The following is a 67034-nucleotide window of genomic DNA, read 5'->3' on the forward strand; positions in this document are numbered from 1 at the left end:
TGCCCACAGATCTTTACTGAGCACCTCCTGTGTGCCAGGTACCATTAAGTCACCTTGGTTTTACCTGACTCCAAACCTGTGAGGTGGGTATTATTACATAACCCCATTTTGCAGATGGGGAAAGCAAGATTCTAAAGGGCTAAGTCACTTGCCCAGGCTCCCTACACTAAGATAGGGCTGTATTATTTTACATCTATTCCCTCAGAGCATTGAGGGATAGACGTGGAGGACCCTTGGCATTCACCATTTCAACATGGTGGCTTCAAGTGCTTGAGAGTGACCCCAAAGGTTGGGGATTTTCTGTAGCATTGCTGAGGCATGAATTTGGACCCTGCATAGGTAAGGCTGGTGGTGGGAGGGAGTTACTGACTTTGAAGCAGGCTAAGCATTTTACCAGCACCCTGTGTGAAAGCATGAGGGGCTATTAGATTCTGGAGTCATGTTACCCACCTCCCTCCACAGTTGCCTGACCATCAGCCAGTCTCTTTACCTCCTCAGCTATAAGAGGAGATACATAATCCTGACCTAGAAGGGCTCTTTTGAAGACTGCAATCACATATGTAAAAGTTGCAGTGCTCTGGTGCCTAGTAGGGGTTCTTAGCACAGTGACGTTATCTTGGCCTTTGCAAATGGTAGCATAATTCAGGGTTCATAATTCAGGTAAGTTGTGAGGCCCAAATGAGTAGGAGCTCCAAGGGCAGGCAGTGTGATCCTGGCAGGCAGGCTGTCCAGAAAGGTCCACATTGGTGAGATTCTTAGGGCTGGCAGACAGGAGGCACTGGGTTATGTGTTCAGAGCCTCTAGTCTTTGGGGTCACAGAGGCCTGGATGCAAATGGTAGCTCTGCCCCTTCCTGGTGGTGTGACCTTGTGCATGTTACTTCAACAGGGCCTCACCTTCCTTGTCTATGAATTAAATGAAACATTAATGCCCATTTCCTAAGGTGTGTTGAAGAGGTTAACTGCAGTAATAATCTGGTATGTGCCTGGCATGAGCAAAGTGCTTAGCAATCATCAGTAGTTAATATTATTTAACATCACGGATTATTATTACTTTCATGAAGGTTGGAACAGCGTTTCAGGGCATAAGTGGAGGTGATGGTTCCTTCACAGCCCCAGCAGTGATTCCTGGGTCCCAGCTGCCTTGGGCCCACTTGCTTACCAGCTTTGGTCTTCTCTGAGGGAAATTTCTCTAGTCCCCATGGGGAGGAGGTTTTTCTCCATTACTTCTCATCAGAATTGGACTAGGGGAGTGGTGGAAGCCTTCTGGCCTATAGTACTTGTGACAGCTCCACCTGACCCTAGAAGGTCACCAAGAAAAGAGGTCTGGAGGGACTTCTCTGGTGGTCCAGGGGCTAAGATGCCACATTCCCCATGCAGGGGACCCAGGTTTGATTCCTGGATAGGGCACTAGATACCACATGCTGCAATTAAGACCTGGTACATGCAAATAAGGAGATCCAACCAGTTCATCCTAAAGGAGATCAGTCCTGGGTGTTCATTGGAAGGACTGATGCTGAAGCTGAAACTCCAGTACTTTGGCCACTTCATGCGAAGAGTTGACTCTGGAAAAGACCCTGATGCTGGGAGGGATTGGGGGCAGGAGGAGAAGGGGACGACAGAGGATGAGATGGCTGGATGGCATCACCGACTCAATGGGCATGAGTTTGAGTAAACTCCGGGAGTTGGTAACAGACAGGGAGGCCTGGTGTGCTGTGATTCATGGGGTCGCAAAAAGTCGGACACGACTGAGCAACTGAACTGAACAGGAAAATAAATAAATAAATTATATATATATATATATATATATATATATATATAAAACGAAAGAAAATGGGTCTGGCGACCCAGCTGTGAGGAACTGGCTCCCGTACCCTGGTGTCAGCTCAAATGTCACTCTGCAGAGGCCCTTCCTGTCACTCTGTTGAAGGAGGCCTCAGGATCGCATCACCCTGCCTTCCTGACTTCAAGGCTGTGATCAGAATCTGGAATTATCTTATGAGCTGGGCTATAGGTTTACAGTCTACATTTCCACACTAGGAGGAAAGCTTCTTGAGGCAGAGCCCAGTTTGGTGTGTAGCTCTCAACACGTCCTCAGTAAACATTTGCTGGATGAATGAGTGGAGGATGGCTGGGGAGGCGGAAGCCATGTCTTGGTGGGAAGTACAACAAGACCACGGACAGAGGGGTGAAGGCCGAGTCCTTAAGCGCAGCTCTGCCCCAACCAGCTGTGTGACCCTGGGCCTCAGTCTCCCCATAGGGACCAGGAAGTCTTGGTGGGGAGGAGCTACAAGCTCCTTCAGTTTCCAACTTTGTGTTCTTCCGTGAGGTCCCCGGAAGCCTCATGGGCCCTCTGAGAAGCACAGCATCTCCATGATAAATGCAGCCGGTGTATTTTGAAATACATTCTTGATTTGATTGTGTCTGGGCTTTGAGTGACTAAGCGCAGAGAATTCTCCCTTCCCTCAGGGCCACCACCATTAGTGAGTGACTCGGGACACCTCCTGCATGAGCATGTGCACACACGCACTATCAAACCTGCTTGTATACGCTCACATACGTTTGCTCATGTGTGCACACCATATGACACAAGTGAACATACACACGTACTCATACACACATTCTCACTCAGACACACTCACACACACACACACACAGATGCTTACTCACACATGTACACATACTCACTGGTGTAAACACATGTATGCAGTCATACACTTTCGCACTCCTACCTGCTCACACTCATTTGCACGCTCTCACATGCACATAGACTCACAATGCTTACGTATTCAGTCACATGCTTGCACGTGCTCACAGACTTCACCTTATACGCAAATGCACTCACAGACTCAGCCTGCATATACTCACACATACACTCACACACATTCATGCATATCCAGTCTCATACTCACACATACAATTACTATCACACATGCTCAGTCATGCCTAAACTCAGTCATACACACATGCACACACTCACACACACGCACACACACCATTCGGTTGCACAAGCCCAACCTCCACCCATCTGTAGCTTGCCTTTCCAGACCTGCCCAGGCCTGGCCCCATCTGATGGCTGCTCACTGCTCTCTCTTTTCCTTCTTGGTTCTATTTATTTTTCTTAGCCACAATGAGCATATTTGGAGAAGGATCTATTTTCACCGTATCTGGAAACATACTTCCCCTCGGCCATGAGCTTGTCAGATCAGTGAGATGGCGCCTGGCCGCCATGGCACAGGCTGAGGAGAAACCGGGATGGAGACCAAGAGCCCCAGAGGCCAGACAGCTTCCTAGGATGGTCTGGCTTTCCATGAGGCTGAGGCCACTGCCTCTGAAATTCTTTCTGCATAACCCTGAGCTCAGGGTGGCTCCTCCCCATAGCGGCAGCTGTGGCTGGCAGTCTGGCCCACCTCTTTGCTCCTTTCATGACATGAGAGTGCCCCTGGCTCCTTACGACCTCTCTTTTCTAGGAAGGAGTCAAGCATTTGTAGATCATCTTGTCCCTCTCAGTTTTCAGATGACATGAGTTATATCTAGTGAACATTTCCTCTTTCCCAATCTGTGTAAACCCCTTTGCATACCACATTTCATTTCAGCTTTGTAAGGGACTCAAGAGACTGTGCTGTCTCCCATTTCACAGATGAGAAAACTGAGGCTCAGTTTTCTGTCATGTGCTTTAGGCTTGTCAAGAGACATGCCTAAAGCACACAGCAGTCTGGGCCACAGCAGGGTCCATTTATCTTTCTATTGCTTAAGCTCCAGCAGCCTTGCTGTCCCCAGCACTCTCCCTGCAGAGCTGCTTGGAGATGACCAGGGTCTGTGTGGGAGCTCTGGCTGGGTGGTCATGGGTTTAAACTGGGACTCCCTGTGGGTGCTTACCCAGAGGGTGCCTCCTCTGTTGGTGACCTGGGTGGCTGCCATGCCCAGTCAGCTTCTGACTGCCAGGTATCAATCACACTGGTGTTGAGTGTGGCAGGGCAGCCAATGGGCCAGGCAGGCCCCTGGAAGGCTGCATGGCACAGACAGAGCCTCTGAAACCCGAGGCCGTTCTCCAGCCTGTGCTTCCTTCCCTTCTGGATCAGAGTCCCTTCTATCACACACATGCTCCAGTGGGACAGTCCTGGGAGGGGAGCAAGATAAGCCTTCATGCCCCAAGCAGAGTCCATGGCTCTGTGTACCCCTGCCCATCCCAGTAAGGCAGTACACAGTAGGTGCTCAGTAAATGTTAGCTAAAGTCAAAAGAAATTTTAAATGGCAAAGGATTTCAAGAGACATGTCTCCAAAAAATATATACAGATGGTCAACAAGCACATGAAAAGTTGCTCAACATCATAAGCCATTAGGGAAATGCAAATCAAAACCACAATGACATATCACTTTACAACCCAAGAGGATGACTGTGATAAAAAACATGGACAACCAAATGTACTGGTGAGGATGTGGAGAAATTAGAACCCTCATACACCGCCATTGGAAACGTAAAATGCTACAGCCATCGTGAGAAACAGGTTCACCACAAGACCTCAGGTAACACATGGTCACCACAAGACCGCAGCAGTTCTGTTCCTAGGTACATAACCAACAGAACTGAAAGCATACGTCCACACAACTGTCTGTATACCAATGTTTACAGCAGCATTACTCATAATAACCAAAATGTGGAAACAACTCAAATATCCATCAACTAATGAATAAACAAAATATAGCATACCTGTAAAAGGGAATATTATTCAGCCATAAAAAGGAATGAAAAATGATACCTGCCACAACATGGATGACTCTACAAAACATTACTGCTAAGTGAAAGATTCCAGGTGCAAAATACCTCATTCTATATGATTCCATTTATAGGAAATGTCCAGAACAGGCAAATCCAAGGAGACACAAAGTAGACTGGTGGTTGCCAGGAGCTGAGGAGAAGGGGTAAAGAGGAGTGTCTGCTAGTGAATAGGGGGTTTTGGGGTTTCTTTTGGGAGTGATGAGAATGTTCTGGAATGAGATAGTAGTGAAGGTTGGACAATGCCATCCAACCATGAAAATGCTAACGCCCACTGAATTGTAAACCGTAATTTTTATTTTTTAATATTATGATGTCTTAATTTCATTATTTTCTTAATTTTTATTGAAATACAGTTCATTTACAATTACATTGTACACTTTAAAAGGGGTGAATTTTATGGTACAGAATTATGAAAATAAGTTATCTTTTAAAATACTCAAATGAGCTTAACCAAAGAAAACTCAAGATAATCTCTGTGGTGGGGAGAATGGAGGTCCAAATGCTTTTCCAAGGTCACAGGGAGAAATGATGTCAGTGCTGTCGATGCAAATGCAATGAAAATGATACTCCTAGAAATTTGTTGAGCATGCTCAGGCTATGTGCCTGGCAGTTTGGAAACCTCCGCATTCATTATCTCATTTAACTCTCATCATAATTCATGTGGAAATATTATTATCATCCTCATTTTATAGACGGGAAAACAGAGGCTCAGAGAAATGAACTGTCTTGCCTAAAAGACATATGAATTTAGATCAGTCATCTCCAAATGGTTGAGAAAAATGATTCTATGTGACTTATTTTTTACAAAATTATTATTGTCTGTTTTTGTTTTTACATGGCACTTGTACCCTCAATGCAAGAAAAAAAGACAAGAATGCAAGTTGGTGCCACTGTCACCAACAGGCTGTCAGGGCCAAGAAGGGCCTGCCCTGGCTTCCAAGTCCATTCTGGTCCCCAGGCTCAATCCTTGCCTTTTTCAGGGACGGGTGCTGACAAGCAGCCTTCAAGAAACCGTGCTAGAAAAGCCTATGGGTAACTCTCCGTGCTGGGCTGTTGTTCTAGAGCGCAGGAAACACACCATGTGCTCAGGCTAGGGGCCTCCACTGGCTCTGGCCCAAATTCTTTGGGGTTTTGGATAAACAAAGACTGCCCCATTTCACCTCTGTGTGACCTTTCTACGTGTGTAGCCCTGGGTCGCAAGACCCAGGTCCCAGGAATAGCCCCTTCCTACCTAGCATGTGAGAAGCTCTGAGTGTCTGTGCCGGGTCCAGGCCAGGGGCAGAAGGGTGCCCGAGGCATTTCCTCCCTGGAGCTTTGTGAATCGCTAAGAAGCAGCTTGCAGAAAATGAGGTCTGATAGTCTGAGCTCAATCCCAGCTATCCTGCCTTTTGGCTGGGTAGCTCTGAGTAAATCACTTTACTTTTGTAAGCCTCAGTTTCTTCATCTGTGTGTTGTTTGTTGCTGTCATATCTGGCTTTTTGTGACCCCAAGAACTGTAGTCCACCAGGCTCCTCTGTCCATGGGATTCTCCAGGCAGAAATACTGGAGTTGGTTGCTATTTGCTTCTCTAGGGGATCTTCCCAATCCAGGAAAGAACCCACATCTCCTGCATTGCAGGCAGATTCCTTACTCTCTGAGCCACTAGAGCAAGTCACTTTACTTTTCTAAGCCTCAGTTTCTTCATCTATAAAATGGGTTAATAACTCAGAAGATTATTAAATAAATGTTATAAGCCCAACATGTAAGATTGTTGAGAAAATTAATTGAGGTGATGCATGAAAAGTGGAGGCCTGACTCGACAACATTAACCATTAATACTTATGGGGGCCATAGACCCAGAATCAGAAAGTCCAAAGGCTGACTCCCCGAGGTGGCACACGTGCATGTATACCTGCATGCACGCACACCTTTGTTTCCCCATATGTTCACTGGCTGTGTACAATACATGTGATCTAACACTCAAGTTTTCACATTTGTGCTCACACATAAACCCACAAGCACATGTGATGCATGTGTGTGTACAGATTTTGTCTGTGGGCAAACATAAAGTTTGTCTGAGGGCAGACCCTGGCAAATACATCTGCACCCATGAATAGATGCCCACTCACCTCCTGTCATGCATGTGAACACATGTGCCTGAATTTCATACACACATGCACGTTCATATCCACGAACTTGCTATTCTCAGTGCCACCAACTCTGCACCGGTCACAGACCGGTGAGGGAGGACCTCACTGGGTCCCCCAGTGGGTTTGGCAAGTCTCCTCCTCTGTATTCTCTCTGCCTGCTTATCCCTCTGTCTGACTATGCCTTCTTACCCTTCAAGGTGCAGCTCAAAACAGGCTCCTGTAGGAAACCTTCCCTTATGCCTTGGCATAGAGTAGTGGCACTGGCATAGACACTGAGTTGAAATGAAGCAGGCTGATGAGCAGACATTGCAATTTATTCTCTTATCTCTGCACAAATCAAAGCCCACAGGAGCAAACAAAGCCAGGACCCTGTGCCTGCTCACCCCCAGGCCCTGGGCAGACCCGGGAACCCAGGGGGTGCACTGTGCACCCTTCCTGGTACAAATCTTTCCCAAGTGGGGATGTCCCCAGTGGTCCAGCTGTTAGGACTCCGTGCTGCCAATGTGGGGGGTGCAGGTTCGATCCCCAGTCAGGGAAATAAAAAGACCTCGTGGACATGTAATATGGTCAAAATATTTAAAAATTTAAATAAATAAATGGTGAAAAAATATCTCCCGAAGGCCCTCACACAGGCACTACCTCCAGTCCCTGCTGCCTTGACCCCCGAACTGCACCCCAATCCTGAGAGCAAGACTCCTTGTGGGCTGGACGGGCCTGGGAGCAGATCTCAGGACTCAATTTGCTTGCTTTCAGCAGACAGAATTTTCCAGCCCACCAAAGGAGGTAGATTTTTCCCAAGGTGCCTGGAGATCTGCCCTCAGGCTGTGCTTCCCAGAGCTTGGCCCAGTGTATCAGAACCACCTAGGTTAATGCATATTCCTAGGCCCACCCTAGTCTTTTTGACTCAGAACTGCTGAAGTGAAGTCCCAAAACTCATCACTACAATAAACACTCTGGTTCAGTCCCGGTTAAGGGTCTGAGAGTCACACTGCCCAGTGCAAATTCTGGCACCGCCATTTACTAGCCCTTAGGCAGGTCCTTAACCCTACTGAGCCTCAGTCTCCTGGTCTGTAAAATGGGTATAATAACAGTGTGTACCTTGTGGGGCTGCTGTGGGAGTAAAATGAGATCATAAGAAGAAATGTGCAGCACAATACCTACCTGGGCTCAGCAAACATGGATTATTAGTGACACAGCTGAATCCTCACGCCCAGGGACTTCTGAGTGAGGGACTGATTCTTGAGTTTCTCTTGCAGGGAGGGCCCTGGTGGAGGTCCTCTGGGCAGCAGGAAGCCTTGGCAGGGCAGGGCTAGTGGCTGGTATATGGGACCATGCCCTGCTGTCCTGCCTACACCCAGCTGAGGTCCAGGGCTCCACTTGCTGTATCTTCTATCCTGCTTCCCCACCCAGAGCCACCTCCCTCTCTGTTTCAATGCCCCAGGAATCTAACTGGCTTGGTGACAGCCCTGGCACTCCCTCTAGCTTTGTAATAAAATAGCCAGCTCAGGTCAAACTTTCCCTGGCAGGGAGGCTACCTGGCACGAAGAGCAAAAAGGAGGGGAAAGCCTGGGGAAAGCTCCTTCAATGACAGCTAATTACAGCCTAGTGTTCTGCCAGGGGTCACTTGTCCCCCAAACCAAAGGATCTAAAGGAAAGGACTCTTATCATCATTATCATTAATCATTTTGGACCTTGCCATGAGCTAATAAATCTCATCTACCCTTAAACATTTTTTTAACTGAATTAAAAAATTATTTTATGTATGCATTCATTCAGTCAGTATTGAAATGTCCACTGCACGATGGGCACCAGAGCTCAATGTTGATCACCAAGAGTGGCAAACTTTTTCTTTAAAAGGCCATATAGTAAATATTTTCAGTTTTTCAGGCCAAACTACTCTGCTACTGTAGTAGGACAGTACCTACAGACAACAAGTAAACAAATGGGTGGATGTGGTTATGTTTCTATAAAACTTTATTTGTGGGGAGGGCCAAGATAGGGGTGGAGATTAAGAGGTACAAACTACTATGTATAAAATAAATGAGCTAGGACTTCACTGGTGATCCAGTGGGTGAGAATCTGCCTTGCAATGTAGGGGACATGAGTTTGATCCCTTGTTGGGGAACTGAGGTCCCACATCCCTTTGAGCAACAAAGCCTATAGGCTCTGGAGCCCATGTGCCACAATTAGAGACTCCATGGGCCACATGATGCAATGAAGGCCCTTCATGCTGCCCCAAGACCTGAAACAGCCATATAAATAAATAAATATTATAAAAATTAATGAGTTATAAGGATATATGAGAAAACAGGGAATACAGACAACATTTTATAATAATTATAAGTGAAATATAGCCTTTAAAAATGTGAATCACTATGTTGTTCACCTGAAACTTATATAATATTGTATGTCAACTATACCTCAATTAAAAAAATAATAATTCGAAAACACAGTGGAAATATACAACATGATACCAATTTTCTAATTAAAAAAGAACCTTTATATGTGGACACTGAAATCTGAATTTCATGAAATTTTCATGTGTCATGAAATAGTCTTCTTTTGATTTTTCCTAGCCATTTACAACTCTAAAAATTATTCTTAGCTTGCAAGTGGTATAAAATAGGCAATAACCAACAGGTCTTAGCTCACCATCCCTGAGCTTAGCCCTCTGCATAAGAACTATGGAGTGTGCCAGGCCCCGTTGGTGCCAATACCTTTAACAGAGGGGAGGCCTTTGGAGCAGCTCAGTGCTGAGGCTGGGGACAACTTCAAGCTCACTGCATCTCAATCTCTGCAGCTCTCCCAGAGTCCTGATCTGTAACACCTACCTCATGAGCCATTGAGAGAATGAAGGGGTTAGTGCATGCATGTACAGTGCTCCCACGAGCGCCTGACATGGAGTTAGTGCTCAGCGCTCACTGACTCTCATCACAGTTCTTTCTCTCCCACACACTCTTGTACCACACATGACTGCGCACAAAGCATCTGCTCAGTGTCTCCTTGCTAAATCCTACCCTCTGGAATGACAGAAAAGGGCCTTTGACTCCCTGCCCAGAAGTCCCTTGGAGTCTGTACCTTGGACTCCTGGGAGACTTTGCACTTTGGACTTACCTTAGAGAATTTCCTCCTTGGCTACTTCGCCCCCAGTGAAACGATTCCTGTCATTCAGCCCACCCAGATGACTAGGGTTAGGGTATGTTGACATGAAGAGCTCTTGGCTGGTTGTGCTCCAAGGAGGAGCTGTGGAGGAAGCAGCTGCTTTGCTGGGGATAAAGGGAGCCAGGGCCTACCTCACCTGCCAGCCTAAGGTCTGAGGGGGTGGGCAGGCAGCCTAGGTCAAGGCGTTGGACATCTCAGCCCACAGGCCAGATAGTTCAACCCTCCAGCATTTTGCTCTCCTCTCTAAGTGGATGTCTAATTTGCTCTGCCTTCCAGAACAGCACTCTTCCCTTCCCTTCTAAGAGCCTCTACCACCTTATTTCATTTTTTCATAGAACTTATCACTTTGTGAAATTGTATTATTCGTTTACAAGCGTTTTTTCCCCCCAGTCTTCCTTGCACTAGAATTTAAGCTGCTGAAGGGCCAGACTTTTGACTACTTTAATCCTTACAATTGCCATCACAAGACAGATAATATCCCCTATTTAATAGCTGAGCATATTGAGGTTACCTGGTTCATGAGTGGTAGAATGAGGATTCAGGGCCAGCTCTAATAGTCAAAAGCTTACATTCTGAGTCTCTGCCATAAGACGGAGCTTGATTAACCTGGCAAGATGGGAGCGAGGAGAGTGCATAGGTCTTGAGCTCCATAGTCTGTTTCCAGCAGCAGTAATAGGTCAGGAAGCATTCATGGGTGTACTAGAGACTTTCCCTGCCACTGCTTCAGGAGGCAAAGTCAAATGCTCTTCATTCCTGCCTTCTCAGAGCCTATGGGATGTCTAGATATAGTTTAGTCTCTTCACTGCAAAGCAGACTGTGCTAAGCTGCTAAGGCAGCTGCTTCGCTGGAGATAAAGGGAGCCAGGGCCTACCTCACCTGCCAGCCTAAGGTCTGAGGGGGTGGGCAGGCAGCCTAGGTCAAGGCCTAGGTTACAAAGTGCTTTACAGGTGCTATCTTAATCTGCTTAGGCTGCTGTAATAGAATAACATAGACTGGGTGGTTTAAACAATAGGAATTTATTTCTTGCAGTTCTGAGGGCTGGGAAGTCTAAGATACAGTCCTAGCCGGTTCAGTTCTTGGTGAGAGCCCTCTTCCTGGGTTGCAGCCAGCCACCTTCTTGCTGTATCCTCACAGGGCAGGGAGAGAGTTCCCCTCTCTTCTCTTCTTGGAAGGTCACTAACCCCATGCTTGAGGGCTCCACTCTCATCACCTAATTGCCTACCAAAAGCCACACCTCCAATTACAACCACATTGGAAATTAGGGCTTCAACACATGAATTTGGGGATGACACATTCAATCCACAGGAGGTGCTGTTGTACTCACAAACACTGGAGTCTGGGAGGGTAGGTGGTGCAAGGAGGGCATTTTGGGCAGAGATAGCAGCAGAGCAAAGGACAATTAGGGCCTGTAAGGGATCTGAAAGGATAGAGTCTAGAAAGTTTCAGGGAAAGGGCAGTGATAGTGTGAAAGGTGGTTGAAAGGTAATTTGGGGTCAAATCATCTAGGGCCTAAAAGAGATAAATAGGACTTTCTATGGCCTGCATAGCAGATGATAGCATGGACAGAACAACTGATGACTGTATTGGGCACTTTACATTTCCTGAAGCACTTCTCTGTTCTCACAGCTGGTAGTATGTAGATAAGAGAGGCAAGTTTAGGATCAGGAGTCTGGGGTCTGCTCCACACAGGTAGAAATTGTATATACATGAACAAGTCATTTCACATCTCCAGGTCTCACCTTATTCCTCTCTGACAACAGGGTCCAATGTTCAGCACTTGAGAAAGCATTACACAAAATCACACATGTGAAGATGTTGTATTTAACTTCTAGTCCTCAGTGTTTTCGCTGTAAAACTGGGACAGTCTTGTCCAGTCTGATTCAGGGGACCATGGCCGTGATGTTGTAAGCGAAGGTCAAATTATCAAGACTCTTTTTACGCAGGTCCTTGAATAGCTTGTTCCTTTTGGCACATGAAGCCAGGGAAGGTAGGGTTTCTTGGTTGACGGCTGGGAGCTTTAGAGAAGGGGCTTTGGCTACTTTAACAGCGTCTCTTAGTATGGTCACAATATTTAATTTATTTCGGACGCGTAGGGATAGATACACAAACGACCGACTAGGACAAACCTGAGCGGCGAGGCGGCGCAATTACACTGACGCAGCCGTACTCCCGTCCCCTTAAAGGGCCAGATCTTCCAGTGCCCCCGCCTCCGCCGTACGAAAACTGCCAATCAGCGAGCAAGTCCCTCGGTGACGCCATCTTCTCGCGACGAAGTCGGGTATCCGAGGCGTTTCCTGATGACAGAGCCCGTACGCCGAAGCTATGGGCAGCCGGGAGGTGCTGGGCCAGGCGGCCCGGTTGGCCTCCTCAGGTCTGCTCCTTCAGGTACTCTGGGGGACCGGCCCCAGCCCGTCTTGCAGTGGGATTCACGAGGAGACCCTCGGGCCCTTGAGAACCCATTCCTGCGTGGACACAGCTAATACGGAGGGGTTTGGCGAGAGGCGGTGGCGCCTGAGAGGGACCTGGGCCCAGAGCTGAGAGATTGCAGACAAGTCACTTTCCTTTTAAGCATTCTGTTTCCCATATGGCAGTAAGGGAGGGATGCCTCGGGTGCTCTAGAATTTTTTTTTTTTTTAAGCCAGGGTTTTTTGTTTATTTGTTAATTTTTTTATCCATGTCCCACTCCTTACCTCAAACTTTTTTTCAAACTTTGACCCCCACTGAGTTCAGAGAGACAGTGTGGCATAGCTAAGAACAGGGACCTGGGTTCAGACAGGCCTGATTCAGGACTCTTGGTTCTATCATGTGCTTGCTGCATGACCCAAGACGACTCCTCATAAAATGGGAGTAATAACAGTACCTCGGTCATAAGGTTGCTGTGAGGCTGGGTTGGGCTTATCTGGATAATTGTTACTTAACACAGTAGTATATTGACTACATCTTCCTTCCAGCAGCGTGACCATGGACAAATCACTTACTCCTCTTGGCACTAATTTTTATCATCTGTCAGCTGTGGTACATGCCAGTTGATCCAAATGTCATCGTTAAGATTCTTTTAACCTTAGAGCCAGGTCATTCTAAGTCATTTAGCCATGAAGCCAGGTGTTTCATTTTTTTTCTGTCTTGCTCCTGAGCCTTTCAGCCCTTACTCACAAAAGCTCTGAATCTACTCTCCGCCTTATTTTAGAGAGGCAGCTTTTCACGTGGAAGTGGAGAGAAAGAATCAGGCAGACCAGGGCTCACGTTAGGGCCTTGTCACTTGCTAAGTGCCTGCTTTTGGTGAAAATCTCTTGACTTCTACAGTCATCAGTCTCTCATCTTAAATGAGAATGATAATGCAATCTCATAATGTCATTAGGCATATTGTAAATACTTACTAAATGTTAGCTGTTTTTATTATGGTAATATGAACTTTTTAAATGGTCATTGTAGGAATGAAATGAGATGAGCTACATAAGGCACGTAGAAGAATTCCTTGCACAAATATACACTTAGTTAGCTGTTCATGTAACCCTAAATAGGTGAATCCCGAGTTACTTAGTTGTATTTCTTTTCTATTTCACCACATTGATAGCTATTTGAATTCAGTGTTTTATCCACAGTGTTGATTTTTCAACCTTTGACGATATCTTACTACTGAGATTGGCTTCATAAAAAGAAAACAAGTCATAACAAAAAACCCACTAGCCTAGGAGTCTGATGGCCTTAGCCATAAGGTCAGGCTGGGTCATTTGCTTTTCATGTGGCAAATCCTTTGCTCTGAGACTTACTTGCTTCCTGTGCATTTACCTGGTTGCTTTTAGGGATCAGCTATTTAAAAGATGTGAAAGGGCTTTTTAGAAAAAACTATCAAGTCCTTTACAAAGTTAAATGAAGACTGTGTTGCTAATAAGGCCCACAATATGGAGCAAATATGGGGAATGTGAACAACTTCATAGCTTCATTAGCTCAAACCTTAACTTAAGCCAGTTAGGTGTGGATATGGCCTGAGACATTAAGTTTATTAGCAACAATAACTTTGAAGTTAACATAAATGTGTTTATTTATTTTTTTGATTATAGCATGTGGGATCTTAGTTCTCCAACCAAGGATGGAATCCATATCCCTTGCACTGGTAGTGTTGAGTCTTAACCACTGGACCACCAGGGAAGTCTGTGTGTGTGTGTGTGTGTGTAATAGCCATAATGTTTAGGTTTCTTGGAGTGTTTTAATTCAGTCTTCTGTGCTTTCTCAAATTACAATGCAGGCACTTGAGGTACAGTAGTTTTGCAGTTACACTTTGTTCTGCAGGAATTTGGGAGTTTATTGCCTGTCTTCACTGTGAGCCAGCTATAGTGAAATTATTAATTCCTTTTATTTGGATGCATTTTTCAAAAATGCTTTCACTTTTTTGGTGGTGTTTGGTCCTTGTTATCAACTCTGTGAGACAGGTAGCCTCATTTGACATGAATGAAAATTGAGCCTTACAAAAATTCGAAGACAGGTTTAGTTAAATGGTGAGTTGAGATGCTGAGCTGAGAAAACTTTTTCTGTTAAGAGCTGCGTGAATTCATTTCAAATCTCTAAAACTGAATACAGAATTTGGTGTCTTATGTATGTACCTGCATGTTTCTCAGGAGAGGCTCCCAAGCTTTCCTGAGATTTTCAAAAGGTCATCTTGGACTCCATAAAGGTTAACATTGTGATCTCTTGGCTTTGGAGACCTTGCTGCTTTGTGACACTTTGGGGACCATGTTAGACTGCAGTCTCTCTTTTGGTCATACCTTTTCCCAGAGATATACTGTGGGAAATATCACTGTGGTCCATTGGCATACTTCGGTTGAATATTCCAGATAGTAACTGTTCACGTGTAACTCAGAGTGCTTGACACAGAAGTGATCTGTCATTTGCATCATTTGCTCCGGAGTGCCCTTGAGTTACCCCTGTGGGGCTGCCAGGTTGCAGAGGTGGCTGTCACTTAGTGAGGCTTGCACCCCAGCCATTATCCTCATTTGGCAACCTTATTTAATTGCGACCTGTTTTTCTCTGTCTCATGGGAAGAATTCTTTGCTCAGGTGGTTTTTTTGAATTGACAGGCTTAAGAATCTTGGGGCATTTCTTTTTCCAATGGCATTAGCTAGACTGTTTTCCTTTCCCTCTGTTTTATATTATCTTATTGCAATTGTTTAAAAGATATTTCATCTCCTCTCTGGAAAGTGGCAAATATTCAATAAATATATATAGCCTTTTCTGCTTCCTAATTGACAAAACTAAAGTTCAAAGAGATTCAACATCAGTATCAGGTGCTTAGGTATTAAATATAGGCAGAAAAGAAGGAGAAATTAGACTCCATAATTCCTGGTAAGTCTGCTTTATCATGCAGGCTTTCACTTGCTAAGTGCATGCTCTTTCTAAATAGGTTAGAAAGGGAAGGCCATTGTGAAGCACTAACTAGAATTCCCTTTTTGCCCCCTGGAGTGCCTGACTTTGAACCTGAAGAAATTCAATGAATCTGTCACAGCTTCCCTCTTCTTGTCAGTAAACTAGGGAGACTTCCAAGCACCTTGGGTTTTTTGACCATTGCACACGAGTGCCAAGAGACCCCAAGGAATGAGATTTCAGAAGCAGTACAGACAGCTTGAACATTTTAGAAAAAATCTCTGTGACAAAGCTTCTGTATGTCATTACTTTAAGAAGAGCAGCCATCTTGTGTTCATTTCAGCAAAGTAAACCTTCCCAATATAGTTTATTCTTATGTATTTATCTTCTTTTTTTGGCAGGTGTTGTTTCGATTGATCACCTTTGTCTTGAATGCATTTATTCTTCGCTTCCTATCGAAGGAAATCATTGGCATAGTGAATGTCAGGTAAGAAGGAGTGTACCCTGGCATCATCCACAGCTCGCATCCCTAGTTGGGTTTTCTTCAAACTCTGTACCTGTGTGTCACCCTCAGATTCTGGGAGCCTGGACCTTTACCGGAAGCAGAGTGTTTCAGCAGTGGGCAGAAGAGGAGCGTGCTGGGTTTGGGGGATGAGCGGGCGATGTTGCTTTTAATGGACCCATGGTGTGTTTTCCATTAGCTGCCTCCAAATGCACATTTCTCTGCCAGCTCTTCCGCTGTGCCTGCTCTTAGAACTCAGCAGAGGAGTGGGAGTAATTCACTGCTAACTCCAACTCAGGTATAATCCTGTGTTCTTGTCCTGCTGACAGCAAAGGAAGCAGGAGTTCTGCAGATCGTGAAGATGTGCTTTGTAATTGCAGGGCCAGAGCAGCCACCTTCCCTCCCTCCTTAGTGAATTTTATAATTGGAAAGTGGCGGTGGGATGAGAACTGAGTCCTTGTCATTAGTTCCTCGGAGGCTCTTAGAAAGCCAGCTTGCTTTGTCTTTTAGACTGTTTCTTCTACTCTCCTCCTGTCTGTTCATGGACACCCACACATATTCTGTCTTCACAAATGACACAAAAGTATAGGAAGCGATGTGCGTGCTCAGTATAGCTCAGGTGCTTAGGTGTGTCTTCACATTCTGGTAAACAAGACAGTATGTTCCAGACAGCATTTTACATCTATAATAATACTTACTGAACATATGCTCTTGGTGCTGTTCTTGGAGCTTTAATGAAGGCTCTCAAACTTTGGTGGGCAAAGGAATCATCTGGTGAGCTTTGCACTAGATGGGACTGAGGAGGTGCCCGGGAACTGCATTTTGACACTTTTTTCAGGTGATTTTGAAGTAGGGGCCATACTTTGAGACATGCTGTTATAAAAACAGGAAGGAAGAGGGCCAAGGTCTCAGGTACTCAGACTTTAAAGCAGTTTGGGCCTCTGTCCAGCTGGCCTTCCCCAGATTGCCAGGTCCCTGCTCTGACAGCTCTTATCTGGCCTGCCCAGCTGCTTAAGGTATGGTTCGCTCTCATTTGGGCTGATGCACTGCGTTCCAGGAAAGTCCTTGGCGACCTCAGGTACCGTTGCCCTGGGCCGTCCCCACTGTGGCTCCATCCAGGTCACTGCCTGCCGAGGAAGGGGAACCATCGCAACTCTCTGCTGAGGTGCAGGAGGGTCCACCTAGGTGCTGCCCTCCAGGAGGGATGCAGACAGGCTTTGCTCATCTGGGTTACAGCAGCCCCAGTCATGGCTGCCAGCCTCGTTGCTTGCATTGAGATTCTTCACCGAGGAGAGCCTCGCTTCTTTCAAAGGGGCCATTAGGTCACCAGTGTCAGGGTAGCCAAGAGGCCCTCTGTGTGGGGTCATATTGTCCTTTTTTCCTCCTTATGGTCAGAGCCACACCTCTGCATAGACACAAAGATTGTAGCCTTTTGGGGCCACTGTGGCAGTTTCTCTCCTAGGCATAACTCTCCGTGGGCACACACTCATATGTCCCTTGTTGAGTTCCTAACTCTGTTACTGTGTGGGTCCGATTAGTTGGGGAAGGGGTTTCTGTAAGAAACCATTGCCCCTCCACATCACCACCAAGATAACTGAGACTTTTCCTCCTCCCAGTTGCTGGAAAATCACTGAAGTTGTCTCTATGAAAAAACTGCATATCATATTACTCTCTGCTTTTCCTTTATAGGCTAACACTGCTTTACTCAACCACCCTCTTCCTGGCCAGAGAGGCCTTCCGTCGAGCATGTCTGAGTGGGGCCGCCAAGCGAGACTGGAGTCAGACTCTCAGCCTCCTGTGGCTCACGTGAGTTGTTCTTTGGCCGCAGACAGTTTCCTGGAGGCAAGTGTAGTAAGTGAGAAGTTAAACAGCATTTCTTGCCTAAAGCTGAATAGTCTCCAGCTTGGGTTTTGCAATGGGCTTCTGGGCCATTGGCACGGGGTAGAAAGGGGAGGATGTCTGTGTGAAGGAGCTTCCCTGGCTGTTTTCTCTCAGGACAGCCAGGAGCCAGGAGGAGGCTTTGGGTGGGGGTTTCTGTGCCACGTTTCTAGCCCCATTTCTACTGCCTTCAGCCTCTGTAGGCTGTTTCTGCTGTTTTGATTCCCACTGAGCCTGTGCCATCTTTTTTATTCCTAATCATTTCTTTTTACAGTGTTTTCTGATCTTTTAACAGCCACTTATTATTTTTTGAAAGCCTTTTGAAGTGTTTCTTTGTATCTTTCCTCATTTTGTCATGTTGATTTCACTTCTGAGCATTTTAAAATATTCTTGAGGGCCAAGTAAAAAAATAAAATAAAAAATGAAATATTCTTGAGGGTCAAGTATATCAGCTAAAAATTGTAATGACTTTTCTGCAGTTCAGTTCCTGCCGGGAGGGCTGATGGTTCAAATGGTTTTCCAGTCTTTCCCTTGCATAACTCTTTATTACCTCATGGAGATGACTGTTTTAAGGGCTGGTAGGTGTTTATTTTATTAGAGGAATGACTGTTAGCCACCCAGTCATGCTGAAGAGCCTTCTGGTCACACCTGAAGGGATACTGTGCACTGGACTTCCACTTATTTGAAGTATAAGACCAGCTCTATACCATCCTTTAGTCGTTCTAAGTGCAAACAGCAGGCACTTCTGGCAGTTTTACTTGTAAGTCAGTGTAACACAGTGGATAGGAGCAGGCTTTGGAGTTAGATCAGGATTGAGTCCTGCTTCTTCCCTTGACTAGCTGTTTAAGACCTTGGCCAAATATCCCCTATGCCTGTCAGCCTTAGTTTCTTCATCTTGTAAGTGGGGATAATGACAGAGTATTGTGGTGAGGGCTCAGTGAGATAAACGGGGTGAATCATAGTGCCTGGCATGTAGTAAGTGCCTGAATAAGTGGTAGCTGTTTTTATCATGACTATATTTCTTTTTTGTTCAGTGTTACTATTTTAACATATATTTATTTTTATTGTTATATTTAGCATATTAAAAGACATTTTTTTCCCTTTTCTAGAGTTCCTTTGGGTGTGTTTTGGTCCTTATTCCTGGGCTGGGTCTGGCTACAGTTGCTTGAAGTGCCTGATCCTCACGTTGTCCCCCACTATGGAACTGGAGTGGTGGTTTTTGGCTTCTCAGCAGTGGTGGAACTTCTGGGAGAGCCCTTCTGGGTCTTGGCACAAGCCCATATGTTTGTCAGGCTCAAGGTCGGTGTCCCTTCTGCTGTGAATGAGAAATGAGAAGAATAAATGAAAGGGTGGTTTTTTAAAAATGCTTTTATAAAAGAGAATGCTCTTCAAACTTGCATGTAAAATGTATTTGAAAAAAGGTAACATGATCAGTTCAGTTCATTCACTTGAGATTTGTCAGATGGGCTTGGTTGAAATTTACCTCTCCTGCACTATTAATGAAGAACAGTTTTGCTAATAGGGAAGTTACTAGTTTAAATAAGAATTTAAGAGGACCATAGAGGTTTTTCGGGTTTTCCTAGTGATTCTATTTAGTTGTATAATAATATTAACTTTTTCATCTTTTAAAGTGTATTATTTGATACATACAAAACAATTTAGTATATAATATATAAATCTTAAAGATCCATGAACCTACTACCCAACCCAAGAAATAGAGCAATATTTTTCTTTTTAATTAGAAAAATTTTTAATGTGGACCATTTTTAGTTTTGGGTAGCCATTCCCTTCTACAGGGTGTCTTCCCAAGCCACTGATCGAACCCAGGTCTCCTGCACTGCAGGCAGATTCTTTACTGTCTGAACCACCACCAAGGAAGCGATACATACGAAACAATATAGTATATAACATATATATAAATCTTAAAGATCCATGAACCTACTACCCAACCCAAGAAATAGAGCAGTATTTTTTTTTTAATTACAAAAATTTTTAATGTGGACCATTTTTAAAGTCTTTATTGAATTTGTTAAAGTTTTGCTTCTCTTTTATGTTTGGTTTTTTGGCCAAAAGGCGTGTGGGATCTTAGCTCCCCTACTAGGGATCAAACCCACTGCATTGGAAGGTGAAGTCTTAATCATTGAACTGCCAGGGAAGTCCCAAAGTAGAACATTATAAATACTGTGTCCAACCATATTACTCACCCACCCCTACCACCAGGGTAACCATTATCCCAGATTGTCTGGGGTTCCTTTGCCTTTTTAGTTTTAATAATGTCTCTAAAGTATACCCTTTACTATGGGTTTGCAGGTGATTGCTGAGAGCCTGTCAGTAATCCTCAAGAGCATCCTGACAGCGCTTCTTGTGCTGTGGTTGCCTCACTGGGGGCTGTACATTTTCTCTTTGGCCCAGGTAAGAGTTACAACTTTTAACTTTGGTATAATCTCTGTTTCTCCATCTGTGTTTTACTTCTTGTTCCTGTTACTGCGTGGTTTGCATTTGTAGTATTCATGCATGTGGAGAAGGCTATAAGTTCTAGAAAGATGGTCTTGGCACTGCTTCTCCTCTGGCTGCCATGCCTGTCCAAGGCTGGATGTGGCCCTCACCAGGTCCCCACTGTGAGGGGGATGTGAAAGTTTGTTCTCATACATGAAAGCTTCTTTAGATGTTCTGTGGGCAAGCCTATATCAAACTGATCTTTGATTGTCTGATAGTCTTCTGGAGGAGAAAAAAAAGCAGCAAGGGGGTGGGGTGGGAATCAAATTGCCTGTTATTTTCCCTGAATTTCAATCAGTTGTTTTCAGAATAGCAGGAATCTCTGCCAAGCCGCTTTAAAACTTAGATTGAAATCTCTCCTAATTCAGAGGGCGTGAATCGAGTCATAGGAGGTATATTTTCAGTTTTAGCAGTTTTGGCTTCAATTCTATCCCATTCTCTAGTTCTAATTCATCTTTCTAGTTCTATTAAAAATATAGCTTATTTTTGTTGATGTTGTTTTTGTTGTTGAGTTGTTTTTGTTGTTCAGTCACTAAGTCATGTCCCTGACTCTTTGTGACCCCATGGACTGTAGCCTGCCAGGCTCCTCTGTCCACGGAATTTTCCAGGCAAAAATACTAAAGTGGGTTGCCATTTCCTTCTCCAGGGGATCTTCAGGATCCAGAGATCAAACCCATATCTCCTGCTTGGCATGTGGATTCTTTACCACTGAGACACCTGGGAAGCCCTCCATAGCTAGACTATAAGTGCTAATTTAAAAAATGAAACTAAGATCAAATAGTTATCAGACTATCTCATAGTTGAAACTAATTTGTAATTTTTCTTAATATATTGGAAAGCAAGTTAAAGTTCTTAGTAATGATTTATGTGAAAATGTTTTCCTGTGTCCTAGCCAAAAACTGCAGGTATTTCTGTGAAACATAGAAAAGCTAGATTTAAAATTGTAGATTAAGAATGAGAATTGCTTCCTAAAAGCAGCTTGCAACAATTGCATGTTTTAGAAATGTTACTTCTGAATATTTTTGCCACCGTTTATTAAGTCTAGAACTGCCATTCTCAGTGTTCATCATTGTTTGCAATGTACTCTCCCTAATAGGGTAGGAGTGTCATAGAGATGCCCGGTTATTGGTTGACTCTTCTTGGGAAAGTTACTTGCATTATGATTTTCTGATTATTGTAGCTCCCACCCAGGATACATCATAGATCATAGGTCAGCTAGGCCAGTTCTGAGTTTGAAGTTTTATTGGCGTCCTTATCATAAGACCTGTGAAAGTTCTTCTCTGGGACATTGTCTATCAGTCTCTGTGGGAAAGGTTAAAGAGCTAACAGCAGCTCATATCACCAGGGGAGCTCCACCTATGGTGCTGGGATTCCCCTTTCTCCAGCTTGCCTCCCGGTTCCTCCTGAAACAGGTCCCTCAACTCTTGGCAGCATGACTCAAATAAAAAGAGTCAGTCTAGAATAATAAAGAACTCTCACAATTCAATAACAAAAGACAAACCACCCCAGAAGTGGGTCAGGGACTTGAATCCAAAGAAGATATATAAATAAGCACATGAAAAGATGCTCAGCATCATTAGTCATTCAGTTCAGTTTAGTCGCTCAGTCGTGTCCAACTCTTTGTGACCCCATGAATCGCGGCACGCCAGGCCTCCCTGTCCATCACCAACTCCCTGAGTTTACTCAAACTCATGTCCATCGAGTTGCTGATGCCATCCAGCCATCTCCTCCTCTGTTGTCCTCTTCTCCTCCTGCCCCCAATCCTTCCCAGCATCAGGGTCTTTTCCAGTGAGTCAACTCTTCGCATCAGGTGGCCAAAGTATTGGAGTTTCAGCTTCAGCATCGGTCCTTCCATTGAACACCCAGGACTGATCTCCTTAGGCAGATGTAAGTCAAAACCACAATGAGATACTGTTTTGTATCCACTAGGATGGCAGTTATCAAAAAGATAGTAAATAGCAAGTGTTGTTGAAGATATAGAGAAATTGGAACACTCATACATTGCTGGTAGAAATGTAACATGGTGCAGCAGCTTTTTTTTTTTTTTTTGGTGCAGCAGCGTTAGAAAACAATTTAGCAATTCCCCAAAATGTTAAATATAGAACTGTCACATAATCTGGCATTTCTCCTCCTAGATATACACCCAAAAGAATTGAAGACAAGTGATCAAACAAAAATTTGTATACAGATGTTTGTAATAATACTATTCACAATAGTCAAAAGGTGGAAGCAACCCAAATGTTCATCAGTTGATGAATGAATAAACAAAATATGGTATATCTATATAATAGAGTATTATTCAGCCATAAAAATGAAATACTGATATGTGCTATGATGTAAATGAACCTTGAAAACATTATACTAAGTGAAAGAAACCAGAAGTAAAGGCCACCCATTATATGATTCCATTAATATATAATGTCCAGAATAAGTGAGTCCATAGAGATGGAAAGCAGATTAGTAGTTATCAGGGGATGGAGGAATGGAGAGTGACTGCTTAATGGGCCAAGAGTTTCCTTTTAGAGTGATGAAAATGTTCTGGAATTAGATAGTGGTGGTGGTTGCACAACATTGTGAATGTACTAAAAACCACTGCATTATATGCTGTAAAATGATTAAAATGGTCAACGTTATGTGAATTTTTCCTCATTGGAAAAGAGGAGCAGGGACTCTGTAGTTAGGATACTCTGTGAAGAGACTGCTGGTCCTCCCCAGGCTCTGGTCAGCGGGAAGGTGACAGAGGCAGCAAAGGGGGCTGGAGAAGGTGCTCGTTACAGAGGACATTGGCATTAGATGGTATGGCTCCCACAGCACTGCTTGTGTCTGAAAGGGTTTGAGGCATGGAAGAAGGAGGGTGGGTGGCAGGTCTGTCCTCAGGCGTGGATGGGTTTGGAAAGCAGAGGGCCTACACCTGCTAAATCCAGACTCCTCTTAGTCCTTGATGTGTGCCTTTTTTACATGATAAGCCTTGGTGTTTCCAGATTGAAAGTGGTACCTGGAGATCCCAGTCCTCCTTGAGCTACTGTGCAATGCTTTTCTCAGGCTGAGAGAGGAGAAGGGAACTTGTAAAAAGGGGCTCTTGGGATACTCCTCCCCAACCTGCAGACAAAACTCCAGACTGTTGCTCCTCACCAGAAGCCATCTTTCTGTCTCAGATGGGAAGAGGGAGGGGTTGTGGGGCCTTTTATCACCTCTTCCCTCCCAGTCCTGTGGTAGCTCTTGCCCTGCCCATGCGCTGGGCAGAGAGGAGAGACAACAGCTCAGTTCTGCTTTTTAATCATAACGTCACAGGTTTCCAGGGTTCGTGGGAAGTCCCCAGCCCTGGATGATGGCACATCCCTGGAAATTAGCACAGCCAGGACATGTGGGTCCTCATGGTGTGCTGTCTAGGTGGGAAAGCCGTCCCTTTGGCCAGATACAAATCTTCTGAGAACGTATCTGACATTGCTGTGTGGTTGCCCTAATGGATGTCTGTTATGGAAGTTATGTTCTGCCTGTCTGGAAGAACTATTCTCCCAGTCAGGTGGAGTGTTGTGATGCCTTCCCCAGAGATGCTGCAGTGGACCTGAGTGTTAGTGACTAGTACTATTTTCCAGAAGGTGAGTCATTGCTCAATAGAAAGTACAGTTAATTAAGACAGTTCTATTTCTTGACTGGCCTTTACAGTCATATCTATAGGCACATCTTAGTTACGGTGATAGTGGTGGTGGTTTAGTTGCTAAGTTTGTAGCCCGCCAGATTCCTCTGTCCATGGGATTTCCCAGGCAAGAATCCTGGAGTAGGTTGCCATTTCCTTCTCCAGGAGATTTTCAGGACCCAGGGATTGAACCCTCATCTGCTGCATTGGCAGGTGGATTCTTTACCAGTGAGCCACCCAGAAAACCCCTTCTTAATTATGCTTACATTAAAACAGTGTAATTAAAACCCACTATTTTCTTTTTTTCAGCTTTCCTATACTGCAATTCTGGTGCTCTGCTATGTTATTTACTTTGCAAAGGTATTGGGCTCCCCAGAATCAGCCAAGCAACAAGCTCTTCCCGTCTCCAGCATGACAGATCTGTTACCCAATATGCCAAGAAGTAGAGTAAGTAATGTATTTTGTCTCTTATCATTTTAATCACAGATGCTGGTTATCCTTGAGGGAAAGAAATGACAATTTATTGTTTATAGTTATAATAACAAAGATAATTTGATAACTCACGTTTATGAAGTGCCTGTTATGTGCTCAGCCACAGTTTCTAAATCTTGGCACTAATGACGATTTGTGTTGCATGATTTTTTTTTTTAATTTAAAAAAACTTGTATTGAAATGTAGATAATTTATAATGTTGTGTTAGTTTCAGGTGTACAGTACAGTGATTCAGTTATAGATACATATGTATATATGCACATATATATATTTGTTGTTTAGCTGCTAAGTCGTGGCCCCATGGACTGTAGCCCACCAGGCCCCTCTGTCCCTGGGATTTCGAGTGAGTTGCCATTTCGTTCTCCAGGGTGGGTCACATTTGTTGTGGGGCGGGGGGGGAGCTGTCCTTTGCACTGTAGGATGTACAGCGGCGTTCTTGATCTTTACCCACTAGATACCAGTAACTACCACCCCTCAGTTGTAACAACCAAAAATATCTCCAGATGCTCCCCTAGGGGGCAAAATTGCCCCCAGTTGAGAAACTCTCTGCCACTCCCTGTGCCAGATGATTTACATACCATATTTAATGGTTACAGCAACTCTTTGGGGCTGACATTATTATCTCTCTTTTAGGGTGGAGAAGCTGAGGCTTAGCACCTAAATACCTGCCTGGGGTGGGGGTCAGAGTGAGGACAGGAGCCGGGTAGGCATGACTCCCAGCAGAGTGCAGGCTCTCACCCCATGCTCACTGTCTGTTCTGCTGCTGTGTCTTGGTTTTTCCCGGGCCTGACCTCCAGCACAGACAGTCTGGAGGTGCTGACATAGCTGAAGGCCCCTGCAGGGTTCCTTTGTCTAGTGTCAGGCCACTCTCTCAGGTGATCCGCTTCCCCAGGTAGACAGTTGAGGCTTCCAGAGGCTGATGGGTGGGAGTGAGGCATAATCTCTTTCTACTCAACACTTCAACTCTTGGTCCATTTAACTTTTATCTCCTGACTCTTGTGGGGTCAGAGCTAGAGTCTCCAGCCCAGGAGGCACGCCCGTGGTGTTTTACCACATTGCATCTGTGCAGTGGCTCTGTGACCTGCTGCATCTGGGCTGATCCACTTTCTTTTTTTCTGGTACTTGTTTGCTGGAGGTGGTTCACTGAGTTGAGGTAAGGCTTCAGCTCGGCTTCTTCTTAAAGCTCTTCCCTGATTACTTGAAAAATGTAACAAAGTATTTGGAATTCAAGTCTCAGAATGTTAGGAATCTTGTTGTACAAGTTTTCAAGAAAAACCAGATACGATGTAACAAAGCCATGTATGTTCTTGTTAGCAGAGAGCGCTCCATGCTGATCAGCTGGATCTTACCTTTCACCTGAATCAGCATCACAGTTTTTGGATGCCAGGGTGCCTTATCTGCAGGCTTAGTGGATCAGGACTCCAGATCACTTCTTTCACCTGGAGCTCCTTGCCCTCAGAGCACATCTGAGAGTACAGAAAAGTTCCTCTCCTCGAGTATTCCCCAGGGCCCACCTGTACCAAGCCTGGCCAGCTTGTCGTATTGGGCCAGTGCCTGCGCCCAGCAGTATTTTCAAGTGCAGCTTTTGGACTGTTAATACAGGCAGAGAGAAAAGAGGAAGAGTCGGACAAGTGTGTACTTAACCCTGTAATGGGCTCAGATCTCTGACCTTCAGTTTCCTTATCTATCAAATGGGTGTAATAAGAGTTGTTCAGTCACTAAGGTGTGTCCAACTCTGAGACCTGCATGGACTGCAGCACACCGGGCTCCCCTGTCCTTCACTAAGTAAGAGTACCTCCCTCCTAAGGAGGTTGTGAGAGCCAGATGAGATGGGGCACGTAAGGTGCTTCTCGCTGTGGCCTGGCATGAGTGCTCATCCATAAATGACAGCCCACACCATCACTAGCACCTCACTGCTGCGCTCAGAGCCGAAGTAGCTCCTCTGGAGCATCCCAGCCAGGCAGGCACTGATGACTGCTGAGAGTTCAGCGGCTTCATCCGTCCATCTGTCACGAAAGTACCCGTGCTCATATTGTTAGAGGCCTGAGCATGAGAAGGTTGAGTGTACCTTCAGTCTGTGGCAGCACTCCTCCTGACAGAGCCCGGCCCCTGCGTGGGTGCTCTCTGGGGTACAGACATGTGGGAAGGTGACTGCTTAGCCTTAGGGTGCTTCCTGTGCATTTGGGAGGCAGCAGGTACACATCTGAAGCCTGCAGGACTCTATCCAGGTCTCCGAGTTCTCACTTCTTTAAAAAAAAAAAAAATTATTTGACTGTATCAGGTCTTAGTTAGAGCATGCAAATTAGTCCCCTGACCAGAGACAGAACCCGGGGCCCCTGCTTTGGGAGCATGATGTCTTAGCCACTGGACCACCAGGAGAGTCCCAAGGGTCCTCACTTTTAAGGTGAGATTATTGGTCTACACGACCCCTGAGGCCCCTGTTGAAGACTTACAGAGTTCTGTGGAAGTATTTGAACTTTGACAAAGAACTGTTTGTAATAACTGCCATTGACTGCATACTTACTCTGTGCCTGGCCCTAGGCTAAGCACTTGGACTTCTGTCCTTAAACCTCACAGTAACCCTATGAGGTAAATACTATTGTCTCCCATTTCACAGAGGAGAAAACTGAGGTTCAGAGGAGTTGGGTGATCCACCCCAAATCACACAGTTGGCTTTGGGCCCACTTCTTTCTAACTTCTGTCTGTGAAAAAACCTTTGTCTGTGTGTTTAATCTCTATGCTCTGAATTCGTCCAAAAAGAATTAGTTTATTGCCCAAAGTAATTATTTGTTTTACTTGAAGATTGGGAGGCTCCAGGTAGAGCAATTCATTTTTTTTTTTTTAAAGAAAAGAAGTGAGCTGAATCTGAATGCAGTGGGTGTCTATACGAGCCTAACTTGACTCTCTGGAGCAGCTTTCTGTCCTGGGGGCGCCTTTGTACAAAACTGGTCGAACAAATTACATTTACTGTCAACTTGACCAAATTAGGAGATTTCTTTCCTCTTCTTATAGAATTCCATTTTCTTTAAAGATACTTATTTAGCCTTAAAATAATGACACCTCAAATAATGGCTGCCATTTACATCTTTTGTACTCTTTGACACTTCTGAGTGATTTAATATACAAGATCAGCTAGTATTCAGGTAAAGCTGAGAAATTTAACATAGTTACCATGTACTGAGCAGTATCTGTGTTAAGCACTATACCAGGTGCCCTGGGTAGGGTCCCTGCACTCAGAATTTGCACTGAAGTCCTGAGATAGGACTTCCTATCCCATTTTGTAGGTGAGAAAACTGAGCTTAACAAAGTTAAATATCTTGCCCATGGCCTTCATACTCTGTAAGTCAGGAGCTGTAGGGAATTCCCTGGCAGTCTGGTAGGTAGGACTCAGCTTCCACTGTAGGGGGCATGGGTTCGATCCTTGGTTGGGAAACTAAGGTCCTGCAAGCCACTTGGTGAAGTTAAAAAAAAGTGTCAGGAGCTGTAATTTGAGTTCTAGTCTCTGAGCTCAACTCCAAAACCTGAACCCTGCCACAAGGAGAGAAAAGGTTTAAGATCAGGAGAAGGCAGTGGCAATCATCTGTCATTTTTCAAGTGATGAGTACAGTGGAGGGTGGGTGGAAATGGGAGTGTGGACAAAGCCAGGGCAGTCAACAGGTCTGCAACGAGAGAGAGAGAGGAGTGCCGTGTGGGGTGTGGAAGTGATGGAGGGCAGGGGACAGGACCATGGCCCCAGTGACTCTTGACAGTGTGGTAAAGATGCAGCTGGTTGGACCATTGTAAGTCAAGGGGTTTGGGAAGTGGAAGAGTAACTTAGGGTAAAATACAGTGAGCCCCAGAGTTGTGATTCCAGACCTTCTCCAGAGGTACTGCCCATCACCTTTCGCCATCCGTACCTCAGTTTCTCCATCAGTACAGGGAGGCAGTGGAATTGCTTGTTGGTCAGGGGATTCTAGAGAAACTCACAACCGGATAGACCAGCTCAGCTAGCTTTTGTGCAAGGAGCCTCTTTTGACCTTTCAAAGTGACAAATCCATTCAGAACAGTAAAATCCCAAAGAATGCACTTCCTTTTCTACCACTTAGCAGATGCCTCTGAGTAGAAACCTAATCTTTGCTCAAACTTTCTGCCTATCATTAATGAGCATTTCCCAGTTAGTAAGCAGTGTGGCTATTCCTTCTAAACCATGGGTCCATTTAAACTGAAGGCATTAGGAGGAAGGAATTCAAGTATGAGCTTGCAGATCAGATACACTGTCATGATAGCACTCTCCTAAAGAACTTTTTTTTTTTTTTACTTCAGCTTCCAAGGAACATTTTTTTAAGGGCTTAGCCACCCTCCCAAACCAAATCCCAACCTGACCAGCAAGTTGACTTCGCAGAAGCCTTGTGGACACACTGTAACTGGTCATTTCCTTTGAAAAGAGCACAGTTACTACTTTGTAGACCACACACCTCGCCCCTCCAGAGGGCCACCTGGCATAGAGAGGGCGGAGTGTGAGAGAGAGAAGGTGCTATGCCCTGGCTCCTGTGAAGCCAACGATGGGCAGGATCAGTGTTCCTCAGAGGATGATGTGGTCCACAGTGTCCCCTAGTGGTCTAGGGAGGTCTGGCGCTCTGTTCTGGGAAAAGTAAAGGTTCAATTTCCTTCTCAGTTCAGTTCAGTCACTCAGTCGTGTCCACCTCTTTGTGGCCCCATGGACTGCAGCACACCAGGTTTCCCTGTCCATCACCAGCTCCTGGAGCTTGCTCAAACTCAGGCCCATCGAGTCAGTGATGCCGTCCAACCATCTCATCCTCTGTCATCCCCTTCTCTCTTGCCTTTAATCTTTCCCAGCATCAAGGTCTTTTCCAGTGAGTCAGTTCTTTGCATCATGTGGCCAAAGTATTGGAGTTTCAGCTTCAGCATCAGTCCTTCCAATGAATATTCAGGACTGATTTCCTTCTCATGAGGAATATTTACCCCTGGACTATAGCTGTCATGGCATTGGCTCCCGGTCCAGTGATGCACTGAAGTCAGTGTGGGTTGGAAGGACTCAAAACTACCTTCCAAATAGGAAAGAAAGGTTCTGAAACTAAGGGATGAGAAGATTTGAGCACTGGAAATGACCCTTGCTTTCTAAGAAGCGTTTTCATTAACTTAAACTGATGACTTTCCAAAGGTAGGATTTCAGGGGGCTCTTTAGGAGGAAAAGGGTGATTCATAAGGGCAAGCCCACCGCATCTCTCTAAAATGTCAACTTTAGCTATGGAAGCTGGCCCAAAGGTAGGCCTGGAAGCTGTCCCAGTCACCTTTGTCTTCACATTTAGAAATATACATTCTTTGTCAGTATTTGTTGGATGTTTCTATGTGCTTAGCAGTAAATGAAAAATTAGTGGGGACTATCCAAGTTGGGATTTAGAGACCAAACTGAGTTTGCCTCCCGTGTAACATTTATTGTATTCTTAGACTTGCAATACCTAGAGGTTTTTTGTTTTGTTTTTTCTAGGCTTTTGTAAATTGGGAAGAGGCTAAATTGACTTGGAGTTTTTTCAAACAGTCTTTCCTGAAACAGATTTTGACAGAAGGTAAGCAAAAGGTTGCTCTGAGCAGTCAAGAAACTGAAGTATCAGTGACGCGGAGCTTCCTGGCTGTCCAGTGGTTAAGACTTCAAGCTTCTATGCAGGGAGCACATGTTTGATCCCTGGTCAGGAAACGAAGATCCCACATGCCACGTGGCATGGCCAAAAAACAAAAACACACAAAGCCAAAACCAAAAACACACCAAGTATCAGCAAGGGGATTCTATAGAACTGCTGGTTGCCTAGATGCAGACCACCTGCTTCCTAGAGCCCCCGGGTCAGAGGACCCTTAGAACTGGGAGGGTTTTAAATAAGGAGAGGAAAACTAGCATTTATTAAGTGTGATGCTTCAGTTGTCTAATTTAAATCTCCCCACAGCCTTGTAAGAAAGATATTGTTCTTTTTATTATGGATGAGGAAACTGGGTCAGTGAAGTTACATTACTTCTGCAGGGTCCTACAAGAATTAGGAGCAGCTTACTTTGAATCTGAGTCTCATTCCTGAATCCCACTTAATAATAATGTAATATTATTACATATATTATTATATATTACATATATATAATATATATTATTATTAATATATTACATATTATATTTCTTTTTTTTTCATTTATTTTTATTAGTTGGAGGCTAATTACTTCACAACATTGCAGTGGGTTTTGTCATACATTGACATGAATCAGCCATGGAGTTACATGTATTCCCCATCCTGATCCCCCCTCCCACCTCCCTCTCCACCTGATTCCTCTGGGTCTTCCCAGTGTACCAGGCTTGAGCACTTGTCTCATGCATCCCACCTGGGCTGGTGATCTGTTTCACTATAGATAATATACATGCTGTTCTCTCTCGAAACATCCCACCCTCGCCTTCTCCCACAGAGTCTGTTCTGTACATCTGTGTCTCTTTTTCTGTTTTGCATATAGGGTTATCATTACCATCTTTTTAAATTCTGTATATATGTGTTAGTATGCTGTAATGTTCTCTATCTTTCTGGCTTACTTCACTCTGTATAGTGGGCTCCAGTTTCATCCATCTCATTAGAACTGATTCAAATGAATTCTTTTTAACAGCTGAGTAGTATTCCATGGTGATATTATTATATTTCTATAATACATTTATTATTACATATAATGTATTTAATATATATAATACATATAATATATGTAATGATAAATGTATTATAGAAATATTCTATCAATTACAGAAAGTTTAGAAAATACAGAAAGCTATCTATAATCTCTCTTGCCTAGAAAATTCCATGGATGGAGGAGCCTGGTGGGCTACAGTTCATGGGGTCCCAAATAGTCAGACATGGCTGAGCGACTTCACTTCTATCTATAATCTTATTTTCCAAACATTTTATGCACTTTCTCTGAGCTTTTTTAAAAAAATAGCTTTTAAAATTTATTTACTTTTGGCCGTGCTGGGTCTTCGCTGCTGCTCAGACTTTTCTCTAGTAGCAGTGCATGGACTTCTCCTTGTGGTGGCTTCTCTTGTTGTGGAGCACAGGCTCGGTAGTTCTGGCACACGGACTTAGTTGCCCCATGGCATGTGGGATCTTCCCAGATCAGGGATCGAACCCATGTCTCTCGCATTGGCAGAGAGATTCTTTACCACTGAGCCACCAGGAAAGCCCCTCTGACCTTTTTAAGAACCCAGCTTTTCTCATTTGGAATTGAGATGAGCTCTAAGTGCACTCAATACATATTGGATTTCAAAGAACTAGTATTAAAAAATTACATGAAGTGCTTCTAGTATTTCTTTTCATGTTGCCATGATAATATTTGGGGTTAAATCAAATATATTTTCTTTAACAGTAAGATTCACCAGTGGGGTAGTTTGGTCAACCTTCCAACTTCTCAGAACTTCCCAGTTTAACAGTGACAGAGCTCTAATGCAGAGGACAAGCCAGGAGCTGAAAGTACATCTTATATATATATATATATATATATATATATATATATATATATATATTTATACCCAGCTTTATTTCAAAGAATGAGATTGGAGGCAGCTATAAGCTACTGAAGGTAGTAGTTTCTCTATAAATTTCATGTGTCTGTGCATTTATATATCTATTACTGAACATGTTTTTAAATGTCTTCAAAAACTATCTTTTAGTTATAAAAATAATATAATCCCATTACAAGAATTTTGGAAAATAGGAAGACGTTTCCTAAAACTCTAGCATTCTAGTACAAACATCACTGTTACTGTCTTGTTTTTCTTTGTCCACATTCTTTACTTTTCTTCATTATACTTCCAAAGGAAAGCCCTAAGCCTCACTTTCCTCATTTGTGAGTTAAAAGATAGAACCAGGAGGTGCCTGAGGGCTCCCTGAGCTTTGAGAACACCTGTTTCTAGCCTGAGGCCGTAACATTTCCATCACAAAAGTGAAACTGTTCACAGGACTTCTGGAGGAAGTAAAGGTCAGAAACCTTCAGAGAGTTGAGTGAAGGTGCCTTAACTCTTGGGACCAATGGAGTATGCAGTTCACCACTGTCTCCCTGACACCCTGCTAGGCCTGGAACATTGATAGGTATTCAGCAAGGTTTGGGTTTTTATAAATATTTACTTATTTGGCTGCACCGGGTCTTAGCTGTGGCTTTTAGGATCTAGATCCCCGACCAACGATCAAACCCAGACTCCCTGCCTTGGGAATACAGAGCCTTAGTCACTGGACCACCAGGGAAGTCATCAGCAATTATTTTTTGGTGAAGAAAGGTAACCATAGTGAAATTGTATATTGTGATAGTTCACATTATTGTCAGAATAGGCAATACAATGGAGGGAGTTTGAGGAAGGGTAGTTACTTAAACACACTTTTTTTTTCTTTCAAAAGTTTAAAGGGCAGTTTGAATGAGTTTAGGAGTGGCCCTGACTGGGTTGTCTGGACTGCTGTGACTAGTCCTGTGTACAGGGGCAGGTTGTCAGCCACATGTTCGAGCCTCCTGAGGGGGGCCTGCTTCATGTTCAGTCCATCCTGGCCTGACTGGCAAAGGGCCCCTAGGAACTTCCTACAGCCTCCCTCTCCATGGCTGTGAAATAAGGAAGGGGCCTGACAAGGATACCTGGATTCTTTTTCTCTGAAAGCTACAGCTCTAAAAAATTTAAAATCATTTATTGTTATAGCAAAAGTGTGTGTGTGTACACATGTGTATATACACATTCACATATATGTGCTGTTACCTTCTACCTCCACATTTCCTGAGCACTGTGTGTCAGGAATACACATGTGTACTGAGAATACACATGACTGAGGAACAGGACGTGGCTTCAAGGAGCTCTTTCCCTCCGCAGAGACTAAAGCATTTGTGTGGTTAACTCTGATACGGGGTGTACTTGGAAATGTCAGCTCATTCTCCAGGCATCTCTTGAGTGCTCTCATCTCCAGGAGCTCTACTAGGCCAGGGGCATGGAGATGGCCGAGACATGGTTCCTCAGGGAGCTGTCAGAATGTGGGAGGGAGAGGCCTCTTGTGCCAGAACCCAGGGAGGTCCCTGCAGAAAAGCCGTTGCAGGTGGTGAGGACCAGCAGCTGAGCCTGGGAGCACCAGCCCAGACTGACTCAGAGGAGTTGGAGGGGTGAAAACCTCCATGTAGGGGGTAGCAGAGGATGATAGAGTGATGGTGGGAGGTGGGGGCGAGGCTGGTGAAGGGAGGCTGAAAAGATAGCTTTAGTCAGTCAGTCAGTTCAGTCACTCAGTCATGTCCGACTCTTTGCGACCCCATGAATTGCAGCACACCAGGCCTCCTTGTCCATCACCAACTCTCGGAGTCTATTCAGACTCATGTCCATCGAGTCAGTGATGCCATCCAGCCATCTCATCCTCTGTCGTCCCCTTCTCCTCCTGCCCCCAATCCCTCCCAGCATCAGGGTCTTTTCCAACGAGTCAACTCTTCACATGAGGTGGCCAAAGTACTGGAGTTTCAGCTTCAGCATCAGTCCTTCCAATGAACACCCAGGACTGATCTCCCCCAGGATAGACTGGTTGGATCTCCCTGCAGTCCAAGGGACTCTCAAGAGTCTTCTCCAACACCACAGTTCAAAAGCGTCAATTTTTCAGCGCTCAGCTTTCTGCACAGTCCAACTCTCACATCCATACATGACCACTGGAAAAACCATAGCCTTGACTAGACGGACCTTTGTTGGCAAAGTAATGTCTCTGCTTTTTAATATGCTATCTAGTTTGGTCATAACTTTCCTTCCAAGCAGTAAGTGTCTTTTAATTTCATGGCTGCAGTCACCATCTGCAGTGATCTTGGAGCCCCAAAAAATAAAGTCTGACACTGCTTCCACTGTTTCCCCATCTATTTCCCATGAATTGATGGGACCAGATGCCATGATCTTAGTTTTCTGAATGTTGAGCTTTAAGCCAACTTTTTCACTCTCCTCTTTCACTTTCATCAAGAGGCTTTTTAGTTCCTCTTCACTTTCTGCCATAAGGGTGGTGTCATCTACATATCTGAGGTTATTGATATTTCTCCCGGCAATATTGATTCCAGCTTGTGCTTCTTCCAGCCCAGCATGTCTCATGATGTACTCTGCATAGAAGTTAAATAAGCAGGGTGACAATATACAGCCTTGACGTACTCCTTTTCCTATTTGGAACCAGTCTGTTGGTCCATGTCCAGTTCTAACTGTTGCTTCCTAACCTGCATATAGGTTTCTCAAGAGGTGGGTCAGGTGGTCTGGTATTCCCATCTCTTTAAAAATTTTCCACAGTTTATTGTGATCCACACAATCAAAGGCTTTGGCGTAGTCAATAAAGCAGAAATAGATGTTTTTCTGAAACTCTCTTGCTTTTTTGATGATCCAATGGATGTTGGCAATCTGATCTCTGGTTCCTCTGCCTTTTCTAAAACCAGCTTGAACATCTGGAAGTTCAAGGTTCACGTATTGCTGAAGCCTGGCTTGGAGAATTTTGAGCATTACTTTACTAGCATGTGAGATGAGTGCAATTGTGTGGTAGTTTGAGCATTCTTTGGGATTGGAATGAAAACTGACCTTTTCCAGTCCTGTGGCCACTGCTGAGTTTTCCAAATTTGCTGGCGTATTGAGTGCAGCACTTTCACAGCATCATCTTTTAGAATTTGAAATAGCTCAACTGGAATTCCATCACCTCCACTAGCTTTGTTTATAGTGATGCTTCGTAAGGCCCATTTGACTTCACATTCCAGGATGTCTGGCTCTAGTTGAGTGATCATACCATCATGATTATCTGAGTCGAAAAGGTAGGGTCAGCCTATAAAAGGTCCCAAATGCAAAACCAAGGCACTTGGACTTTTTGCAAACACAATAGAGCCATTTAAAGGAGTGAAAGAAGAGATGACTTAAGATCTGTATTTGCAAAAGCTGGAACTGTTAGCGATGAGGATGGATTAGAGAAGAGCAGAGATACTGATGGGAGTCCGTGTAACCCCTGGGGGGCCCATGCCTGGAAGGACCTGCAGAGGTCCCTGCCACATTGTAGGGAGGAAAAGATCGGGAGAGGGACTTGAGAGAATATCACATTCTTGTCTCTTACTGCTGCTTTCTTCTTTGAGCAAGTGTCCAGGAGGTGAGAGTTGGCCCTTCAGGGCTGTGGCCTCCTTAGTGCTCCGCCTCCATAGCGGTTATTGTTTCCCATTCAGGGATAATAAGAATATTCATGGAGGTGGGGAATAGGGCTCAGGGCTAATGTCTTCACCTTGAGCGTGTTAGACTGTCTTAGATTTGAACCATGAACTAGGACTGCTGAGAATTGCTGGCCTCCACAGAGTTTTCTCTACTCAGAGAGGAAACTTCTGATGAGTGTATGGTTTATCATGGACCTTTCATTTCACAGAATTTACACTCAGATTATTTGACCTCCCTGAAAACTTGAGATTATCTTTTATTATTAACATTTCTGTAACTCTTCACACTTTTAAGAAAACTTATCAGGCTGGTTTGATTGATTTTTTATGTTTTTTAATTAAATTGGTTTGTAACTTTGCTATCAATAAAGCCACCAGCACTTTCCAAATTGTTATTATTTTGAGATTATGTTATTTATTTATTTTTTAAAAAATATTCCAAGTTTATTAAACAAATTTTAAAAAATTTTATAAAATGTTTAACTTTCATCAGCTTCAAGGTTTATGTTACTCCCAAATTTTGCATATAACTGAACTTTGAAATCTGCTAACACCCGCTGAATTGATTCCACTCTGGATTCTAAGGCGTCAATTTCTTCTTGCATATTTTTCTTGGCTTCTTCTAACATTTCTTGTGTTTCTTCTTGAGAATGACTAATGAAAACATCTCCTATCTGATAAGGTATCATTAAGCAGTCGTCATCTGCAAGCATGATGTCCTCACAGGCATCTTCTAAGTTTTGTAGTTGTTTCTTTTTTACTTCTATTTCTTCCTTCAGCTCTGTGATTCTACTTGTATTCCGTGCAAATTTGTTTATCTTTTGTTGATCTTCAAAAGTGACATTGACATCTTCTGCAGCCGCCTTCTTCATGGTGGCCGCCATCTTGGAACTGCGCTACGGCGCGAGGCGGGGAGGGCGGCCCCGCGGCCCCGCGGCCGCCCTCGGCCCGGACACTCTCGCCCTCCGGCCCGGACCCGCGGCGGACGCAGCGCCGGCTCCACATCCCCCCGACCGGGCCTCCGGCCGGCGGCTTCTCCCGCCCGGGCTCAGGGTGACCTGCTTGAGATTATTTTAAATCAACATTAGGACAAGGACCATGTCATTAGTCAAGTATCTAACTTTTCTGCTTTGACAGTATTTACCAACTGAAAGAGACGATAGACAACAAGAGAAAAGAAGGCAATAAAATACTGTGTATTTGAAATGCTAATTATTTTGCTTTTCCATTTATAGGCGAGCGATATGTGATGACATTTTTGAACGTGTTAAATTTTGGGGATCAGGGTAAGATGAAATTCTGCAGTGTTTTAATTAAAGATGAGCTATCTTCACGATACTTTCTAATATTTGCCTCTGTAGTTTGATTCTTTTTAAAATATCTATTTATTGATTGATTTTTGGCTGCACTGGATCTGTTGCTGCATGCAGGGGGCTATTCCTGGTTGTGGTGTGCGGGCTTCTGAGTTCAGTGGCTTCTCTTGTTGTGGAATGCAGGCCCTTGCGTTACAAGGCAGATTCCTAACCACTAGACCACCAGGGAAACCCCTGTAGTTTGATACATTTAATGAAAAAACAAATCTGAAGGTTATAAAAAATGAATCCTGAAGATTGAAAATTGTAGGTCTTTATAAATGTGTATCTGACTATTCCCTCCTGTGTGTCTTGGGCGGCAGGTTTTCTGCTGGGATTCCCTGCCCTTACCCAGCTTTCTGCAGAGCTCTGGGGCTCATTTTGGAGGTCAGAGGGTGCCAGGATAATAGGAAGGTCATCACAGTCATGAAGATTTGGCCTGTGTGTGTGGCTAACTAGGTCTTAATATTTTTTCACATTTATTTTTGAATACTGTCCCTAAGTAGTGGAAATAAAAATAGAAAAAACTCAACTTGGCATTAATGACTTTTATAAAAAGGTACTAGTGATGCAAATGTTCTGTATCCTGACTGAATTTATGTCAGTTGTGATCTTACGCTGTAGTTTTTCAAGAATTTACTATTTGTAGGGGTAAATGGGTAAAGGGTACATGGTTTTCCCTTTTATTTCTTACAACTCCATGTGAATCTATAATTATCTCAAAAAGTTTAATTTAAAAAATTATATTAGAAAAAATGTTAATAGTGCTATAAAAATTCAAGTAGAAAAACCAATAAGACTGTTATTTCTTTTTTTTTTGTAGGTGTGTATGATATAGTGAATAATCTTGGCTCCCTTGTGGCCAGATTAATTTTCCAGCCAATAGAGGAGAGTTTTTATATATTCTTTGCTAAGGTGCTAGAGAGAGAAAAGGACGCCACACTTCAGAAGCAGGTAGTCTTGGTTTTCATGTCCCCATCTTCCAAGTGAAGTAATTGTCTCTGTGTGTACAGGACCAACAAGACAGAAATGTGGAGCTGTCTGTTTCCCTCTGACCTGACATTTTCTTCTAGCTTTCATTCTGCTCTCACATTCTGAGTGATGGCAAGATCTTGAGCTCACTTCTTTCCAGCTTCTCCTTTTCCTCCTGACCAGCCCTTTCTTTTCACCCTTTGTCCTTCTCTGTGACCTTTTCTTTGTCTCAGCCCTCTCAGAACTCTTCAGCTGTCCCCATTGCAGCACAGACCCCCCCCCCCCCACCAAGGTCTAAGGTTTAAGAATGAGGCTGCCTTCCCCCTCCTCAGATTCTCAACCAAAGATGAGCCGAAGGTTGCAGAGACTGGGGCAGGGCTAATTGAGGGCATGGAGAGGAAAACACGGGGCATCTGGTCCCTCTCATCACACGCTCAGCTGCTTAAGGACTGTGATGCGCCCAGAGCTCCATTCTGACCCTGCTGGCCAGTAAAAACAAGAGATTTTAATCCAGGAGCATTTGCATGTAGAAACTTCCCTTTTCCTAGAATCATTGAAAATGTCTGACTTAGAATTAAAAGCAAACTAGTTGGCCTCTTTTGTGCCTTAGAATACATTTTGCAGACGACAGTTCATGCATAATATCTTTTCAAAATGAACCGATCTGGTTCTTAGTCTGATTTAGGAATGTTTTCTCAGTGTCGATTACGGAGACATCAGAATTTGGGCTTGTCAGGAGAAGCACACTGACAAAGCTAGCTGGCGATGTAAAGACGTCCATTTAAGAATAAATGTCAGAGGGGAAAGTGAGTGTTTCCTAGGCAACATTTGAGACAATTTATCCTAAGAGTTAAAAACTAACCCTCCCCTGCTTTCTTAAGGAGGCACACTTTGTCTTTTTTCCTCCATTTGTTAATTGAATAGAAACAAGCCCAGGCTATAGGAAAGCAGCAGTGGTCCTCGGCAGTTGAAAGAGTGATCCATGAAACAGCAAAGGGAGAAAGCCAGATGGGAGATTTCTCTCCAGCTCATGATTCATCCCACTTCCTTCCTTCTCCCCTGGCCCCAGGAGGATGTTGCTGTGGCCGCCGCGGTTTTGGAGTCCCTGCTAAAGCTGGCCCTGCTGACTGGCCTGACCATCACCGTTTTTGGCTTTGCCTATTCTCAGCTGGTTTTGGACATCTATGGAGGGGCCATGCTTAGCTCAGGATCAGGTATGCACAAGAGTTTTTTTTCCAGATCTGTTCTAATTTCCCACCCGAAGGAGAGGAGTCATGAAATTCAGATACGGTTGACGTATGTGTCTATGTAGGGAAGATTGCCAGTGGCTGGGGCACCTGAGGTCACACCAGCTCAGGGTGCATTTGGGGCTCTGGCACCAGGTTGATCAGTCCCCACAACCTCACTTGGAGAAGTTGTTAGGAATCCCTGGCTTTGCTTTCAGACCTCAAATGTGTTTTGCCAAGTGCTTCCCTGTGTTCCCTGTAGGGTAAGTGAGAAAGGCAGAGAGCAGGCTCTAATGAGTCTCCGCTTGGTACTAAACACATCTGAAGACAGTAAGTGCCACATAAATCTCACGGCCTGATGCATAAAAGCCTCTGAAGGAAAACCCAGAGCCATTTGCAGAGAATGAAATTGATCTCAGCAAATAAAATGGTATATTTAATCCAGTGACTCTTGGGTTTTGAAAGAGAAAAGTATCGAGTGTGTCTAACTTGGAAACACCTGGTGCCCAGGCCACTGAGTGTCTCACAGCATCGCTAGGCCCTGGGGACTTTACTAGTTTCAAGATGCACTGGGTCACGGACTAGCAATCCATTTACAGTGTTTCCTCTTGGGTTGTGCAAAGATGTTTTTAATTCCTCACATCACTAGACAAGATCCTTGAAGACTTTTTTCTGCTGCCCTGTCTCAAATGTAAAGGGCCCTTTCAGATGCCATTCTGCAAGGTCACTGGCATGTTTTTGTCTCCACTATAATGGGCCCAAACATTTAGTATTAGGAAAAGAAGGGCCGAGTTTCTACACAAGAACAAAGGTCATTAGGTTTGGACAAACAGCTGCTGTGAAACCAATGATGTGGTTTGTAGCGCCCTGGGTCAGGCAACTGTAGGAAGCCACCAGCAAGTCAGTGCACAGAGAGCAAGACAAGCTATCTCACAGCAGCTCTGCCCGTCTAGAAAGGTAATCACCAAGGAGCAGCCTTTGTAGTGCGGCCACAGGCCAGTGCCACAAGGAGAGGGCTGTCCCATCAACGTAGTCTTCACTTGCCTGAGTCATTGATCATTGAAGATACACCAAACCATTGTCATTGTGTGACCCTTTTACTCAAGTGAGATGCTGGTTCCAGTCTTGAGCACTGATGATAGATTTGTCAGCTAAAAGGGTCAGTGTTAGTTGATAAATGAAGGTAATGAATTCTGTCTCTGATGTTTTATGTCAAAGTCATTAATCATTTTAGACTCAATAAGATATTCTCTTGGTCTCATCTTCAGAGAGAGAAGAATCTTGAGAGTGATCTGGTTACTCAGTCTCTGAAAAGGATGAATGGTTTGCTATAGTCACTGCAGCATCTTTAGGACCCTTGTCGTCTCTTGCCTGGCCCAGGCCTCCATCAACATCCCTGCCCCAGCAAGGTCTTCCAGCATCTGTCTCCTCATCACCGCTCCCTCTCATTTTGACCACATTTCCAGCTGTGTGTGCCTTCTGGGAGGGTGAGTGTGTCTCCCCAGGGTGCCTGCTGGCTTTCCTTTCCTGTCTCCACACCACCCCTCTTCTCCTTGCCCTCTTCCCAACTCTCCGGACTAGTGCTGCAAATCCAAATGCCTTTCTAGTGCCAATGATATTAACACGGCTGCTCTCTACCCCAATACGCCTCGCCACAGTCTTTTTTTTGTTCCCTTAAATACTCACAGAACATTGACTTTCTCCAGAAAGTCTTACTGAATCAGAAAAGAATGAGGAACTTTCCATGGCTCAGCCCAACCACTTAGTTTTGAAAGTGGAACTTGCAACGCTGCTGTCCTCAGTTGCCCCAGTTGCATGTTGGTCTTTGTCTTCACCCATGAAGTGGACTCACCTGTGACCAGACCTGCAGTGGCCTCTTTAAAGACCTCTGTACTGTTTTCCTAACGTGGGACTTGGCCGCAGGAGACTTTCATGGAGCACTGAGGGTTTGCTTTGCAGTACTTGGGCTCAGCCCTGTGTGTAATTAGGGGCTGTGGAAGTGGTCTGAGACCTTGATCAGACATTTTCCTCATATCTAGCTTTTCCATCCTAAAGGAAAATACAAACATTCAATGAACTTACCTGAGACTTCTCACATTCATCTCTTAGGTGCTTCTCTCTTGCCCTTTCTTTTACTTTTTTTTTTTCTGGAGAAGGAAGAGCTTATTATTTGCAGCCAGTAAGGAGAACACTTGCTTTCCTAAAGCAGTGTCTCCTCTTTCACTTTTTAAAAATCTTTTTTTCTTCTCAGGCCCCTAATATTAGTTTCTTAGGGCTGGGATCACAGTGTGTTATGAACTAAGTGGCTTGTAAGAACAGAAATTGATTGTCTCACAGTTCTGCAGAAGTCTGAAATCCAGGAGCCAGCAGAGCTCTGCTCTCTGTGGCAGTTCTAGGGGAGGCATCCTTCCTCGCCTCTCCCAGCTTCTGGCGTTGGCTGGCAGTCTTTGGCTGGAAATGCATTACCCCCATCACATGGCTGTCTTCTCCCTATGTGTCTTCACATCATCTTCCCTCTGTGACTATCTCTGTGCCCAAACTTCTGCTTCTCATAAGGACACCAGTCATAATGGATTAGGGCCCACTCTGATGACCTCATTTTAACTTACTACAAAGATGCTATTTCCGAATAGACCATACTCTTAAGTTACTGGTGATTAGGTCTTCACATTACTTTTATAAAAGTGTTAGTCACTCAGTCGCATCTGACTCTTTGCGACTCCATGGACTGTAGGCCACCAGGCCCCTCTGTCCATGGGGATTTTCCAGGCAAGAATGCTGAAGTGGGTTGCCATGCCTTTCTCCGGGGGGAATCTTCCCAACCCAAGGATCGAACCCAGGTCTCCCACATTGCAGGCAGATTCTTTCCCATCACATTACTTTTGGGGGCAATATAATTCCACTCATACTACCACTCAGCTCAACCCAGAATTTAAGGTTCCATCTGCAAGTTCCCCAATTCCAACCTCTTTCCCTAAAGTTGACTCAAAACCCTTCTACTCGAATCACCATTGCATGCCGGTGTTTGTGTTCTCCACATTGCAAAGCAGCGCGCTGTCTGTGTGCCGTCAACTTTCAGTTACCAAGTGAGAGGTGCAGGCTGTGAGAGGAGGACAGAGAGCAGCAGGAAGCACACTGGGCGTCGCCTCGAGCCCCCACCGGGCAGACCCTGGTCGCTGCCTCCTCTGCTGGAGTCACCCCACAGCTGTGGGAGGGGCCAGCTCCTTCTGCAGCAGTCTGGGGGAATGAGATACAACCTGACAGGAGGAAAGTGGAACCCAAGAGAGGGCCATCAGCGCTACTGTTAGTTCTCCTTTTATCTTTGCTTTGTTTTTTGGTTGTTTTACCCACAATATCTCTGAGGTATGCTGGTTTCCAACTCCAGTCTAATCTAGCCATCCTGGCCTGAATGGGGAGAAAAAAACTCAGAAGTACTTGGGAAGTTCACAGTCCAGAGGCGTGCTAGCTAAAGATTAAGACCTAATCATAGGATCATAGAATGCTTCTCCTCACCCATAGCTCACTATCCCTTTCCTAGGCCTATTTAAAACAGTTCTTCTTCTTTTTTTTTTTAACATTTTACCTTTTTCACACAATAGTAGGATGCAAATTTAATTCAAGTTCCCATAGACTATAAACTGGGAGACCCTGAAACATCCAGGAACAAAACAAAGTGCAAAAATTTCAGAGTATAAAGGTATTGAAATCGTACAAGAGTCTATTCTCTTATTACTACAGCAGTTCTTTTTATCCAAACCAAATCAAATGAAATGAATCCAATCAGTCCCATGAAATCAACTCTATTAGACCACCAACATCAGGCAAGCCCCTCCACCAGTAAGATTACAGCTTGCTTAAGGCTCAGATAATGGGTAGCATTTTTTAGCAATATATTATTTTAAATTAAGGTAACTACATTTGTTTTTTTTAATACCACATAGTGCTATTGCACAACTAATACAATACAGTATGTTGTCATAACTTTTATATGCACTGAGAAGCCAAAAATATTCATGTGACCTTTTTTATTAAAATATTCACTCTATTGCAGTGGTCTGGAACCAAGCACGCAGTGTCTGTAAGGTGTGCTGATTCCCAACTCCAGTCTAGTCTAGCAATCCTATCTCATCTGAAGGGGGAGGAAAAAAAACTCGGAAATACTTGTGAAGTCCACAGTCCAGAGGCAAAAGCTCACTGAAGACTGAGACCTAATCTTAGGACCACAGCTATGGTCAACACCAACAGCTCACCACCATATCACTTCTTTTTGTTATTTTTGATGGCCATAAAACTATTTAGTGTCCCTGTGGCACGGGAACCTTTCATATTAAGCAGCTTTCACAACCATGAATAAGTTTCAGATTCTGAGACTCTGGAACTCCCCCTGTCCTGCCCTTTTCTTTTAGTGGTTTCTTTTTTTTCTTTATTGAGGTCTAATTTACATAAAGTAAAATACTGTACTCTTAAGAGTTTCAACAAATGTCTACACCTTGTAACCAATATCCAGATTAAGATACAGAACATTTCCGTTACCCCAGAAAGTTCTCATAGGGCCCTTTCCACCCAGCTGCCCCACTGTACCTCAGAGGCAAGAACTGCTCTGATTTCTTATCTCTGTAGGTTAGTATTACTTTTTTTTTTTTAGTCTCCAAGACACTTTAGCACTGCCTACGTTTACTTTTTTTTTTTTTTGGAGGCTAATTACTTTACATCATTGCAGTAGTTTTTGTCATACATTGAAATGAATTAACCATGGATTTACATGTATTCCCCATCCCGGTCTTTTAAAAAGAATTTCATATAAGTGAAATTACACATTGTGAGCATTTTCATGTTTGGCTTCTTTCCTACAGTATGAAGTTTTTGAGATTCATGCATATTTTCACATGTATCAATAGTTTTTTTTTTTCTCCTTGATTGCTGAGAAGTATTTCTTTGTATGGATGGCCCACATGTTGTTTATCCTTTCTCCTGTCAATGGTCATTTTGGGCTATTAGGAATAAAACTGCTACAGATGTTTTTGTACACGTGTTTTTGTGAACATGTACATTTATTTCTGCTGGTTGTATACCCAGGAGTAGAATTTTTGGATAGTAGGTTGCGTACATGTTTATTTTATTAGAAACTGCTTGACTGCCTTTCGGTAATGGCCCTCTTAAAAGAGGAACTCAGGGAATCCCCGTCCTGTAGGTTAAGACTCTACACTTTCACTGCTGACAGCCTGAGTTCAATCCCTGGTCAGGGAACTAAGATCCCACAAGCCACACAGCATGGCAAAAAAAAAAAAAAAGAGGGGATCAACTCCATTTTAAGGCTCCTGATCTTCTATTAGCAGATTTTCCCAAAGCTTGTTAGTTAGCTATAGAACTTAATCACTTTGTTTTAGAAGAAAATAACCTTACGAACCCTGATTCTCCCTGCAGAGTAGTGGGTGTTCTATCTCCATAGTTTCCTGCTGCTCCTGAGTCCTGGGCTTCTTCAGGGCCTCTTCAGCTGAGTTTGTCTTCACCTGCAGGGCCACTAGTGTCCCTGAGTTCTCAGACTAGCAGGCTGCTTCTTGCTGATTCAAAAAGTGAAATTTTTTTGCTAGCTAGATAAGCTTTTAGTTGCCAAGCAAGAAATCTGTATATCTATTCCTAACTGTCCATTTGTTTTTAGCTGTTTATTTTGGTCAGTGCCCTGGAATGCTCAGAGTCCTTCCAGATAGTTAAGACCCCACATCTGCCCAGTGACCACACCAGCAGGGCTCATGACCCACTCTAGTGTTCTCTGGCCTCCCAGCCGATGTGAGGATGCACGGGTGCCTCCCACTTGGGCTCTGGAATCTCATCAGGTTGTTTCCTTACAGGTCCTGTCCTACTGAGAGCCTACTGTCTTTACGTCCTCCTACTCGCCATCAATGGAGTGACTGAGTGTTTCACATTTGCCGCTATGAGCAAAGAGGAGGTAGACAGGTAGGTAACCTTCAAGACACACCTGTAATCATGGCCTTCCACCAAAATGAAGTAGCTTCTTTCTTTTCATTCTGAACATGTGTTTATAGAAGACTCTTTTAGAGCCTGGAGTGTGGTGCTTTTTTCAGGCACCATTCAGTGAGTCTTCTCCACACTAGGGCTGGGGAACAGCCACTGTACCTTGCCTCCCTTTGTCAAGGGAAAAATCTAGGCCCTGAAGGGCTGTGTTAGTCCTGGTTGGCAGAGGCAGGCACCAGACAAGACCCCCTCCTCCACCACCTCCTTGCCCAGTGCTCCAGAGGGTTACTCAGGAGCTTCCTCAAGAGGCAGGTCTACAGGTACTTCCGTGATGATCCAGTGGTTAAGAATCCACCTGCCAGTGCAGGGGGCACGGGTTTGATCCCTGGTCTTGGAAGATTCCTCATGCCTTGGAGTAACTAAGCTCATGTGCCACAAGCACTGAGCCTGTGCCTCCTAGAGCCCATACTCCACAGCAAGACAAGCCACCGCAATGAGAAGCTTTAGCAGTGCAGCCATAGAGTAGGACGTGCACAGCAACAAAGACCCAACGCAGTGAGCAATAAGGAAATAAATTTTTTAAAAAAAAAAGACTTATGGACAGTCTCAGGGCTCTGTGACACTCAAGTGCACATAAAAGTTTTGCCCCATTTTTTCCCGTCCATTGACCCTGAGGTTGGGACTTCTGCCCTGGAATTCAAGCAGTAGTTCTTAGTACTGGTTATGAGTCAGAATGCCCGATGGAGCTGGCTAGGAATGAAGATTCCTGTCTACTGTACTCCTACCACTCTCTCTCCTACTGAACCTACAGTACCAGCAGCCCCTGAGCATGTAAATGTTTTCTTTAAAGCTCCTCAGTGATTCTGATGTCAACTTCTGGTATGAGCCTCTGATCCACACCCAGGATCATTGATCTCTTGTGTCCCAAATGCCAAAAGTAGAAAGGTAATATCTGCAGACATCTCTGTAGGATGTAGTTGAGAAGAAGGATAACACTGAGCGGCAAAGGAGAAAGAGGAAGAAGAGAGGAGAAGGGGTGGGAGTAGGAAATGGGGCGAGTAGCCCTTGTTATCCCTTTGGCCCTTGAGGTCTGGGTCCCATGGGGGTTTCAGGAGGCTTCTGTAGTACCTTGAGTGCTGTTGAAACCCTCAGGGGCCTGGTGGGGTACGGGGAGATGGGCACAGGTACCTCAGAGAGTGGGGAGCCCTTCCTCTGAGTCACAGCAGCCTTTGTCTGCTTCCCACTGTGGCCTGTCTCAGAGGTTTGGTGACCTGTGGGCTACACCATAGGTGAGAACTGGGAGTGTAGAGCAGCAGTCCCAGCCCAGACTGATCAAATTCCCCTCAGAAGTTCTGGCCCTCTCCCACACCAGCTGAACTGAAATTTTAGGGGCTTGGGCCGAGGAGTCAGCTCTAGGAGATCGCTGATGGTAGCTCGGGCTTGAGGAACTGCTGACCCAGACCAGCTTTCAGAGTAAAAACTGTGTTGTACACTGTGACCCAGTGCATATTTAGGTGTGACTGAAACGAAGCTTCCACAAAGCAACAAGTACCCCAGTTACACACAACACACTGATGATGGCTTTTAATTCTGTTTCAGTTTTTTAAACTACCATGTCATGACCCACTAAATTGATTTCCCAGCCTACTTTTAGGTCACAACCCATAGTTTTCAAATGTGGTCTAGACATGGTTTTTACTTCAGACAGTTAAATTTATAGCTATACACTGCTTTGAGTCTGTCTCTTTTTTTTAAAGTGGATATAAAGATCCTAAGTTTAATTTTGAAAATACTATGTTTTTAACTTGAAAGGTGCTTCCAACATGAAATAATTTAAAACATACTAAATAAGGTACTGAAGTGTGTTGGAAAGGACTCTGGACTAGGAATCTCTCTCTTTGAAGGGAATTTTGTTACAATAATTGCAGCATTAATAATGAAGGGGAGAAACAAGACTAAGCCTGCTTAAAACATTAAAAATATATATCTTCCAACAAATCATGAGGGAGTACAGAGAGTGACTGATTGCTTTAGTTTCTCTTATATTGCATTGAACCAGAGGAAGCAGCTTTTTAAGTTAGTTATAATGGGACCTAGACAGCGTATTAAAATCTGGAAAATGATTTTCATGGTATTAGTCGTCAACATAGAGAAAAGACAGAGCCATATTCTCATCTGAAGTAACTCACTTCCCCTAAGAGTAAAATGTGGTTTTAAGCATGGTCTCCAAGTTTGTATTAAACACAGTAGCCCCCTTTTTGTCTGGGCTCCTGGCCCCAAGCCCCAGTCTTGTTCTGAACACATGGAGTACCTGGGCCCATCACTGATTTCAGTCTTTTTTTCCTTTCTATGAATTTAGTCAGACATAAAACAGTAGTAAGATTTTTTTGTAGTACAATTGAGTAGCTTTTATCTATTTTACTTATTGAACTACAGGTTAATCAGTGTTTGTTTTTTAATAAAAATAAGGCATTTGGTTGGATGTGAAATAGTAGAATGTCCTTTGAGCTGCAAGTTCCTTTTTTGTTAATAGCCTCATAATCTATATAGAAGACTGATGGCTTTACATTACGCCCCATTGAAGACTCTTGTTGTGTGTTGTTAAGGCTGTCTCTTTTTTTTGTTCATTTGACAAATTTTTTTGAGTATCTGTTCTCTAAGAGGCATTGCTTTAAGCTACAGGAGTATAGCCATGAACAAAACAGATGTGATTCCCTGCTCTCCTGTAGTTGACAATAAGGGAAGCAGACAGCAAACAAGTTAATCGATAAGAAAATTGTGCTCTATGGAGAACTAAAACAGGGTTATGTGGTGAGAGTGGGAGCCCTTTTAGGCCAGGAGGTCTTTCTGAGAAGATTCCATTAGGCTGAGGCCTCGATGACCAGGAAGAGTCTGCTATGCATAGATGGGCTAGAACCTTCAGGCAGAGAGGACAGTGATTCAGAGGCCGAGGATTGACAGCTCCTTTGTCTGACTTGTTGGCCCTTGAGTGCCCCACGTGGAGCTGGACTCCATAACTGTTGACTGAACAAAGGACAAGTACTGTCTTCTCACCTAGGCACATAAGAGACCCACGCCATCCTCTCCGTGGTTACCTGGGCTACATTGTTATGGCTGTACCTTGATGTTTTTAGCCAACACTCACTGGGGGACATTTCAGTTGCTTATCTTTTGATAAACCTGATTAAAGATAACTTCCTGTTTATGTTAACCAAACCTTAGAAAATAATCATTGCTGCTGACTAATTTTCCATTGATTTACAAAGTGGCATTTTAATTTTATCTTTAAAATTCTTATTTTATCCTGAAGTGGATAATGCCTTTAAGGCTATAGATTTGTGAACTGTTGGAATGTTCAACAGTTGCAGAGCCTTCTTCTAATGAGAAACCGTAGACTTCCTCATCATTAGCACCTCCCAAGTGGCTACACCAAAGAAGCCACATGGTGATTTGTCCCTGCTGAAGTTAACATGGATTCGCTACCAGTTTCATTCATTGTTTCCCTTCTGCTTGGAGTTGGGTGAACATGACTTTGAAAGTTTATGAACCCATGGTCTGAAGAAGAACCAAACATTACACATCGTCTTCTTTTTGGAAAATTGGTCAGAGTACGGGCCCACCCTCAGTGACTTGTTATAAAGTTGGCCATTCTGATTATTGATTAGCATTAGTGAAGAAGCTTCCTTTGTGAAGATGTGGGCTCTTGTACTTCCTTTACTCATTAAAAAGAAACCATGTCGACTGACAAGCAAATGAATTACTTCTCTGGAATTCTGGATGAAAGCACTGTCCCCTGTTAGAGTATAGGTGTGCGTGTGTGCTCTTGATGCCACACACTCCGATAATTACGTCTCCCATGGCACCTTGGGCTTGGTCACCCAAAGGACAGGAACCCAGGCATTTGGGGGACCCAGTGGCATTCTCGCCACCCTGCCTTCCTGTGCAGAAGCTGAGTGGTGGTTTCTGAGGTTTCCTAACCCAGCTGACACAGCTTGGGGATCTAAGGGGTTTGGTTTCCTCAACAACTATACACTTAGATTGCCTACTGTGTGCTCAGCAGAAACAAGATGCTGGAGAATTTGGTTCATGGTTGTACCACAAGCCTTTTGGAAGACTTTTATCTTTTCTGAGACTCAGTCGAGAGCTGAAAATGGAAGATAACTGAGTGATGTACTGCCCTGGAATCAAGAGTGAAAGGAACAGTGTAAGCCCTCCAGTCGCAGGACCCACAGGGCTCTAGAAAGGTGGAGAGCCACGGAGAGATGTGTGAGAGTTGGAAACCCTGACAGTGGGCCAGGCCTTGCTTCCTCTTCCCATTCTGTTTTGGAAGCTGGTCACTTGCTTTGAGTGAGATCTGCTGGCCAAGGTTACGGGGCTTCTGCCTTTCCCAAAGGAAGCAGCGCTAAAGTTTAGGGGCCAGGGATCAGGTTGGGCTGTTGATTCACTCCTTAGGCAGATTACTCAGCCTCTCTGGGCCCGGTTTCCTTGTCTATAAAATGGATTCAAGCTCCACAGGAAAAGGGCCCTGTGTTCATCCACCAGCGCATCCCCAACAGCACTCACAGTACGTTTCAGAGTGGCTGTTCACATGAAACCGTTAATCCATGTCATATTCTTTGCCTCACATTGAAGGCAGGCTGAACAGGATTTTTATGCATTTGTTTACAAAGTGTCACTTAACCAGTTACTATCCTTAAACACCATAAATATGTTGAATTGTTCATTTTTTTACTCTTCTATTCAGGGCTGAGGGGGACAGTGATGTTTCCATGTTATCCACTTAGCATTTGATGTAAAAAGCTCCTGGATCATGGGATCTCAGAGGTGAATTCACATTCACGACCCCTTTCCTTGCAGCAGCCCTGCCTTGACTGAGGTACCCACTGCCCTGCATTGCCTGCCTCCCTCTCCCCAGGTACAATTTTACAATGCTGGCCCTGTCGTCTTCCTTTCTGATGTTATCCTATGTCCTGACCCGTTGGTGTGGCAGCGTGGGCTTCATCTTGGCCAACTGCTTCAACATGGGCATTCGGATCACGCAGAGCCTTTACTTCATCCACCGCTACTACCAGAAGAGCCCCCATAGGCCCCTGGCTGGCCTGTTCCTGTCCCCAGTCCTCCTCGGGACATTTGCCCTCAGTGGTGGCATTACTGCTATTTCAGAGGTAAGACTCCCCATAGCCTTCACACCACATGCTTTTGCAGTCTGTCCACTCTCCCTTGTTCCAGACATCCCCTTCCTATTCTGCCTGAACCAGCTGGACAAGTACTTGCTTCCTCGTACCCCTTCCCCTAAGCTTCAGGCCAGCATCTTGGAATAGAAATGACTGAGCACTGGTACCTGTGGGAACAGAGTAGATCCTAGTCCATAGCTGTCACACCTTTTCCTGACTTGAAGCTGGAGTAGTAGAGTCTCCACTCTCCCTGGCTTGCCCCAAAGGAAGGAGATATGACTGGGGGGCCAGGGAGTGACGGTGCTTTCTTTCCACAGGTTTTCCTCTGCTGTGAGTGGGGCTGGCTGGCCCGGCTGGCACACATCGCTGTGGGGGCCCTCTGTTTGGGAGTGACCCTCGGGACAGCATTCCTCACAGAAACCAAGCTGATTCACTTTCTTAGGACTCAGTTAGGCGTGCCCAAACTTGCTGACAAAATGACATGACCTTGTGGAAGCCCTGTGGCACCTGGACCAGCTGTGGGGTGGTCTTGTGGGTGGAACACGTGTTCTGTGGAGGGGAGCCAGGCCAGGGGTCTGCAGTGCAGTGAGACCAACCCAGGCAGGTGAGTCATCGGAGCGAACCACCAGACGGAACCACCAGACCAAGCACTTAGCATCCATTTGAGGTTTCAGATAGGAAGGGGTTCCATTTCTAAGGGAAGACCAAAAAGTTCTTTTAAAATAGATACAATTATTTTTTTCACCATTTTGTTGTAATCAGCATTTTTCTTTTTGAGTAATGTATTAATTCCTCTTGGGTGTGATTAACCTTAGGAACTACATGTCCCACATATTCTATCTTGGATGTCAATCGTTAATAATCATCTAGCTCAGAAGGACAGATATAGCCACTTTACCCTCCACAGGAGTACTTACCATATTCTATAGCAGCAGGAAGGAGACTTGGTGTTTTGTGATGTTGTACAACAGAGTTGGCCCTGGAGTTGTGGCTTTCCCCACTGTGGCCTGGCTTTTTAGTGACAGAGAAATGATAATGAGAAATCCAAGAAATGAAGACACAGAGGCTTTTAGCTCACATTTCCCACAGTTAGCCAGGTGGAGTCAACATCTGTCCCCTTCATGGCTGTCCTCCCAAAGGCTACCACGTGCCTTCCCACAGCAGGGGCAAGCCAGTTCATCTCTGGCCTGGCCACTGGAGAGAGGACACTGTGATCCTTCGTGAGCTGTCTTGTCCCCTGAAGGGAAGCCCGCTTTGCAGTTGGCTGTAAGTTCTCATGAAGAGGTTATACAGATGACAACTAGAGTTGAGTAGAGGTGTCTTTTTTCCATTAGAATAAAATAGGGTAAATTCTATATGACAGGTATCACTGAATCACGCCCCTTTCCTGCTGACCCCTTACTTCTGGCCCTGGTCAGTGCACCTGAATTCCAGCCCCGGGACAAGGCTGGTAGGCCTGCAGGTCTGGTCCTCCAGGCCACAGTGTGAGCCCAGGTGAAGGTTTGCCTCTGTGCCCTGCATCCAGCAGGTGAGGTCACCAGGCTTTGTTATCAGGCAGCAAGGCATTTTTCTTTTGTTGTTAATATATTCATTGATACCACTAATGTATTAATTATATGTAATTGGCCTTTGGAGCTGCATGTGCAAACTATATCTTAGGTGATGATAGTTAATAATCACCTAGCCCTGATGTCCCCAAACCTTCTGTGTTTACACCCAGAGAACAGGGCAGCTTGAATCAGATGGCCGTTTGCCTGAAGTACACAACTTTAAATCCAATGACCCAGGAGAATGGACACATGTATAGGTATAGCTGAGTCTTTTCACTCTCCACTTGAAACTATCACAGCATTGTTAATTGGCTGTACTTCAATACAAAATAAACCGTTACTTAAATTTTTTTTTAATCAAGTAAAAATAAATCCACTGGCCCAGAGCCAGTGCCAAGAGGCCAAGGATAAAGACCCACCAGTGCCCTGAGACTAGGACCCAGTTACTTGGACACCTGTGTATCTCATCAAAGAGAGAACACTTTGTATTAGTTGCAGGGACAGTAGCTAAATGCAAGGTGTCACTGAGCAGTCAGAGGCCCTCCAGAAGCAGGGGCCTGGTCCTGTGTTGTCAGGCAGGGTCAGCCCAGCTCAGAAGAACTGATTGCTCCATGGGGTAGGGTAGGTGGCACATAGAGAAAGCAGCCCTCCCTTGCAAGTGCTTTTTTGCTCTCTTGAACACAGACATGAGCCTCCAGCCCTCACAATTTCCTTCTCTGCTGCTGTTGACCACCCTTCTCTCTGCTAGGGCCCTGTCACTCAGCCCCGTCCCACTTAACCCCAGACTCGAAGTGTGGGCCTCACACCACCTTCCTCACAATCTCCTGGATTGCAAGTCAGAAATGTAGGTGTCCAGGACCCCTCCAGACCTTTGGCATCTGCATCTCTGGGGTGGGGCTTTGGGACCAGCTTTTTTGGCAAACCAGGGTTGGCATACCCTGTCATCCTCACCCGAGTCAGGGTCCAGGGCCAGTTCTGCTCATGCTCACGGCATCTGTGCCCAGCTCTAGGAAGAGAGCCACCCTTGCCTGAGCAGCATCACTGACTCCCTAGCTCCTCAGGAGCATGAGTTCCACAGCTCCCACTCTGCTTTTCTGCCCGGAGAAGCTCTGCATCTGATAGCGAGGGCGCATCTCATCTAGTCTCCAAACAGCCAGCCAGGTGCTTCTGTCAGCACAGGCTGGTTGCCAGGCAGGGCCAGCTCCTCTGGAGAGATGGCCAGCTGGGATGGTCACCCAGGGCTCTTTGCTGTGGCCTGCTTCCTCGTTTATAGAAAGAGGAGTTCTTGTGGCCCAGGCTTTTGGGAAGCGGGTGTTTTCCCATTACTAACACCTGCCTCCTGGGCTCCAGCACTTGGGCAGCAGGCCCTGTGTGGCCCATGGTCTCTGTCTCCACCCCAGCTGCTCCCTGCAGCATAGCTGGGCCCGACCACTGGTTCTGGGGCTTCCCCACTCCTCCTCACCCCCCGCCCCCTAGAGCTGCACCTGGGTCTGGAGGGGCTGGCCTACAAGGGTGCTGAGCTGCCCCACGTTACCCAGGAAGGAACTGGGGGGTGGGGTGGGGAATCACACTTCAGGCCTTAAGCACCGGTTAAAATATAAGTGAGGCTACCTCTCCATGGAAGCAAGTCTCTAAAGCACATCCATTTATGAAACAGAAACCTCTGATGGTGAGAGCGACCGCATTTCATCTTTCTGTGCTGCCCTGGCCACACATGTGTTGGTGACGTGGGGCTTGGCCTGTCAAGTCCCTCCGTGAGGGGCTGCTGCTGTGCCACTTAACGCTTCCTTAGTGGTGACTCCAGGCTCTGGTGGTGTGTATGCTCTGCCTTACCCCCTGCCACTTACCAGCCTGATCACCAAGGCACCTCTTTCCTCCTGCCTTTCTTTTTTTTTTTTTTTTAAAAACTTGGGTTTATATTGCTAGTTTAATGCCAATTTCCTGTGTGTATGCTCTGCCCCACCTGCTGCCACTTACCTACCTAGTTCACCAGGGCACCTCCTTCCTCCGACCCCTTTTTTTTTTTTAAACCAGTGTATTCATATTGCTAGTTTCACGTCAATTTTCCAATTTTAAAATGAGTAAATTATTTTCTCCACATTTGTGTGAAGATCTTTTATATCACTTTTTCTAAAAACGAAACAAAAAATTCTTAAATTTCGAAAGAAAGGTGGGCAAGTACCTTAGGTATGTAAATCATTTTTAGTCGTCATCAGAACAGTTCTCCCTGCATTGGTGGACGTGACTGGATGGTGATCCCGACTTGGAAAGAGTGGCTGGCTCCCTCGGCCCTGCGATGCAGATGTCTGTGTCTCGGACTGACAGGACTGGCAGTTTATTCACTGCTTTTCCCTTCTGCCCAAAACAGTGATCCATGTTCTTCCACTGATGAGGCAGTCTCTTTCACCACCTTTCTTTTTGCCCACAGTCTGGGCCCACAGTCTCTCCTTTTGGCTGTAAGCTCTGTTCTGAATGCAGAGCCCCTGAAGAGAAATGGAATTGGCCCAGGTTATCTTCATAGGGTGGCTACTGTGGGCGCAGGGTCATAAGTGAACCAGTGGAGGGGCCATCCTTGGGGCAGGTGAGTGCCCAGTTCTATCAGCTGTCACCGGGCAGGGGCTGGCTGGGCAGGTGGTGTGATTCAGCCAGAGTTGCCACTTCGGCCTCGCAGGAGCTGCCTGGGCCTGTGACGTAACGACCAACTTAGGAGGGAATCTTCTAGCCCACCATGTACTTGTCTCAGTACCTCCCTCCCTCCTGTTGACTGTATTGTCACAGTGCTGCCCTGATCTGACCAGTGCACTTGGCAGGGGCCTCCTGGTGCAGAGTGCTCAGTGGGAACGAGACCTGAGAACCTGGCAAGCCTCGGTCCTTTAATCTCATCTGCACCACAAATGGGCCTTGGAATGGGGCTCTGACGCTGTCAGCACAGTGAGCGGTGACTAATTAAGACACGACTGCATTAGTCACGTTGGAGGTGACAACTGAGCAGCATGTTTTGGGTTCATGTTTGAGAGATCCTGACACACTTTTCAATTATGTGGAACTAATAACATGTGGCCTCCACACAGCCGTGTTGGGCGGGAGAGAAGGGGAGTCTGCGATGAAAGCATGACTCAGTACGGCTCCTCACTTCTCTGCACTCCCTTCTGAAAATCACAACAGGTCACACCAGGGAGTGTGGCACTTGGGTACCAGAGGGCGTCTTTCAGGAGAGTTACGAAACAACTCTGGGTGACACAGGAGCCACAGTCCTCTCCATAGGTGCCTGTTGCGAACCCCATCATTGACTGTCCTCACTCTCCCTGGTCTCTGGGTACACTCGCGTCTGGGCCTGGCACGGCCGGGCAGGGAGAGCCACAAGGACGCAGGAGAACCAAAACACTGTCACCATGAGGGAGATGGGATGTTTTCCTCCACAAATCTCAACTAAGCTAGGGAATGTTGCTAAAACAGCTTTCCTTTTTGTTCCCCCCCAGGGCATTGACAACAATTTTAAGAACAAACCAGATTAGCACAGCACCTTTTTTATGTTCCTGAACTAGAGCCGAAGATTCCTTTCTTCCTGACATGACTTGTGAGATTCCCTAGGTGGCATCTCTCCAGTGACAAGAGGATGTTCTTGCAGGTGTGCAGATGTTAGGCTTTGGGTGGGATGGGGGGGTAGGGGCATAGAGGGGACAGCGCTGCTGGCTTTTCCTTTTTTTCCTTTTTTCTTTTGTAACTTGGAGTGACTTCACGCGGGTCTTATGCAAGATGCCCTAGCATTACTGGGCACTCATCCTTGCCTCCCCTCCCCTCAGCTCTCCCTGCAGCAGCCCTGCAGACACAGGGCTGAGGGCCAGGCCCTGCAGGGAGCATCTCGAGGTTCCTCCCATCTGCACCACCACCAGGGAGGTCCGCTTGTGTCCATGTCCGCCTTCTGAAGTACACAAGCAGGGTTTTGCTTTCTAAGCGGCCCATGGTGTCGCATGCATGGTTATACCCCAGCCTGGCTGCCCTTTTCTAACTTACTGGGTGACCTTGAACAAGCCTCACTGTACCAACCGTGGCACACAGCAGGTACCGTCAACCTCTGGGCCCCATTCCTCCCTCGTTCACAAAGGCCAGATCTGAGCTCTTTTGATAACCTTGCGCCCGAAAGGGCAGAGGGGTCATCCGGCTCCTATGCCAACTGGAGCAGCACCCTTCTGATTGGAATGAAAACTGGGGATTACTCTTAAGAATTTGCTTGAAAGAGGAGTTCTTTCTGTTAAAACAACAACAAAACCCTATCAAGTTTGAAATCCACAAGTCTGAATGTTTTAAACCTCCTCCCTGACCTTCCATGACTTTTTCTCCCACAGTTCCTCCCCCTTTCCCAATCTTCATCTCATCTTAAAGAATTTAAGGAAATTGTTTTTGCACAGCCACTGGCATAAGTAACAGATATTTGGAAGAAACAAATCTGGCCCCAAATTATGTTGCGTTACAAAGAAAAAGTTGTCTCTTCCCCATGGTCCTCTCTCTGTATTGGAGGCCTTGACCTCAGATGACATCACCAAGGAGTGGGAAGGGGGCTGACTTCAGCCACTCCATCACTTTGTAACCATAGGCAGATCTTGTCTCTCTGTGCCTTGGTTTCCTCATCTGTCACTAACACACCCGGCATGGCACAGGGGGATGGAAGGAGAACAGAGGCCGAACAGGCAAATGTAGCTCTGGAAGCTTCAGAGAGAACAGCTACTAGCAAGGCTTCCTCTATGTCCTGTGTACCCACCTATCTACCATCTTTCTCTTCTGCTCCTCACCCTCAGCCAGTCCTCCCCTGACGCTCTCCACTCTAACGCCAGCCCAGGCTCTCTTCTCTCCACCCTCGCTCCCCTTGACCCAACTCCAGGCCTGTTTATGGCTGTCCTGGCAAAGAAAAAAGGAGCAAGGACATCACAGATACTGGTGATTTAACCCTTTTCTTTAGCGCTGTCACACCCAGAAGGCACTAAACCCCAAACACGTGGCATTAGTAAACACATGCCCATCCCTCTTCCTTGGCTCCTGCCTTGTCTAGTTCTAAGAGTGTGCTCTGGAACCCAGCAACACCTGTCTGGCCTCCAACCTTTCACATCTCTTCACCTCTCTACCTCCTGGGCCTCACCCTGTCAGGCTCACTTGCACGTCAGCTCTATCACACTCCTTTCTCTTTCTTTCAACAGCCCTATTTTCCTTCTCCCCTGAGAATTAGGAAGGCAGGTTGTGTGGGGGCTCCAGAAAGGATCTTGAAGATGGACCCAGCACCACGTCAAACATGACCTTGAGCAAGGTAGTTCATCCCTTTGTGCTTCAGTTCAATTTGTCTAAAAATGGGCATTAGAACACTTACCTCATCGAGTATGGCCGGGAATCCATGAGAGGATGGAGGGGCATCAAGCAGGGGGTTCCCCACCAGCCCATCATTTGCTCTGTGAGTGGAATTATAAACCTGCCAAACACAGAGGAGCTGTGGCCTCTGGGAATGTTTGCTTCACCCCTACCTACTCCCTCCTCCCCACCTAAGCCCAGTCCACAGACATGTTTGTGGTTGAATCTTTTTTCCTGCAGTGGCAACATTTCTTTCCCCTTTTCCTGAAGGCAGTGCTGCAGGTGAAGGGGAAACAAAAGCTCTTTTTCAGCCAAGCTTGCCTGGAGGAGCATAGAAGGTGAGGACATGGGTCAGGGAGATCACCCAAGGTCTTCTAACTCTCAGCCAAGCTCCGGTGGCCCAGTTGGGGGAAACAGAGCTGTGGTTTCCAGGGAGAGCCCAGCAAATGCCCTCTCTCAGGCTCAGCCTGAACTGCCCCACCCCCCTGGCAAGAGGGGATGCTTGCAAAGCCTGTTAAATGATTGTCAGCAATTTCAGAAATTGCCTCAGCTGGTAGTTTAAAATTTCCCTGCAACTTTAGATTAAAGCAGAAAGAAAAAAGACCCCTGGTGATAGACAAAGAATGTGGCTTTGTCCAAGGAGGGCCAGCTGCTGTCGGCAGCATCTGAAGAAAATGGAGGGGTCTGAGTTGGTCCTGCCATGCGGGTGGGCGGCCAAGGGTACTGGCTCCCCTGGCCTCAGCTTTAGGCCTCGCCATGGTGACCATGAGGACACTCCTGTACCCCCCTCCCACCCCCTCACACTCTGCCTCAGTCTCCAATTTGCCAGTGTCCTCACCTTGAACCTACTTATCAAAGTTGATCTGAAACTTGAGTTCTTCCTCCTCCTCACCCCAAAAAGGTAACAAAAACAACCTTTGCCTCTGCCATCAGCCTGCTTGTTTTTTCCTTCTTTGGGCTGTAATGGAGGATGCAAGGTTCAGACCAGTGGGCTTTCCCCTTCCGGAAGCAGCTGGAAGAGAAAGGCAGTGCATGGGCTCTCCCTAGTTGCTGCGAGTTGGGGCTACTGCACTGCAGTGAAGACCCAATGTAGCCAAGTAAATAAATCATCATAATAAATAAAAAAATTTTTAACAAGGGAGAAAAAAGTTAAAAATAAGACAGCATCCTTTGTCCTAGGTTCTGGCCTCAGTCGTTGCAGCCTGTGGGCTCAATAGCTGTGGCTTCCTGGCTTAGTTGCCCCGAGGCATGTGGGATCTTCCCAAACCAGGGATTGAACCCATGTTCCCTGCATTGCCAGGCGGATTCTTAACCCCTGGACCACCAGGGAAGTCCCTAATCTTATTTTTTTTTTCCTAATCTTATTTTTTTATTATTTTGATTATTTTTTTTTTGGCCACATCATGTGGCGTGTGTGATCTTAGTTCCCCAACCAGGGATCAGACTTGCACCCCCTGCACTGGAAGTGCAGAGTCTTAACCATTGGACAGCCAGGGAAGTCTGAGGGGGTATTGTCTTGAGTGCTACTGTTAAGATGGGGTTTTTGTAAGCAAGGAAGTGTGTTCTGCTCACAGTTGGGACTCAGGGAGAGCAGGGAGACACCAGACACGTCTGAGTCTGGCCCTGATCCTTGAGTAAGGAGTCAGGCTGCTGACCTTGGTGTCTGGGTCATATCTGAGTGGTAGGGAGTCCATCAGGCCTTCCTCTATCTCTTCTTCCTGCTCCTCTTCAAAAGGCTGTGACCTGGGCATGCTGGTTCTGATCCACCAGAATCAAGGTGCTCCAGGCCTCTTCATTCCCATCAGCCTCTGTGGGCCATGCTCCCCACCCTGCAAGGCTTCTGGTTACCTTCGCAGCTTCGGAGATGATGTTTTGGCCCTAGGGACCAGCTGTTGATCGAGATAATCAACAGAGGCAGAGAGCCTGGAAATTACATTCTAATTCTAGACATGCTTCTGTCTTGAAAGATCCTCTTCTCCATCTACAAAAGGTTCTGATCCCTACTCACTGTTGCTCTGGGACCATGGTGGGGGCCAAGGAGAAGCCCCATGCAGCAAAAATTGGGGCTGCGTGAAGAGTGGGAGAGCTGGTGGGCCTGAGTGCTCCGAGGCTGGAGCCTGGGACTGCATTCAGACAGGGGACCAGAGGAGATGTCATCACAGTCTAAAATATCTCCGCATATTGTTCTTCCTGATGGCAAATGATCTTATCTCCTGAGAGCATAATATATTGTATTGAATAGGTATTTCATATATTAACTTATAAAGTATCCTGGGGCAGCTAGTACCCTGTAGACAGAAATGCCCTTCCATGGCCTCTTTGTACTTTGCATGTGGTGCATACATTTTCCTGTGTTCACACTGCCCTCTACATTGTTCTGCTTTTACTGCATGGTGTACCAGTTAAGTTGTTCCCAGATTCCCTACACTGAAAACCATGTGGTAGAGAAGATCTTGACACAGAGACCTCGTCTGCACTTTGCCCACTCCAGGTTCCATCGCCTCCTCGGCTGCAAATGGAGTGTGTCAGGCACAGAGAACTGCTTCCCAAGGTGTAAGGAGAATCAACGATGCCCCAGGCCTGCCCTTGGAGAATCTGACTAATTAGCCTGGCTGGATGGGGAACTTGGGAGCTAAAGCTACCAGTAAACAGAAAGGAAGTGAAACAACCCAGGCAGGCATCTCTACCATCTGCTTCCACTCCTCCCTTGGGGTGATGTGGCTTCCTCAAGGAAGTGGCTTTGGGCCTTGTTTCCCTGCCCAGAGGTATGGGGTGTGGCCCGTTAGGCTCGAGGCCCATTTGGGTAGCCTTCATGGGCACTTCGTGAGCTGCCGGCCCATAGGTGGAGTCCATGGGCTTGACAAGATCACTCCAGACCTGACCATGGATCCCTGATAAGCTGTCTCTCAGTTCTGTGACCCTGGATAAGTTACTCCACCTCTCCATCCTCAACATGCCTCTATCTAAACTCTACCTGTTTTAATTTTCAGTTTTTCTTTTGATCAAAAGAACAGAGGTACAGTTTTGAAAGATAACCCCAAACAGCAAGTTCTGCATCCCCCTCCCAAGCTACCCTCTCCTTGGCCCATCATTTTAGTTCTTTTGGTCATTTCTTCTATTTCCCTTCATATTTGTAAGTAATTTGCTTATGTTACTATTTCTTAATTGTTTCCACTTTAGAATATTGACCTCTTATGGAACAATCAGCCTGCTTTCTGCACAGTTCCCATCTTCCCAGTGTCAGGATTTGGGGTAAATTCATGTTTACATGTTTAAAACTATAAAAACATTGTTTTCTGCTAAACCAAGTAGTATCCTATTTGCTTTATACTACAACCATTGTTTATTGTCAAACTATTAATTATCTCATTATTTTATTTGCATTCTTAAAAATATTTTCTTCCCTACAAAATCATAAAACTGAGAAAACACCTAAAGCTCTTCTCAACAGGACTAACCTCAACAAGTATCACAGATTCTGTGTTTTCCCTGGAGACCTTGCTTGGGGAGCCCCACATCCCGCCTCCTCCACTCTCACCATCCCATCTGTGGGCCCCTCCCTTCCCCAGAGGGAAAAGGCTCAGGGAAGTTAAGGAACTTTGCCCAGCATCATGACAGTAGTAAGATGGCAGCAGAGGTGTGGGTCTATCCCAGGAGATGCAGTTACAGTCAAGAGCCACCACCCTCTCACCTGCCCAAGGATGCTGCAGTCCGGTGGGGTGGGGACCACGTAAAGAGAACCACGTGGTGGGGGTCTAATCCACAACAGGATTGCACATGGTGGGAATTCCCTGGTGGTACAAGAGTTAGGACACAGCACTTTCACTGCCGTGGGCCCCGGTTCAAGAAACTAAAATCCAAACAAACAAACAGAAATCCCACGGGCTGTGCAATGAGGCTGAAAAAAGGATTGCATATGGTGTGGAGGTCTCGGCCCTGACTGCAGAGGACAGAGGTGGGTATTCCTGGAAGACCCTCTGCGTCCATGTCCATCCCTGACCCAGGCTGAGCCAGAAGCCCACCGATAGCTGGGTCCACACTCTTCTCTGACTGCCATGGCTAACTCCTCTTGAAAGAGGCTAAACCAGCCCTCACCCCACTGCCAGGCTGACACGTGCCTCTCAGGGCCACCGGCAGCCCGCTCATCACAGGCCAGTCTCCCACCACCCCAGGTCCCCTTCACTGGGGGCCTGAGCTCTGACCCCAGTCCCCGCCCTCTGCACCAGAGGCGTTTTCTCTTCTTCCCTGGTCACAGTCAGCTAAGCTCAGCTCCAGGGAAGGCGTGGAGGTTGCAGTGGTTCCAAGGGCCTCAGAGGATCCAGTCATCCAGTTGTTCACACACGGGCAACTCCCAGCCGTGGCCACCAAGTCCCTAAAGACAGCACACACCTCAAGTAGGCAGAGAGCCTTCTGAGTCCAGAGCACTTGCTGGAAAACCCTGTGCCTCACACAGAAGAGGCCTGTGCGTGGTCTGGGGCTTCTGGTGACCACCATCCATCTGCCCGTGAGGCTGAGTGTCATCAGACAGAAACCAGGCCAGCCAGACCCCGCCATGGGACACAGGGGTTGGTGCGGGACACATCTTGCTGGCATCAGCCATCATGAGGCATTTGGGAAACGAAAGATGCATAGATCTCTCCAAGCAGCCACATGCCTTCTAAACAGACAACTCCCCAGGACTTAATCGGCATCTCACAATCGGTCTGCTAAGTAGGGAAGAAGAAAGTGTGTGGTTGTCATGGCAACACCAAATTGCCCAGGACTGTTGGTCTCTTAGGTGGGAAAGGCGGGAACAGAGCCCAGCCTCTGTTTCCCTGGTGGGGATGTTCTAGGGAGCAGGGGTCAGGCTGGACACAGCTGCTTTCTTCCCACCCTGCCAGCTCGGCACTGAGGGCCTGAGTCACGCCGCTTGGTGTGGTGTAAAGGGGGCTGGCTGACTCAGGGCCCTCATCCTGGGGTCTGGGTCCAAGGTTGGTCAGCATGAATGTCTCAACCCCACTTCAGAGCAGCTCAGACTTGGAGCCCCCTTCTCCTGCACTCCCAATCCTAGAACTTCCTAGCAGTGCTGTGCCCTCAGGCCTGGTTAGGGACATGCACACAGCTGGCCTTGCTGGATTAGCCTCTGAGTCTTCTTGAATGGCCGTTGAGGGAACAACAGCCTCACCCAGAGCGCCAACCAGAGTCATACAGAGGAGGGAGTGGAGCTGGTCCACTCACCATTACACTGCGCTGCCAGCCCAGCCTCCTCTCCACCAGGAACGGGATGCAGCCTCCTGACGGGTTGCCCCCTACAGTCTATGCCAAGCTGGGCGCAGGCCTGTGTGGGGGTAAGCAATAGAGGAGGGAGGTGCTCAAGTGGAAGAGGTGAGCACTAGGAACCGCACCTGCGCTGACTCTTCTCTGAGGCCGTGCTGACCAGAGTGCACACCCATTTCTGTGGTCCCAGGGCTTGGTTGTAGGAGTCCATGAACAGCGCGTTCATGAATGAATGAGTGGATGACATAGGTAGTGAAAACTGGGAGCAGAGGAAATGGAAAGGCCAGGTCAGGATGAGGAGATGGACTATGGCCTCAAAGGTGTTTATCGGACTCCCCATCCAGTCTTCCCCAACCTTGGGGCAGCTTCCATCTTCCAGAGGGACCACTGAGGTCCCTGGCAGATATGGCCCTGTCACTTGATCTCCCCTCAGAGCGGTGGGGACCCCAGGGCCCATCCCCCCAGGGCCTGGCTCACCTGGTCCCTGATGGGGGACACCTCCCTGGGACCCCCACAAACCTGACTCCTTTTGCTACAAGGCCTGTGGATTCTCTCGCTGTCCAATTAGTGCTAATTGGGAGCAGGGAGTGTGTGCGTGTGTGGGGGTGGGCCTGCAGCCTGGATGTCCTTCTGAGAACCTGGAGGCTTCCTGGGACGGGCCCTTGCCCAGAGCCGCGGGGTCTTGGTGGGACTGAGTGGGCATGGTATGTGCTGCATGCTTTCCTCCAAAGAGCTAGTGCTGTCACTGTTCACCTCCTACCCTGGGCACCAGCTGCCCCAGGGCCAAGCAGGCCTACCTTGTTCATGCCGAGTCCTCAGCAGCTGGCACAGAGCCACAGCTCAGCATTTCAGACTCCAGGAATGAAGGGAAGGCCTCCGAGGCTGGCAGGGGAGGCATGGAGGGACTAGGGGAATGACCTGGTCCCCACCTCAGCCCATGGTTCATTAGAGGCCTGGAAAGACGTGCTTAAGTTGATGGCTTCACACTTGGCGCCTCCCTTGAGGAGCAGAGGGTGCTGAGGCCCTCCCTAGAGAGGTGGGGCTTCCCCTCAGTTTCCCCTCTTCCCCCAGGTTTCTGCCTCCTTTCACCTGGGGCACAGATGGGGGTGTCCAGAGGCAAAGCACCTTAAGAGGCTGCGATGGGAGAAGCAGGGGCGTGGGCACGTGGGGAGCCTGGGCAGACACACTCCCCATTCTGTAGCTAAGGTTTTCTCCCTGTCTCCTGGAATGCTGTGTCGACCTGGTCTGTGAGGGCCCTCCCCTGGGCACGTTAGGCCTCCCTCTTGGTGAACCCAGACCCTGTGACCCTAGGACCCTGGGGTTACCCAGAGTCTGGAAGCATGGCCCTCAGGGGTCAAAGGTGCTCAGAGATTAAGATAGCTGAGCCAGCTCCTGGGACCGGCCTCAGTTTCAGCCCCTGTAAAACGGAGGTGTTCCTGGGCAGCAGGTGGGGGCAGCAGGCTGCTCTGAGGTCCCGAATCCAAGAGGAGAGACCTGACCGATGTTGGCCACTAGAGGGCAGGACCTTCCCGTGTGTTTCCTGCAAAGGACTAGTGAGTAGGACAGCCCGCAAGACAATGGCGAGGCAGGCCCTGGACACAGGCACAAAATGCTGAATGGCTGCTCGTCCGGTCCAGCAGAAGCTGGAGCCCTAACCAGAAGTCCACCTGGGCCCTAGACCCCACAAGCCCTCGCTGAGCCTTTAGGCTGTCACCTCCTGAGGGGCCGGTCCTGAGTCTGCCCTCCCCTTCTTAGAATATGAGCGGCAGAGGAGCAATTAGAACAGCCTCCTGTGTGGACACAGGACAGATTGCCAGCATGGACAAACTCCTGCAAGTCTCCCCTGTGGTCTTCCAGAGAGACACTGAGAAGTGAACTCGCGGAGCTAAATCACCCTCCAAACACTCGCACTGCATACCCAGGGTTAGAGGACTGCTACACTTTGTTGCACTAACAGTTGGATAAAACATCTCCTTTCAGCGTGAATTTCTTTTCATTACTCATCTTGTCCAGTGTCCAGAAGCAGTATGAACGTGCGTGCGTGCTCAGTTGTTCAGTCGTTTGTGACTCCGTGGACTGTAGCCTGCTAAGTTCCTCTATCCATGGGATTTCCCAGGCAAGAATACTGGAGTGGGTTGCCATTTCCTTCTCCTGGGCATCTTCCTGACCCAGGAATCAAACCCAGGTCTCTTGCATCTCCTGCATTGGCAGGCGGATTCTTTACCAACTGCACCACCTGGGGAATTCTGAACAGGTGGGGATACTCACCACTATACTACTCATCTTATTTGTTCCTTACTAATTTATTTCTTGCTTATATTTAAGATATATGGTTTTGTATCTTAAAGGCAGGAGCTGTCTGGTAAGACCTCTCTTGAAGTAGTTCCCTGACCCCTGCTCCTTCTGTGAGGCCAGGAGACCTGGAGATGGAGGTCAGTGGCCTGCTGGGCCTCTCCTCCAGGCTGGACGTGGACTATACCCTGGCCCCAGGTTTCTCCCTGACATCTGACAGCAGGGCTGGCTGGGAGTGTAGCTGGCATGGTCCCTGGTCAGGCTCAGTCTAACCAGGGGCAAACTGCCTTGCCCCAAAGCAACTCAAGTGGAAAAGACTGACCTTTCCTGGACTTCTGATTCTGGATGAACAAATTCCAATCTAGCTCTGGCTTCACTTCCTGCTTCTAGCAAATGGGATGAAGGAGGACCCAGGATGGAAGGTTGAGAGGCAACAGGCAGGCAGGTGCTTTGGGCAGTGGGAAGGTGGGGTCTGGGTCCTGGGAGCTCAGCGTAGATTCCACCAGGCCAAGTGCTGGGAGAGATGGAAGTGCCAAGGTTGAGGCTCTCCTGGGCCTGTCTTGGATGTTTCTCCCAGGCCTCCCTGGGAGCTCAGCATGCCTCTTCCGTGCTCTCCTCCACCCCCTAACAAACAGCACTGAGGATTTGCCGGCCAGTAGCCACCAAGAGTCCAGAGAAATAGAGAGCAAGCCCATTTGATGGGCTGTTTGAAAGCCAATTCTTGGGATGCACCAGTTTCTCTTCAACCAAAGGAGACCCCCACCCCCTGACCTGGGGGAGGGTGAGGAGACAGAGAGTGCAGGGGGCAGAGCCTGGATGGGCTTTCTGCCTGGCTGCAGTGCTTTGGGGCTACACTGGAGAGCATCTGAGTGGACAATCTCAGGCAAGTGACTTTCCTCTGAACTCCTATGTCATCATCTGTAAAGTAGACAGAACACCATCTGCCATATAGGGTTGTGGTGAGAACTGAATGAATCCACATGTGGACAGACCACCTAGCACAGGGCTGCACACATGTGACAGAGATCACAAGCAGTCACTGATCAGACATTGCCCAGCAGTTAGTAGAGGCCCATTGCTATCACAGCACCAACAGTTTATGTGCCCATGGCCTCAGGCACCTGGGCACATCTGTAAGTCCTCGCTTGTTGCTGTGGATCCTCCCAGCATGTGTGTGCACGACTGGGTGTGGTTTGTGTTTTTCCACAGGTAGACAACCATATCTTGCCACAGATGTGGGTGTGGGTCCCCTGGGGTCATTTCTTCTGCAGAACCAGTGCTCAGAAGGTAACAAGTAGGGGGAAGTCTGAGGAAGGGCTGGTGATAGGATGGAAAGTGGAGTGGACAGGCTGAGCTTAGGGAGAACACAGGGCAAGAAAAAATAGAGATGAGGTTAGTCCATATTGGGTGCAGTGGCTAAGGTCTGTTAAGGTCAATCCCTGACATCTTCTGCAGCAGGGTTACCCCCTTAGGAGGGAGTTGGGCTGGGCCCCTCCTTCCCGGCAAGGTTGGCAGCCAGGCAGTCCTGGGGCCTCAGAAAAGCCCAGGCTCTAGTGGTGACAGGTGGCCCAGCTGACTTGAGAGCATGACGTGGCCTGTCCGGCTGTGATCTGCCTCCTAGGCCTCCCTGCTGTAAGCTGCCACTTACAAGTGTATGATCTCATTCGCCAGCCAGTGGGCTCGACTGAGACCAGAAGCAGGAGGATCAGTTGCCAGCCAGGATCCTGCAGGATAGGTTGGACAAAAGGAGGGCTTGTGTGCAGACACAGGGTCTCTGCTTGCCTCTTCACAGCTGCTCACCCGAGGCTCCTCATTTCGGAGTGTATTCTGGGGGCTTATTCTTTTATGGCAGAATAAGTCACAGTCAGTAAAGGGCACTAATCTGGACAGCCATGTAACCATGACCAGAACAAGCTTCGTCCCTGCAGAAAATTCCCTCCCAGTCACTAGCTCCTACTCAAGAGGTAACTATTACTCTGGCCTTCTGACCTCCATCATCAGAAATTAGTTTTGCTGTCCTGCAACAAGTAAATGTAGCCACATAACATGTTCTTTTTTATGTCTAGCTTCTTTTTAAAAAAATATTTATTTATGTATTTATTTGGCTGTGCCATGTTTTAGTTGCGGCACATGGGATCTCTGATATTCCTTGCGGTGTGCAGGATCTTTAGTTGTGACATGTGAACTCAGTTGGGAGTGAAATGTGGGATCCAGTTCCCATACCAGAGATCAAATCTGGGCCCTCTGCATTGGGAGCTCAGAGTCTTAGTTGAGCTAAGATCCAGTTAC

General features: G+C 46.2%; 2 protein-coding genes and 1 long non-coding RNA gene across 5 annotated transcripts; 1 reads left to right on the plus strand and 2 right to left on the minus strand.

The window, feature by feature from the left end:
* Positions 1-11066: 11066 nt before the first annotated feature.
* On the minus strand, positions 11067-12258 carry LOC139031305 (uncharacterized). Its single transcript, XR_011483790.1, has 2 exons — positions 11809-12258; positions 11067-11287 (listed from the first exon to the last, which is right to left on the minus strand). It is a non-coding gene; the product is annotated as an uncharacterized lncRNA (long non-coding RNA).
* An 87-nt stretch (positions 12259-12345) lies between these two features.
* On the plus strand, positions 12346-60501 carry RFT1 (RFT1 homolog). Of its 3 annotated transcripts, XR_002310010.2 has the most exons (14): positions 12346-12454; positions 15829-15914; positions 17619-17735; positions 18917-19106; positions 20118-20219; positions 24250-24387; positions 29921-29999; positions 36849-36899; positions 37789-37919; positions 39007-39151; positions 45013-45118; positions 50052-50301; positions 55340-55488; positions 59689-60501. XR_002310010.2 is itself a non-coding variant. In XM_020874208.2 (13 exons), the coding sequence occupies exons 1-13, from the start codon at positions 12392-12394 to the stop codon at positions 50793-50795; spliced, it is 1626 nt and encodes a 541-aa protein (XP_020729867.2). In that variant the 5' UTR covers positions 12346-12391; the 3' UTR covers positions 50796-51057. The 3 variants fall into 3 exon arrangements, 2 of the variants coding, with proteins under 2 accessions (XP_020729867.2, XP_020729868.2); XM_020874208.2 differs by lacking the exons at positions 55340-55488; positions 59689-60501 and adding an exon at positions 50628-51057; XM_020874209.2 differs by lacking the exons at positions 36849-36899; positions 55340-55488; positions 59689-60501 and adding an exon at positions 50628-51057.
* On the minus strand, positions 36065-36529 carry LOC110125283 (prefoldin subunit 4). The gene has a single exon (XM_020874210.2). It carries the CDS (start codon positions 36495-36497, stop codon positions 36093-36095), a length of 405 nt encoding a protein of 134 aa, XP_020729869.1. The 5' UTR covers positions 36498-36529; the 3' UTR covers positions 36065-36092.
* Positions 60502-67034: the final 6533 nt, after the last annotated feature.

The sequence above is a fragment of the Odocoileus virginianus genome, chromosome 26 (genome assembly GCF_023699985.2).
Source record: "Odocoileus virginianus isolate 20LAN1187 ecotype Illinois chromosome 26, Ovbor_1.2, whole genome shotgun sequence".
Classification (NCBI taxonomy): Eukaryota; Metazoa; Chordata; class Mammalia; order Artiodactyla; family Cervidae; genus Odocoileus; species Odocoileus virginianus.

Excerpts from the sequence above, each read along its gene's own strand:
- RFT1 (XM_020874208.2), top strand. The coding sequence starts at position 12,392 with ATGGGCAGCCGGGAGGTGCTGGGCCAGGCGGCCCGGTTGGCCTCCTCA. Across the intron at positions 15,915-17,618 it reads ATTGGCATAGTGAATGTCAG|GCTAACACTGCTTTACTCAA; the intron begins GTAAGAAGGAGT and ends TTTCCTTTATAG. Across the intron at positions 17,736-18,916 it reads CTCAGCCTCCTGTGGCTCAC|AGTTCCTTTGGGTGTGTTTT; the intron begins GTGAGTTGTTCT and ends TCCCTTTTCTAG.
- LOC110125283 (XM_020874210.2), bottom strand. The coding sequence starts at position 36,497 with ATGGCGGCCACCATGAAGAAGGCGGCTGCAGAAGATGTCAATGTCACT.